This window comes from Mytilus trossulus, chromosome 2 (assembly GCF_036588685.1).
Source record: "Mytilus trossulus isolate FHL-02 chromosome 2, PNRI_Mtr1.1.1.hap1, whole genome shotgun sequence".
Classification (NCBI taxonomy): Eukaryota; Metazoa; Mollusca; class Bivalvia; order Mytilida; family Mytilidae; genus Mytilus; species Mytilus trossulus.
Window position 1 is genome coordinate 45,262,358 of NC_086374.1, and position 64,332 is coordinate 45,326,689.

At 31.8% G+C, this 64,332-nt stretch overlaps 1 protein-coding gene across 3 annotated transcripts; it reads right to left on the reverse strand.

Annotated features, from left to right (window-relative positions):
- Positions 1-29,959: 29,959 nt before the first annotated feature.
- LOC134707354 (muscarinic acetylcholine receptor M4-like) lies at positions 29,960-57,681 on the reverse strand. 3 transcript variants are annotated; one of them, XM_063567054.1, is made up of 3 exons: positions 57,589-57,681; positions 47,948-48,032; positions 29,960-34,526 (listed from the first exon to the last, which is right to left on the reverse strand). In XM_063567054.1, exon 3 carries the CDS (start codon positions 34,491-34,493, stop codon positions 32,436-32,438), a length of 2,058 nt encoding a protein of 685 aa, XP_063423124.1. In that variant the 5' UTR covers positions 34,494-34,526; positions 47,948-48,032; positions 57,589-57,681; the 3' UTR covers positions 29,960-32,435. The 3 variants fall into 3 exon arrangements, with proteins under 3 accessions (XP_063423124.1, XP_063423126.1, XP_063423125.1); XM_063567056.1 differs by lacking the exon at positions 57,589-57,681 and adding an exon at positions 52,869-52,904; XM_063567055.1 differs by lacking the exons at positions 47,948-48,032; positions 57,589-57,681 and adding an exon at positions 41,716-41,861.
- Positions 57,682-64,332: the final 6,651 nt, after the last annotated feature.

Here is a 64,332-nt window from a genome sequence, read left to right on the forward strand (position 1 = left end):
TGTAATTCCCTGTACGACTATCTAACAGTTCCTGTATTTAAGATTGAGAGAGTTATTTCCCCTAAGTGTCGTTAAGAGTTTCCAGGATGAAGAAATTAATTACGAGTAGAAGCTAAAGATAAACAATGGGATAGTCTGAGAATACAAAACTAGACAATTATTACCTTTTACCTCTAGGGAAACATTGAAATTATTCATAAAGTGCATTATAAACTAAATGATTTATATATAACAATTTATTCATAATGGGAGAAAAAACTGTGTTAGGAACACCATTAAGGTCTATAAATATAAGTACAGATTTTTGCACCGATATGGTATAACATGTTAGAAAAGATAGGCATTTATAATAAATAATAAATAGTGTTTCTGATTAGGTGACGGGGGAGGTTTATTGTCAATAGTGATACAGGGCAAATGCATTAATAAGATATGATGTTCTTTTCGCATTTGTGGTGTCGAGGATTTACGTAAAAACCCATAAAAATAAGTATAGTTTGTTCTAGAAGTTCTACAGTTCAAAAACGACAATGCAAATTTCCTAGGAAAAGCAGATATCGATAGTAATCCATGACACACAACATAATCTATTGGATATCTTGCAGACCGTTTAAAATGTTTGCAAAAGAGAAACTCTAAACATGAGAATCAAAGATATTAAGATCTATTTACAGGGAAAAACAATCATAAGTCGGAAACCAAATGACAATGCCATGATAAAAAAACGAAAACAAAGAATGAAAAATAAATAAAACTAAAGACCGAGTATCAAAAACTAAAAACCGGGTGTTCTGATTTATTCAATTTTTGCTTTATAGACCTAGTGAAAGTGCAAAACTCATAATTATTCAGAGTCAAGATAAATTAGTTGCTATGCAAATATGAGGATTCGACAGATTTTTTTAAAAATAAATAAAACAACCAACTGATGGTTCAAGATTTATCTGATGGGAACAAACACATAATTTAAACTAAAATCTTATAATCAATACATACACTAAACGATTAAAAAACGACAATGCAAATTTCCTAGGAAAAGCAGATATCGATAGTAATCCATGACACACAACATAATCTATTGGATATCTTGCAGACCGTTTAAAATGTTTGCAAAAGAGAAACTCTAAAAATGAGAATCAAAGATATTAAGATCTATTTACAGGGAAAAACAATCATAAGTCGGAAACCAAATGACAATGCCATGATAAAAAAACGAAAAAACAAAGAATGAAAAATAAATAAAACTAAAGACCGAGTATCAAAAACTAAAAACCGGGTGTTCTGATTTATTCAATTTTTGCTTTATAGACCTAGTGAAAGTGCAAAACTCATAATTACTCAGAGTCAAGATAAATTAGTTGCTATGCAAATATGAGGATTCGACAGATTTTTTTAAAATAAATAAAACAACCAACTGAAGGTTCAAGATTTATCTGATGGGAACAAACACATAATTTAAACTAAAATCTTATAATCAATACATACACTAAACGATAAAATATACACGGTAAACTAGATCCCGCATCTGGAACTTATGAGATTTAAAGAATTGATATGTTTATTATTTTTTTCTTTTTAAATTTTTGGGCCAAAGAAAAATATTTCTTTTCATATAGCTTATTACAACTTGTTTGTTTGGTGTTGTTTATGTAAACTTTTGCATTTTGAGAGTTCCTTAGAGGGTTGAAACAGTTAGATGCAGCTATCGTGCGTTGGGTTCATGGAACTGCTCTTTGACTGCGTGTCCCCGTAGAAGTGTTTTGAAAGGTTTTACTTGTCTGATAATATAAATATATATATGTGGTATGATTGCTAATGAGACAACTCTCCACAAGAGACCAAATAACACAAAAATTGACAACTATAGGTCACCGTACGGGTTTCAACAACGAGCAAAGCCCATACCGCATAGTTAGTTAAAAAAAGCCCTTGAAATGACAATGTGCAACAATTTAAACGAAAAAACTTATGGCTTAATTTATGTACAAAAAATGAACGAAAATAATAATTGTTTAAAAAATAAATAAACGACAACCACCGAATTACAGGCTCCTGACTTGGGACAGGTACATACATATAGAATGTGGCGGGGTTAAACATGTTAGCGGGATTCAAACCTCCCCCAAACCGGGACAGTGGTATTACAGCACATCATAAGAATGAACTATGAAAATCAGTTAAAAAAGACTTAACTCATCAGATGGATACACATACAAATACTACACAGAGTGGACGTGACCGGATACTTGTATATGCCAACAACAAAAAGACATTACAGATCTGAGTGTACCTGCAGCTACTGACAGCTATTTCAAAGCCACAAAGAACAACAAAAAAGCATGCATCTTAGACTAAATAATCAATTTGTACACATCCAACATCCATGGATTTAGTGAACAGACGTCATAAACAGTCAGAGAAAAACACGACCTTGTGCAATGCAAAGATACTGATATCGACAGATATGGTTGTTAAAATTTACAATTCCGTATCAATTATTTAAAGTATTCATAATATGGCCTGATAGTTATAACAAATCCACTATAAAGGTTGAGTTTACGGTGTACTTTCAAAGCTGACACTTCATACAATCGCATTAAAATTGTAAAATTCTAGAATAAATGAACTGACAATTGCCTTTAAACTTTAAGGGGAAAACAAGATGATTTACTAAAAAAAAAATATGAGCGAAGACAATTGCAAAAAGGTTTCACTTTCCTTTTTTCAAGGTTCTTCCTGATATCACAATTTTAAACCCTAATAAAAGAAACCTACTTTTAAGAATACTACCATGTGTATATCATGCATGCCAAGAGTTGGATCAGATTAGGTCGTTCATTATAGTCTTAGTACGTAATGATAGCCTAACAGGTGATTTATATGCTAACTTGATGTTAAATGAACTTAAAGGGAAATCTTGACGCTGTGACAAATTTGTATTTTCTCGCTGTTGTAATTTAAAATTTGTTTGTGTGTATTCAGGCAAAATATGTTATACAAAATATATCGTAGGCATTCTCAACTAATAATGATATAATGTGTTATCATGGTTTTAGACATATAAAATTATAAAAAAACATAATTATTTTTAAAGAATAGTTCGAAGCAATTTGTCACACTTAAAACGTTAGGAAAAACCTGTGCCATCTCCGTTTATGTAATTTGTTTTGCTGTCATTCATATCTTTAAAATATGCCAGTCAACAATTAAGAAAATGCCACCATAATGAACTAAACCATAGAGTTTTGGACAACAAAACTCATTCTTGTTTAATAATATTTAATTCTAAAAGGCAAATAACAAACCGGTATATATTTTTTTTTTTTTATTAATAAATAAGTACAAACATACGAGCATACTAAGTCAAATGTTCAACTGCACAAGATATCACAACAAATTGCTTTTCAAAAGATGAGTATTCACATTTGAAGTGAGTAAGTTTCAAACCTCGGCAATCGTTTTGACTGCCATGAAAAAATTAGGGTTTGTCATCAAAGGACAAGAATGTTAAATTGCATTAAACAGTTGTTGCAAGGGTTCTTAAACGAGCTAACGACAGAAACACGTTCGTGTCGTGCAGCGAAAATATAATCTGGAACAGAACAGCATTGACGTTTTTTCTTTTCTTTTTTTCAATACACTTGAAAAAGTAAAAACACAAAAATACTAAACTCCGAGGAAAATTCAAAAAGGAAAATCAAAAATCAAAAAGGCAAAATCAAAAGTCCAAACACATCAAACGAATGGATAACAACTGTCATATTCCTGACTTGGTACAGGAATTTTCTAATGTAGAAACTGAGTAATTTCCATTTATCATGCATAAAATAGGAAAAGATATGACTAGTCCTGCAAACATATTCTTACATTATGCTTACAAATAACATGATCCATCATCGACCCGATTATCCTCTCCCGACCAATGTCACACTTTCTGTTAGCACCTCAGACTAGCAAGTGAATCCTGGGATATTAACCGAAAAGATATGCAAAATACCACCATCAATTAATCTTTATTTGATATTCAAAAATTATATGTATCTTTTCTTTTACACCATATATACAATAATTACTTATAATTACACTTAAATATAATTGAACATTTGTTTCCGTTTTTTTTCATATTTTCTAATTGACATATTGTAGCAATTATGTACTTATATTGTATTATCTTCTATGCTTAATTTATAGGGTTTATTGGTTTCTATGCAAAAACAAAAACTCATCCATGGATGTCAGTGTCTGTGTGATACATGGCCAGGAAACATTGCATGACAACGGAATGATAACAAAACTTCCGGTGGTCATTACGGCTATTAAATTCTCGTTATATTCTCATCACGCGATACTTCATTCAAGTAGACCAGTTTCTTCATTATCAATATATAGACAGTATCAGTTTAAATAGAAAATAAAGTGTTCTACAATCAATTTAGTCTTAAAAACTAAAGAAAAGAAAGCCGAGAAGAGTTTTTATGTAAAATGTTATTCGATCTTCTGAATAGTGATAACGTTTGTATTTTATTAAATTGTTTCCTTTTCATCAGGAAAAGTGGAGTAATCGCCTGACTTTGAAATCTGAATAGTGTAATTCAGAACCCACCAGTGAAGATTTTTAATTGGAGTCGGTTGCGCGTTCATCACAAGTTAAACAGACGGCTGTCAATTAGAGATATCAGATTTAATTTCTAAGAGGATTTAATTTACAATCTTGTTGCAAACCCGTTAAGTAGAAACTTGATATATTAACTAATGTTTTCCTATTTTGAAAGTGTCTTTGTATGTTGTTGTATACCGGAGGCTAATCAAGCAGAATTTAAGAATATGTCATCTGTTCGAGATAGTGAACAATAAGAATAATTCTTTCCTGGCAAAAAACACGTGGTACAGATAAAACTAAATTACCAATTTGAAATTAAGAATTTTAAAAGCTTTTGATTACCAGCTTATCGTTAAAAACCATCAAAAGATACTAAGACTAGCCCTGCAGGTTTTTGTTCGATTTCTTCAAACCAATTTCGAAAATCTGAAGCTGTTGTTTTATTGTAATTATACATGTAGGTACAATGTATTTTAAGCCTGTGATCGTTCAATTTGTCCCTGACTTGTCCATTAGCCAAATGAAGATGTAGGATATGGGCATTTTTTAACATCTGAAATTGTACATTTGATAAGGGTAATTTTTTTAAAACCTGAAATAGTAAACAGGTAAAATAATTCCAGCCTTTAAAAAATCTAGCCTTTCATTTGAACTTTGATTGATAGTTGACTCAATTCCAATGGCAATTTTACAACTCCTTATTTTTTTTTTACATTAATACAACTGTAATACATATGTCACAGGCAAATTTGATTTGTTCATGACGTTACTGGCGTTACGAACGATACAGCTAATATTTGTTCTTGGACTATTTCAGTGTTATGGTCTGCAAAAATAATAATACTTCTTGTTAAACTGTCAATTTCTCCTTCTTTATCCGTAGTAAAGGTTTGTTATACAAATAAGTCAACCAAAGACGACCTGAATCCGAAGAGACACAGTCTCCACAAAGATAAGAAGTTAGCAATATCCTTTAACTTTACTTTCCTCTATATAGTTGATGTCCTTTCACTAAATAATTAAAAAAATGGTGAATATGTTGAACGCATCTATCCCATCGAACTAGAGTTAAAGGAAGAGTAAATTCGAAGAAAAGAAGAAATCCGAACTCTACAGATGCCGAACAACATACTCTTTTTAATGAAACATACATCTTAACATTGCAGGTAACTTTTTGATAACGAGACGAAACCAGTTGTGCTGAAAATGAGACTACGGAAAAAAAGTAAACATTATAAGTATATCCTAAATTTGGAACGATCTGAAGTCCATCAATATACACCTCAAATAGAACGTAAACATTATACATATCCTAATCAACATATTTTATAATTAGTTATCAAAGGTACCAGGATTATTATTTAGTACGCCAGACGCACGCTTCGTCTACATAAGACTCATCAGTGACGCTCATATCAAAATATTTATAAATTCAAACAAGTACAAAGTTGAAGAGCATTAATGATCTAAATTTCTAAAAATTGTGCCAAATACGGCTAAGGTTATCTATGTCTGGGATAAGAAATTCCTTAAACAACAGATACAGTTAAGTCGGCCTCATATCTTGACTGACATCTAGAAATTACCAATGAGGATCGGTTGAAAACCTTTCAACAAAAGAGATTTCAACTTTCCAATTGTGAACTTTCCATTTCTAAGCAGCAACATTCCAGAAGCACCTGCATACGGAGTATACATCTCCCTATTGATACTATATACCCGTGCTTGCATTTCATATCATGATTTTTTTGATAGAGGGTTGCAGCTCACAAGGAAGCTTTTAAACCAAGAGTTCCAAATGATAAAGTTGAAATCGTCCCTTCGTACATTTTACAGACGCCATCACAAGTTGCTTGATCAGTATGTAAGTGTTTTACAAATTATATCGAATATGTTCCTTACGTAGTAACTACAATCCCTTTCACTTTCATGAATGTGACCTACCGATTTAGACTATTTACCGGATTTGATATATAATGAGCAGCACCACGACGGGTGCCACATGTGGAGCAGGATCTGCTAACACCTCTAGGGCACCTGAGATCACCCATAGTTTTTGGTGGAGTTCATGTTGCTTTTTCCTCAGTTTTCTATGTTGTGTTATGTGTACTATTATTGTTTGTTTGTCTTTCATTTTTAGCCATGGTGTTTTCAGTTTATGTTCGATTTTTCAGTTTGACTGTCCCTCTGATATCTTTCGTCCCTCTTATACACCATACTGTCAAAAGCAAACTGACGACAAATGCAACAACATTCTTCAAAAACATAGGCAATTTCAGAATGAATATCGCGAACACAATAAAAAATCTAAGATATCCACAAATGATCCGAAAGAGTCAGCAGTTCCCCTAATTCCCGTTTAGCGATAGTTTCGTTTCCGTATAGTCAGTGCACTACACTACAATGACGTTATAATCAGTGTAGTACTAGTAAAACGCTGAAAGTATGGAACTGATGTCAGCTCTGCGACAGACATTGTATTCCTCCTGATCTAACATGCTATTATTATTATATATAAAAACCTATTGATATGCTATGAAGAAAATCAGTCCAAAATGAGTACTACTGCTTTTCATATTAACATCGATTTGAAGGTTTTCAAGAATAAGCTGGAATGAAACATTTTGATAGGATTAGTTGGCGCATTGTCCTCATGTAATGCTTCAATTACATTCACTGAAGTAATCTCTAAAAAAGCTATTATTTGTACATATCACAATATTTTGTCTGAATGTCTGGCTGTTTATATGAAACGAATGGTTTACAAACATGGGTCTTTAATCAATGGAATTACAACACTAGATTCATTAATTAAGTATCTACATGGAATAAATCAATCACAAAGAAAACACATCTGAATGCCTCTGATTGATAGATGTAAATTTCACCATACAATACAACTTGGATTACATAAATTTGGAATCAACGACCTGGCATTTTAATTGACGTTAGTAGAGCTTTCCTTGATTAATGAGGACAAGATAGGAGAAATGATTTTAATTAAACACAATTTTGATTTATTTTAGAGTAAACTATCCTTAATGGTATTATTTTCATCACTATTACAATGATATCATCCTGGGATTCAATTTGATTTTCAAAATATATTTTTTTCCAAGTTTGTTTATTGCATTAACACGTGAAAAGTGAGGCGCCCTCTATTCTTTAGGCAAAGTAGACTAATTCGATATGCAAGGGCCTCACCCCCTATGGATTTTACTAACCCTTTATGGATCCGTATGGGGTCAGTAGCGAACCATATAACTTATATTATCAGGCAAGGTAGCCTTTTTTCCTGACGTCACAATAAGACAATTCAGAAAAAAAACCAAAACATTATAACGTCATAGTCAAATTTCGACTAATCATTTGCCGAGAACAGATTTTTCACTAGTGAGGAGAACATTTTTTCTCACACCGGTCAGGAAATGTGAAAATAGCACAAAAATTAGAGAATGAAAGATACAATACTAGTATACTTATGCTTAAGAAGTTGAGGAACTGATTTTCACACATTCAGCTGAAAACGGGTTCGCCACAAAAGAATCTCGAATAGTCAACAATAATACATCGCTCAAGGTGAATTTTTATCTATTTTAACATAAGAATTAATTTCAACAGTAAAAACAAATAACAAAACATTGTCCAATTTGAAACATAAGTTGCTTTACGGCTTGTTCTACGCTTCAGAATTTTGGACTAAACTTGGCATTCACTTAACATGCCTGCTGAAATTGACATCGTTGATTTTGTTTATACACATGCAAACATTCAAGTTTGGAAATCAATGATTTTTGTCGTAGCAAATACTGATGTTCTTGTCTGTCTGTTATCAGAAAATTTATTTAATTCTTATTGCTCAAAAGAAATGTTTTAAAACAATCAGGACGTATAAAATTAATCGTGAATTCGTATAAGATCAAACAATAAGGTAACTTGAATACGACTGCAATACACATTCTGATGTCACGCAGTTTTATACAAAACTCGTCGAACGTAACCCGGCAGTGGGTGGAGCTTTAAAGCGATATCTGTAGGACTGTATCTGTATAGTTGCAGGATAAAATATTTTATGCATAACAATTAATTATGTAATATGTATGTGGTACTCCTTGAACATGGCAGTAAAATTGTAGGTATGTGAATTGGATTAGTTTAGATACAACATATCGTATAAGGGAGAGATATTTCGTAAAAGTCTGATTTTAACAATTTTTTTTCTTAAACTGACATTATCAAGATGCTTATTTTCTTGATTGACAATGATATATTTGTTACGTTTGGAGTGCGTATTTTCAGCAAACACTAGGCATTCCAAGGAGAACCAATTGTCTCCCTCTTCTTGTCGACTTGTTCTTTTATTCATAAGTGGCTGCCTGCATTATGAGTTATTTATGAAGTTTAAATATAAGTTACTACATATAAAAGAAGTCATCTCTCCAAATAATTCTAAGTTTGGTGATTTTGTTCAATGTATCTGTCCTATCGAACTTAAAATAAAGGATACAACAAACAGATAAAATTAGGTCTGTCTTATATTTTTAATCACGATTTTCATAATAGGGGATAAATGCCCTCTTTTTCACTCATCAGCACCATAGAAGAGTCTGATAATCAGTAAAAGGTGGAACCATTAGTGCAACAAATCTAAATAGTACTTAGTATTCAATTTAATTCTTATATAATCAGAATTCGTCACACAGTTAGCTTGTATGGTTTTAGTTCAAAGCAACTATGTGCAGCAGATTAATTTAGTTTGAAAAAGTTTGATCTGGACAAAGTTAGATAGTGCAGTTAGTTGCACAATCCTATCTTAATTTTAGATAATGGTTGTTATTCTGTGGTTAACATGTAAAAATGTATTATTATATTATTTGTGTACGTATTTTTGTGTCCTGAGTGTTGTTGGATTGTTTTGTACTGTATTCTTGTCATATAATGTTATAATTTTAGCGGTAAATTTAACATTGCGATAAAGTGCGAGGTTTGGCTAGCCACTTAGAAGTAAAATCACAAAATCTCCGCGGAAAAAGTTCAACCAATCATTAGTCTTAAAATTTAAAATGTTCTATATCAAGTCAGAAATATGTCAGTTATTATAACTGATGTTTTCCCTCGGTTTTGGTTAGTAGCCCATAATTGTTTTATTAATCGATTTATTACTTTAGAACAGCGGTATACTACCCTTGTCTTTATTCGTTTCTCATCGGCTTCTATCAATATTTGAATGAGAATTTCCACTCATTAAAACCCCGAGCTCCGAAAAAAAATCAAACCGAAAAGTCCATAACCAAATGTCAAAATCAAAAGCTCAAAACACATCAAACGAAGTGTCACTTTCCTTACTTGGTACAGGCAATTTCTGATGTAAAAGATTTGTTGTTTTAACCTGGTTTTACAATTCTCTCACTTATATGACAGTTGCATTAATATTTTTCATAATGACATAAATGGGGACTATCTAGTGGTAGTTTTGCTTAATGTTTACATGTACTTTCTTTACACTCGAACCTTCAATTGAATATTTATCTAAATAAAGAATATCAACATGAAAGAAACGTACAGACACTCAATCCTCTATTTTTTTGTTAATAAATACAATAGATCTCTGTCATCTTTCTACAGAAAAGTAATGGAACACAGAAGGTGCTTTACATTTTCTGCTGCTGTGTCTTATAGGATTGGCTAAACAAATGTTATTAATATCGATAAAACAATAATGTCGGAAAAAAATATTCTATCAGTTTGGCTCTTTTAATGAATTTGCTGTTTTTTTCATATTATATAATAAAAATAACGTACACAAAATAAAAACAACGTGGGAAAAGCTTTCATTATTCTTTACGAAAACAAAATATGTTATAGAAAATTTAATATTTTACAACATTGCTCTTTTCTACTAACCATAAATCTAATATACATAATATGAATATGTCTTTTGTGTTCATCAAAAGTGCCATGATAAAGAATTCATGGCATGCCTGCTGTTCAATGAGATAGGATCGAAAAGTTTCCAATGTAACAAGACACTTGTACTATAAAACTTCATTTTCAACATGATGATCTTTCAGATTTTTAAAACTCGTACAGTTAACCAAAAGTGCACTGATGATTAGATCACATTGCATGCTTACTGTATCAATTTGTCTTATTATAAAAAAGTGGAATTAAGATGCAAAGATAACCTAGAAGAATAATTGCCTTTCAAAAGTCCTTTTGTAGTAATTATTTAAGGTCCTACAATTTATCGTTAGAGAACAGAAAGTGAAATCATGTCAATTATATCTAACTAACGCACTTAAAAATGATACACGACTTGAAATATGATTTTGTTTAATGGAAATATAACTTTTATAACGCACTAACTTAATTTAATTCCAGCAGCACCTGCATACGGGGTATATATCTCCCAAATGACACGATATTCCCGTGCTTGCATTTCCTATCATGATTTTCTTAAGAGGGTTGCTGCTCACAAGGAAGCTTTTAAACCAAGAGTTCCAAATGGTGAAGTTGAAATCATTCCTTCGTAAATTTTACGGACGCCATCACGAGTTGGTTGATCGTTATTGAATAACCGTTTCACAAATGATAATTTTTAATAATTTTGTGTATGTCATTTTATATTTAGCAGTTTGGATTTGATCAAAAATTAAAATTTCTTTCCAGGTGTTTTTTTCTTTTTTTCTGAAATGTTTTGTTTATTTCTTTTAAATCTCAAGACACACTTTTTGTGTAATTTTTTTCTTCATCATTATACCCCCAAATAAAATTTTAGTATCAGAAACTCCATAAACGAATCTGTTTTATAAAAGTATCATAAATCAGTTACAGAGGACACGACGGTATAAAGCATTTCTGGAATAACCTTAATCAGTTAACAGCATTCAATATTTGACACGGATGAGCGGAATATGTTCTCAGATTAAATCGGTTTGTAAATGTTAAAACAATTTTCATTGTTATTATAGAGTTGAAAACAATTCGCATACAAGTCGGAGGTTAAGCTAGCTGTAAAAGCAGTTTGTAACTACCGATTTCTTCAGAGAAAAAAATGTCGATTTACGACAATTAAACATCAGTTTACTACTGTTGGCCTTATTTATTCTGTACCATGTCAGGAATATGACACTTGTTTTCTATTCGTTTCGTTGGTAGATACATAGTCAACGTTTGATTTTGTCCCCTTTTAAAACTTTTCCTAGGGTTCGGTATTTTGGTCAATAGTAACTTTTTTTTAACACATAATAGCTTAAATACACAATAAACTTGGCAACAGAAGTGACGGTTTCAAACATAATTGTTGTATTTAGTTATAGTGTTTTTTGCTTTCAACTGTAAACAAATTTCTAAATAGGTTATAAATATCACGGTAATTTCATGATATTCTTTTATAACAAGTCTTTTGATAGTATTTTCGTTCCAAAAAAATTAACAGTGAGTCTTGCAATAATGTTAGATATCTGATAAGAGGCTACATTCAAAACAGCAGCTTAGTCGTGATACTTGTGTAAAAACAATACGACTAGTGGTATAATATCAGAGTAATTTCTTCCAAATTAATTCGATCTTTCCATTACATGTCCAATAATAAATTATCACTTTTTGTTAGTTTTTTGTTTGCTTCCTGTTTTCAAAAGACCTTTAACAAACGATGGTTTTGATAATATGAGAACAAGGCTAAAAGGACTGTCATGATGAGATTGTAATCCCTTTTATTCAGAAAATACCACTTACAGGATTAATGTATAAGTATTGTGTTTCAAGAAAGTACATTATCTGGAACGATTTATTTTTATATTTTACCTTTGAAAAGAGAACAAATATATAAAATTTCATTACACGAGGAAGAATATTAGATTTATTGTTCAATCTATTGAAAATTTCCATGGTTGCTCTATGTTTTTCAACTAAAGCGAGAATATCATGACACATTTATATACAAAATAAAGAATAACTTCCGTATTCATTATGCCTTTTTACATCAATATCACTTTAATTCGTCTACACTAAAAAACTATTGTCTTTGTATTTCAATTACTATTTGCTCAATTTTGTTTCGACCCTTTTGATTTTTAGTGGTTTGTTTTCTCAATTTCCGATCATTTCCGTTTACATGACTTTCTAATCTTTATTTCTTTCGATTTTAAAATCCTTTTGTAGTGTTAGAACATTTCAACATGAAATTACTTGGTAGTACTGATATATTTAAACATATATTAACAATTCAGACCAAGTAAATTTGAAACGTAAATGTACATTCTATGAAGGAAATTACAACGTCTTTTAGCATTGGGTAATCACAAAGACTAGAGAATGAATTTTAAAAATCAAAAACAGATTTACCAGCTTCGAACAGCGGTATACTACTGTTGCCTTTATTTTGCATATGTAAAACAAAATTGACCTGGTTATAAAAAATGCCATAAACATCCATTACGTTCGAATTAAACGTCTTACATCAACTTTAATTAGAACCTGGAATACAATAGTTAAGCTTTTTTTTAACATTTATTATTTCGATGACTGTATAGCTTTCTACACCGAATAGGTTTTACTGATAGTTTATTGCCAAACGGTGACCATTAGTTGCTTACATCTTAGTCAAACGTTCTCTGATGGTCATTGTCTCATTGGTATCCATGCCACACCTTCTTATTTGTAAAAAAAAAGACGAATGACGATTGTTCGTAGTTGTTCAACAAAATATGTTCTCCCAACTAGTGCTTTTTCCTGGAAAAAATGACGTCATTAAACATCTTGCCGATACAATGTTCGATGTTGCTTTTTTGCCCAACTTTTACCGGACCAACTTGGGAAAGATCGTTTTAGGAAACGGGGAATTCAAAATGATAGGATATGCACCAAAATTCAATTTAGTCCAAGCATTAATGTTTTGCAAATAATGTATTAACAGTAGAACTTGTAATTCAAAAATCGAAGTTTGAAATAATCAAGCGTTTGAGAGCATTAAAACCAAATATGCAAGTGATTTGTATTTCAGAACCCCCACGGCTTCAATAAACCCACCTAAAGTTATCTGTATTTTATGATTTGCTCTATCGTTTAAAAGCATTGTGCAATTGTTGTCAAATCAAGTTTTAATGTCAGACTATATGTGGACGAACCTAATTTTTGTTTTTGATAATCTATAATACGGTGTGTTCTATCTATGCGACTTTATCATAAATGGTTTCTTTTTTTCGTTACTACATGATGGATACATTCCCCACACAATCAATGCAGTCTTCCTAAATTGTTTAGTATTTATAACACAGACTAATATAAATAGTTCGTCACGTACGTAGCATTTAAAATGCATACAAAATTCTGAGGTCAAGATATTATGTGTTAAATTATATCAAATATATTAAACCTTTCATTGGAAGGCAACGCAACTAGATTAATGACTCTTTTTTTTTACGAATTTACAACGCAGACTAGACTATGTGATATAGTAGAACACGAAAAAGCTAAAAACATAAACAATTATGCACGTTTTTTTACTCTTGGTATTTCCAAATACATATTAATGGCTTATGAATATAAGTAGTATTTGTTTGACAATCATTAAAACTACATATATTCATTATAGAAATAATATGAAATGTACCATAATGCAAAAGTGTAATATGTAAAACTAGAGGCTCTCAAGAGCCTGTATCGCTCACCTGATTCTACTTGGGTTTTTGAAATCATATGAAAAAATATAAAATTTGGCTAAAACTAACAACACAACCTCATAAGGAAAGGAACATTCAGGCTATATTTGATTCGTTCAATTCAGTGGTTCTCTAGAAGAAGACTTTTGTATGCATTTCACATAGGGTCCTATGTTAAACTAATTCCCCCCACTGGCGGCCATCTTGGATGATGGATCGGCAACAAAGTAACAACACTAGGTCAGCACTTCACAAGGAACATTCATGCCATAATTGGATTCATTCCATTCAGTGGTTCTCTAAAACAAGTCATTTGTATGCATTTCCCATAGGGTCCTATGTTAAACTAAGTCCCCCGCTGGCGGCCATCTTGGATAATGGATCGGCTACAAAGTAACAACACTTGGTCAGCACCTCATAAGGATAATTCGTGCCATGTTTGGTTTCATTCCATTCAGTGGTTCTTTAAAAGAAGTCATTTGTATGCATTTCCAATAGGGTCCTATGTTAAACTAAGTCCCCCCACTGGCGGCCATCTTGGATGATGGATCGGCTACAAAGTAACAACACTTGGTCAGCACCTCATAAGGTACATTCATGCCATGTTTGGTTTCATTCCATGCAGTGGTTCTCTAAAAGAAGTCATTTGTATAAATTTCCCATAGTACCTATGTTAAACTAAGTCCCCTGCTGGCGGCCATCTTGGATAATGGATCGGCTACAAAGTAACAACACTTGGTCAGCACCTCATTAGGAACATTCATGCTATGTCTGGTTTCATTCCATTCAGTGGTTCTCTAAAAGAAGTCATTTGTATGCATTTCCAATAGAGTCCTATATTAAATTAGGTCCCCCGCTGGCGGCCATCTTGGATGATGGATCGGCTACAAAGTAACAACACTTGGTCAGCACCTCATAAGGAACATTCATGCCATATATCGTTTTATTCCATTCAGTGGTTCTCTAAAAGAAGTCATTTGTATGCCTTTCCAATAGAGTCCTATGTTAAATTAAGTCCCCCGCTGGCGGCCATCTTGGATGATGGATCGGCTACAAAGTAACAACACTTGGTCAGCACCTCATAAGGAACATTCATGCCATATTTTGTTTCATTCCATTTAGTGGTTCTCTAAGAGATAAAAATATAAAAAGTTAACGACGACGACGACGACAGACGACGACGGAAGACGACGGACGACGGACGCCAAGTGGTGAGAAAAGCTCACGTGGCCCTTCGGGCCAGGTGAGCTAAAAAGGCAACAGTAGCATTGCGCTGTCCAAAAGTCACAAATCGATTAAGAGAAAACAAATCCTGGTTAAAAACTAAAACTGAGGGAAACACATAAGCTATTAAAAGAAAACATCAAAACATCATAAACACTGATCTGCAGGAAAAACAAACGCCAACATACATAACAACGGACTGTTTGATAACAACCGCCATATTCCTGACTTTATACAGGACATTCTTAGAACAAATGGTGGGTTCAACTTTGTTTAAGGCTATCCCAACCTCCAATTCATAAGGCAATGTTAACAAACACCGTTAAAATGAAAAAAAAAACCGTGATAGGAATACATGTATACTTTGAAACAGACACACTTGCTTTTGTAGGGTCGTGAATTTAATTACTTTTTGAGAAAACGAATATATAAAATATCGACAATGTATGAGTAAAATTAAAATGTCTTGCAAAATTCATGTTCGTCTGATCTATTCAAAAGTATGCAGAACCATATGAATGGAATATTAAAGAAAAGAAGACTTTAGTTAAAACAAACAGTATCCGACGTTAAAAAAGGTTTTGTATACTATAAGTTATATGGTTCGCTACTGACCCCCTACGGATCCATAGAGGGTTAGTAAAATCCATAAGGGGTGAGGCCGGAGGCCGAGTCCCCTATGGATTTTATTCACCCTCTATGGATCCGTAGGGGGTCAGTAGTTAACCGTATAACGAATTTATCGCACGCTAGACTTTTTCTGTTTTGTTGTAAAATAAACAACGAAACACAACAACATTAATAGATGAAGTCATCATTACCGCGTCACGAACCCCCTTTGAAACTTACTAACCCCCTACGGTCTCATAGGGGGTTACCACGTGACGGCGTTAAACCAATCACAACGTGATAATTTACCCGCGGTGCGATAAAATTGTTTATTGTGTCCTATTCCAGATTGTGACATTTTGACTAGACGACAAGTTTTAATGGTATAAACATTTTGACAAGATGGAAACTGGCAAGGCGGGTGATGTATGCATAATAGAAAACGCTTTTCAGTCGACGCAACCGGCCTGGTTGATTTTATATTTCATGCGATTCTTTCAGGATTTAATTGTAATCTTGGTTTGTCGCTTCAAATCGATTCCGAAGTTTTGATGAACTACAATCGCATTTAAATCCTCAGGTATATTAAAACGGGCGTAAATCATGAAAAAACCTTGATGACGTCATGTTCACCTGACAAAATTGTGTATATGGTATAATAAACAAAATGACGTCAGCTAATCAGAAGACGCGTTACATCCAAAATTAAATTATATACATATAAAAGCTAGTTTCACTTGTTAATGCTAAAGGGCTAAATATACCTTTCTTTATATTGATGATATTTTGGTTTCATTAACAAATTGCAGAATTATTGTTTTAAGCTTCTCCTTTATACGTAATAATTCAGATGAATAAATCTTTTGGAGGGGTGAAGCCCCATCGCAGTCGTTACGTTATAAGTTTTGATTTAAAAAGAGAAGAAAAAGATTGATTCTTTTAATTATTTCTAATTAAACTGAACTTAATGCTACAGTTATTATCAAATTTAAGTGCACACATTTGATGGATATAGTTCACAATTCTGTTTTCTATTTTAGTATTTATAATTAGCAGAAGTGGTGATGAAGTTTCTCCTCTTATATTAAAGAATACAGATGAGTCTTTTGTAGACAAAAACGCGCGTCTGGCGTACAATATTTTAATCGTGGTACCTTTGATGAGGTTTTTTTTCTTTCCACTAGGTCAAGTATTTAAAATATTTTATAAGAAATTGCCCGGGTTTTAAAACTTATTATTCATCATATTGCTAGTTTTTTTCGGAGTCACTAGGAAAGTAAAAGAGGTTTCCTTCCAGTATTCTACGTTTTTTTTTTAGACATTTTTGTTTTACTATTGTAGAGGCTCTTCAAGAGGGAAAGAGAAAATATAAATACAATATGCTTGTTGTGTATCAAGAGGTGTGGCTATGTTTGTTACAGTCTAACTATTTTCTACAAGATTAACAACATATATATTAGATATACATTATAACGGTTACCGTTTTTGTTGAAATGTTAATTAACTTAACATTTCTTAGGCTTTTGAATTATCTCATTTATTAGTGTATGCGGTTGACATTTATATTATTACTTCATTAAATGTAAAAATATGTATCTCTGAAAAAATATGAATGTGGACCCTCTTTTTGACTTTGTACCATATATTCCTATTGTCGTAGGCAAGCCTCATTAATCTTGTCCACGATTTTTTCTGTCCACAAAGAGAACACAACTGACTTCACTATTCGGACAAGATCTCCGTACTATTCCGATGCACCTTATTCCCCCTCCCCTTCCCTCGATTTTTGATGGTTTCTATGATTTTTCGTTGGGTTTGTGCTGTGTATTTTTTATTTTTCCATTTAGTGTACTGTCGGCTTGTGTTATTTTGTCATGAGGTTTTCTGTTTTTCTTCGAATTATGATTTACTTATTTTCTGCCAGGTATTGGCTATCTGTTTTTCTATAGTTCTAGTTGCAAATAAATGTTCAACTTCCCAATTATCAATTTCCCATTTCTCAGCAGTAACATACCCTCTGCCCCTTCGTATGGCATTAGCATATCTCAATTAATACGTTATTCTCGTGCATGTTCACACTATACGGACTTCATATACAGGAGTTGTGTTCGTAACGCAGAAACTGCTCCAACAAAATTATGAAGAGGACAGATTAAAAATGACACTACGTAAATTTTACGGACACCATCACGAATTGGTTGATCCATACGATGTATCTTTCTCGAAACTTACTATGGACATTTTTACCACGTGTTAGATTGTGGTTTGTCATTACGTCGTCTGATCTTTTTATTACCGAACGTGACTTATTCCCGAATGTGACTGTTTTGCTGAGTGTGAATTTGTACTGCTTTAAGCGTGGCACGGTACTTTTCCATCCCAAATCAATTTGTTGTGTTTTGATGTTGTGTTTGTTGTTGTCATCGAAGTATGTTAAGTCTTAACTTTTTTAGTGGTAAATCGTATTTTTTTCTGTTGTATTTTTGTGTTGTGTTGGGGATAACTACTCATCCAGTTCATTTTGTAGATTTAATTTTAAATCATCGAAATTTACACGATATATTTGGTTTGCAGTTTGATCAGAAGACCACCCACAAAGCTAGATAATACAATTAAGGATGTTTGCTCCCCCATTTTTTGATTTTTTGCCAGATTTTCGGAATCCTCTGGTTTTATCCATGTACTGTCATTAAAAAAAAATAGCCACTAACCCCTACTTTTCTTTTCATAATTTTATAACATGAAGTTTAAAAAGCCATATTTCAAAATTTTATAAAATTCTTGTTATTTTTTCACATTTTTTGAAACAAACTAGGTGTCAATGTTAAATATATGAAAAATCTAGAGAGAATTATTTCCCGCCAAATTTTCAATCGCTTATATCTCGAAAACGAGCACACGGACCCTCCATTTTTTTCTACTTTATCAGTTTCTTTATTTATATACTATCAATTCATAGTTGTGTTTTAAAAAGCTTGTTATTTTTTAACAGAGTAGCGAACATCCTTAATTATCTAATAACTACTAAAATTAAATATTAATAAGTAATATAATTTTCACTGTATTAATATAAGTTAGAAAAGTCATACAAATCTAATCTTGAATTTCATCCAAATTTTTGCTTAATTTTCGGAACACGTTTTAAAAATTTAAATGTGACGTCACTTTTGGCGTTGCATTGACTATGGCAGACAGAGCTATGCTTTTGTAATGTATTCGTTTTTGTTCTATAGCTAGTCACCACTTCAGTTAAATCATTTTTATCTATTATATTATAGTCATTATAAGCCCTGTACCAAGTCAGGAAAAAGGCCATTGTTACATTATAGTTCGTTTCTGTGTGTTATATTTCGGTGTTGTGTCTCTGTTGTGTCGTAGTTCTCTTATATTTGATACGTTTCCCTCAGATATAGTCGGTAACCCGGATTTGTTTTTTCTCTATCGATTTATGAATTTTGAACAGCGGTATACTTCTGTTGCCTTTGTTTTCCCCTCTTTATCATAACTTTAATGAGATGCCACGCTTTTCAAATACACCACTCGTTTGTATTTTCAGAATGGGTTATCGGACAATATATCGAAAAGCTATTTGCAGGTATTTTTAGTAAACAAGTTCATTTGTTCTTTGATTGAGCATTTTTATCTTCAATAATTCATGACGATGGCACATCAGTTTTGAATGATAAAAAATTATCATGCAAAAGGAATAAAATAATTTTTGACACATAAGATAATAATTTTAGATTTGAAAATATATCACTTTACTTTACTTTCTTTTTTGAATAACGACTTTTTTTCAGAACAAAATCTGATAATGATAACTGTTTGATGGTTTGATTATACCATGTCATATTAATATAAATGTACTTAAATGTGTTTACTGCTTATTTCAAGAATCAATAGACCCATCCATCAAATGTATTGCATGTTCATTACTATTAAATTGTATAGAAAAATTAGAAACAAGATCTGAATGAAGATGAACTTTGTCACAGTCGTTAAACAAGAAAACATTCCATGTGAAGCAATTCTGAAATAAAATTCATCGTGATACGACTTCAAGATTGTTTGGGACGCAGAATTCAATCTCATCGTTCACAATGTTTACGCCAGTGGAATGCTTTATCAATATTTAAATAAATCATTAAAAAATCGTAGATTGATGAAAACATTTTCGTCAAGGAAAAATCTCCTCTCCAAAAATTACCACGTACAGCATTTATATGATTAGTGCGAATGTCTCTGCCTCAAAAAGTATATGTTTTTACATTTTTAAAATTCTGTTCACTTGATTTTGACATTGCATAACACTGCGTCGTCTGATTCTATTCGTGACGTTATTGTATCAATTTAGAGTATGGTTGCATATCTAAAGTCAAATACAGTACGTGGGTCATGTTCACTGCGATATTTTGAATTGACTATCAGCAGCAATACCAGCATATTCATGGACAGTCACAGGTGAATCCATCTTTATTTCTTGAATCCCGATTGTATAAAGTATTACATTAAATATAATTAGCCTGTATTTTGATTGTTTGGTAGATATTGCAGGTGTCGTTTATGCACAGAAATAGGTTGAGTCATGATTACCAATGAGAAAACTCTCAGTCATAGTCACAAAGGGTATAAAGTGAACACTTATATGTCAACGTACGGCCTTCGTGTATTTTTTTATCAGATGAATATCGTTCATACGTCGAAATTTCAGAGTATATGCTCAAGAATTTTTCTTTTAATCTGATCTGTCGTACTACTTGCCAAAACGTAAATGCATTTTTACCATTTTTGGAGACGACGACTTTGAATTATACAAACGTGTTGATATTGTAAGAGTTGTGATTGGATTATCACAACAATTTTTATTGGTATTAATTGTAAAAAGGCATATGCATCATGTTAAAGATGGGTATTTGCGAAAAATGTATTCCGAACAAAGTTGTTCAAGTCAAAGTATGACAAAGAAATGGAAGATTGAATTTCAAATACCCTTTCTCAAGTATTTATCAACTAAGTACATAATGAAATAAAAATAAAATAAAAAGAAAAACTACCCTTTGGGTTTTCTTCACTTTAATCATATTAAACAAAATTCTTTCAATGACGTTTATAATGCATAGCCCAGCGATAAGATATTAATTTCCTATCTTTATGATCCTTGTTTAGCATGTCAACTAATCTTATTTATGAAAGGCGTGTAATTAAATGTAATCGATTAACATAGAAGTACATGTAAGAACCATTATAATATAGACCCAGTTACATGATGTTAAAACACTGTCATTAACCGTATGAAATAGACTTATTTCTATAATTTCAGTTATCACAATAACACCTTCAAGAAGACGCGATATATATCAATGGGGACATTCAAAATTTACCAGTCAAGAAGAACCTGACAACGCCATTGAAACCAATACATAAACGACGCAAAGTTAACAAAAACTTAATTTTGTTAGACTTAACACACAATCTCCCCTGACAATCGACAGTTAACTCATGTACTTCTGTAATCTGTGTGTTGATCATGCAAGTACAAAACCGATGACAAGTCTCAATTGCTAATTTCAAACTCATGGGAAAAATGCAAACCGAATGGTAAATGGCTCTGTTTCAGAAAAAAAACCACGAAATAAGTATTAGGTGGATAGAAACCATGCATACATATTTTACACTTAAAAAAAAGTCGTCTGCATTGTTATAGAAAAGAAGAAAGTATTTTTTTTTCACATGTAAAGTAGTTATCCGTAATTTTTTAGCATTATCTGAACATACAATTATGTCCTATTTTGTTTATTTATTTTATCGCATTTTTTTTTAGGAAGTAACAATTTTCTTTGGAGGAAAGATCCTTTAAACACCTTGTTTTTGTTGTCCAGGTGTAATGTCGTAAATTCATGGGAAGTGTTTGTTTTTAATCTGCGTTTTACAAGTTATAATGGCATTTTTTTTTATTTATGTGTTTGTCTGTCCTGGGTGTTCTTGCGTTTATTTGTTTTGTTTACCTGTCCAATAATGTTAACGTGTTGCGTTTTTTTTTAAATTGTCATATAAGCAGGAAGTTTTTCTAGCCATAAAACCAATGTTGAAGCCACCAATTTATCTAAAAAATGTCCTGTACAAAGGCAGGAATATGGAGTTGTTATTAAATAGTCCGGTTCTGTGCATGTTGTCGAGATTTGTTGTTGCAGTTCAGTCTTTCTGTTTTTCCTTAATTTCTTTTAGTGTATGTGATTTCTCTATTTTAAATATAAATCCACAGTATTCAATAGTACTGTATTTTGATTGAAAAAGAGAATTCTTAATTATCACAAACTATCTAAATTCTTATTCGTTGGAAACCAGTTTTTGTGGGTTTCGTGGGAACAGGGGACCACGAATTCAATTGTTCAACAAATATGATATTTTCAATAGGCTTTGTACACGGAGATTGCATAAAGCACGAAATCAAGTTTTTAGCAATCAACGAAAATAAATGAATTCACAGGATATAATGGGATTTTGTTCCCGTGTAGGTGTATTTGTCTTGAGGAAATTCCATGCGCTTGGGGCATTTGCTGCAAAATAACATAACAGATGAGAAATACCATGTCTTGATATAGCCCCAGGAATCTATCTATTCTATTATGACAAAGGAGTAGGTCCGGTAAGGACCGATTTTAGCCTTAAATTTCAAGTTCATCTGACAAAGATTGTGGACACTTTTTTTAACACTTAAATGTCTATTTCAGTACATTCAATTCGTTTATGTGAATGGATTTATCTGATTTAGTCATTAAAAACGCTCCGATTCAAGATTAAATTCGAATAATCTATCAAACATGCCAAAACATGTCACTTTTCATATGTTTTTTTGTCAAAAATGAAAGTGGTCGCATCCGTGTTCATCCGCAACCTTTATATATGTTATGTATTATCATCAAATACAACCAACATTTCAATATAAAGAATGAACACAAATGCAGCAACTTTCATTTAAGACGAAAACCGTCTAAAATTTAGCTATAATGCTTAAATTGTGAAGATTTCAGTAATTTAGTATGACTTAATGAAGATAGTAACCGATATATGTGCATTGTATTGTCAAAAACTGCCCATATTTATGAAGTAAAAGCATTCTACTTTCCAATAAATAACTATTTTAAGTTTACATTTTAACAATTTTGTAAAACAGCTATATTTTGGGGCCAAAAAAGGGTCTTACTGGACCTACTCCTTTGCAGTTATTATTGATATACTGCAACTTCATGAACTGTTCCAAATGAAATATTAAAAAATAATAATTATCATTTTCAAATTTGAAACGTAGCGTTGCTTTTAATGACGTCATAAATAAAACTCCACGAAACGCATCGTCAGCGTCTTAAATAAGGCTATATACGGTCAGTGACTGTACATAAAAAATGACTGCAAATAGTACAGCTCAGTTATTACAATAATTATACAGTCAAGCAGAAACTTCGTAGAATACCTGATTACAATAAAAGCCTAACGGCCCTAGAAATTTGTTTATAGCTCTCAGACCGGATTTTTTGGAAAATGCCCCTTGTTAGCATGATGTATTTGTATATAATCTTGATTTGTCTTCGAGTAATCGATTTATGACTATTGAACAGTTGTAAACTACTGTTGCCTTCAATTTTAACAATAAGTGCAAAAAGAGGGACGAAAGATACCAAAGGGACAGTCAAACTCATAATCTAAAACAAACTGACAACGCCATGGCTAAAATAAAAAAAGACAAACAGAAAAACAATAGTACACATGACACAACATAGAAAACTAAAGAATAAACAACACGAACCCCACCAAAAACTAGAGGTGATCTCAGGTGCTCCGGAAAGGTAAGCAGATCCTACTCCACATGTGGCACACGTCGTGTTACTTATGTGATTACAAATCCGGTAAATAGTCTTATTCGTTCGGTAGGTCAACTTGATTTCCCTTAAGAACATTTGTAACAAAAGGGTATGATGTTTCCAACAGTGGTGCTAGTGTCACATTGAGGACAGAAATCAGTAACTCATTACATGCCAATTTTTAAAAGCTTTTTTTTTAACCTTACTTTAAAAAAAGGGATAACAACTTTTGCACTCAGCAGACTCGCAAAATAACAAAAAAAGTTAGGTCAATTTATTTTAAATTTAAATAATGGTGGAAGTTGATCTTGTTAGTAACTTGAATTCCATGCACTACAGAATGCTAGAAATGCACATAAAATGATGAATGTCGGATGGGTGCTGATAAAAGTGTATCTGCTTTCATAGATTCAAACCACTTTACAATTGCAAACTTTGATCAATATATTATTCTGATTGATTTAGTTGAGATTGATTTTGAAGACTTTAGAAATAGTGAAGCATTTACTGTTTGTAGAATTGTAGAACATTTGTCAACCGGAGCCCTCAAACTTTTTAGAATGTTTATAAATATATTTGAAATGTAAAACTTATATTTGGTATAAAATTATTGAATTTAAGTAAAATTTTGTCACAAAATCAATATTATAACCGTCAAAAACAATATTCAACATGTTCAGAGATTTTATTACAGTGTTTAATTGCTAACTCAAAAAAAATAAGTGCATTCAAAGGATCATGAAGGGTATCAGTGTACAGGGATCATATCCAAATGTATACATTGTATATATATAAACAACATCATCGTAAAACACAAGATTGTGCTATACCGTTTGTAATAGTTTACAAGGTTATGATATTGATAATAGTTTAATAAGTTTATAAGCTAATGTTTGGTATTAAAACGCAAAATTAAACATAAAAGATGATAATCCATGTACATTTAATGCGTTTATTGTTTTACACTCAAACAATGTCTTTAATCCTTTGTATATTGTCACAGTTGTTTAATCAAACATATTTTATTTTCAAACCAGATTGCCATATTGAACGGGCCATTTTACAATGTTTATTTTTCAAAAGGTTTAAATGAATTTAATGTTGAATGTGTTTTGTAATATATCTAAAAGTATAAGGTAAATGTGACTGAGTACAATGTGCTCTTCGTTGTTTTCTCATTTGACGACTTTTAACTCGTGAAATTGCTTGAGATCCATCTTCCGTCTTTATCTGATCAAACTATAATGAACCAATTCCAAGATTTGTCACTCGATTGTAATTTATCAATAAAAATATATATTTTACAAAATAATGCGTAGACTACTTTTATTTAGTAGGGTGTCATACGGTGCTTTAAATGTTTAAATTCTAACTGATGGATCCGCCTATTTAGAACGAACATTGGATTTTTGCTAATCAAAATCAGATATGAACCTGTCATTTATAGAGATATGTTTTCGATTGATGTAATTCTATTACGACGTTATTGCTGGGTTTCGCGTTGATTCAAAACAGAAGCACGGCTCATTTATAAAACATAGTATTTCAGTAAGTTAGCAAAAATATAATGCACGTTAAGGCAGTTTTTGGAGAAAAAAAATAAATTCAAAAATCCCAAATAAGTATAATACTTTCAAATTACAAAAGATTTCAGTAATTAACATGCCAGAAATAAGTTAACGATGGGAATGCCAGTCTAGTTTTCGTTGATTTTTAAACATGATTAGTACAAAACCAAAAGTTCACAAGAAAGTAGTTCTTTCTAAGAAATGGTTGTTAATATAGCATAACATTTTATTTGTCTGTTGCAGTTTCATTTTGACCTGTTTATTTCTTGAATTCCTTTAGGAAAAACTGTCCTATGAGATTTACAGGATTATTTGACTGAAACAGGGATAGGGATCATCGAAGCCAAAATATAAGACTATTTGAAAATCGAACACATACATCAAAGAGCTAATTAAAAGAAAAATACAATAGGTAAAGACAAACTCTGACACAAATTTTCATATTTTGAGTTTATCAAATCAATGTTAGTAGGCATGAGTAAAAGCAGATATTTTGCCATATGACGTCTTGAATAATATTTTCACTAGAGTCAAATGATTTCTGTATAAACTAGTTGTCCGTATTTAATCATATCAAACAAATGTGAAAACTGTTGTATTGTATAGTAATCTATGTATTACTGGTAAAAAGCGAAATCACAAAACTATTGAACTCCGAGGAAAATTCAAAACAGAAAGTCCTTAATCACTGGCCAACATAAAAAGATCAAACCCATCAAATGAATGGATAACAGAGAAGTATGTCACAGATTTCGTTACCACTTATTTGTTATTATTAAGTTATTTACTAAATTATCCCATAAAACAAATAATTTGGTTCGAAAGTGTTTTCTGGCTGTGTAGGATGTCACATTCTTATATGAACAGATACGACCCTGTTTTTCTTATTTTAACTAGTTATCATTTTATTACTGAAATAGTATCTTTGAATATTGTTTCTATAGGTATATATATTGATTTTGTTATCAATAGATTGAAACCTGAATAAATATTATTGATGTACTTGCATGGTTAATTTGTCGCTGGTTGTTCATAAAGTATTTCATGCTAAATCGATTGAATGTTGGATGTGTATTGATAGAAATTAGAGTCTTTAATAAATCACAATGATTTGGTCTTTACCTTTAAAATAGTTTTCAGTAAATGCGAGTACTGACAGATATGTAGTGTGTGCCCTGTGTTTTTTGTCTTTGTATTGATCTGACGTGCTTTTCAACTGACTTTTATAGTTTGCCCTTAATACTGTCCGTTATAGACAGTGTTTGGAAATAGGTAACAATACATGTGGGAGTGTAATATGACCGTTCATTTGTTTATCTCCGAGTCTGCGCTGTTGTTTACAAAGCGAAAGCAGCATATCGCACTATAATGACATATTAATTGAATATTTTCAAACTACCTCCATATTTGACAAATAAATTGCTTTCATAATTTAGTAAGAAATTACATCCATCCGAAAATTTCAATCGTTTGCCTTTTTGATTGAAGTAATTCTAGATAAGCTTTGTGGAAATTTACAAAGTGCTAATTCATTTAGCTATTGTGTATTTATTGTGTTACTATTACGACTTCAACATTGGTGACTGTCTTCGGTTATACCAGCATTATGAATTCGATGACATACATGTACTTTTATCAATCTGCACATCTGTAGAATTATTAGATCTAGTGATAAATTAAGCAAGGCAAAAACACAACAAAATATTTGAAAATCATGTTTATTTTTTATTTATGGCAAGGGTATTATATACACAACAATTATTCGGACAATACAACAAGCTTTTGTGATAAAATTTGCTCATATCTGCTCATAATGAAACCTTCGCGCTATTTGTACTCAGTTATACAAATATTGTGTCCTGTTATTAATGACAATGTTTCACATATGAAAAAAATAAATGTAATATAACTTATAACAAAAACTATAAAATTAAATTGCACGTGCGCATAAGGAAATCTTTCGGTTATGTTATGACATTACATGTATACAAACATGTGTTATTGTCCCAAGATGCAAAATCCTGCCTTACGTAATCCGTCGCCAAACATGATACATGTTTTCAAAAGAAGGGCGAAAGATACCAGAGGGACAGTCAAACACATCGATCGAAAATAAACTGACAACGACATGGCTGCTGATTAACTTTACCGTCTCAGATTAAACAGTGTTTACTAATGTATGTCATGCATAATATGTCCATCAATAATAAAGTAACTATGCAATCAAAATCGCTACCTTTGTGGTGAAGGTGTCCAAAAGAATAATCGCTTTAACCACATATTGTTCGAAGGTATAACAAAACATGAAGCCTGGATACTACAGACCTTATAAATCTCAATCTCTTGATGAATTAAGATTGTTTGCTCTTTAAAAAGATTTTTAAGACAAACAAGATTAACAGCGATAACTAAACAACAATGCGTTGAAAAATAAGAATTATTGTTATCAATACACATTATCAAGAACACTAATTTCACAAAACAAAATAGAGATCAAATACAAAATCACTGAAAATGATAAAAACTTTTGAGGTGTTAGTGTAATTGTATTTTAAACTTTGTCTTTAATGTGCTGATATTATCTGTTCTATACGCTTCATCTGTAATGGAATCATCTAAAAATAAAGTTAATACAAAAATGGCGAGCTAATCAAATTTATATCTTAAGAGTGTAATTATGGAATGAAATGAAGCTTGTAGACACATATTCAGAGGCCCATTCCTTGGAACTTTTTCGGTTATTTGTCATTATCATAAATGCTGGATCATCTTCAACTTTTAACATACTTCAAACAATTTGATTTTTTTTTTTTTTCAAAAATACATAATTAAGGAGATGTTGTATGATTACGAATGAGACAAATATCAGTTCCTTATGGCATCAGCAAAATCTATGACACATACACACGCAATGTACGTGCCATGATTTCAACAATTCCGATCGAGATCTTGACGCAATTTTACAGAAGAAGTTCATTATAAGTTCTTTTTAAACTTTTTTTCTGCGGAGTTATAAAATAACGAGACGGATCACAAGCCGCAATTCTTGTTACAATATCGCTTCTCTCGTGAAATTGTATTGATATTGAAATTGTTTTTCGAGAACAAAGACTTAAACACACACATACTAGGTTCATGCAACTTCCCATTCGACAGAACAACATGTATCAAATATCAGAACTCAAGATATAATTTAAAAGGTTCTTAAATATCTATCCATCAGATGAATTGAATGTCAAAACAACCATCAATATTTACCAAGTGCATATGCGTGAGGCTTATGCAATGCACGTATTCAAGTTGATGGCAATGTTTAAATGACCCTTTAAGTCGATAGAAACTGTTCGGCTTTCATGATGTACATATATCATATCATTGTGTTTTTACAATACACAATATGTTTACCGAGTGTTATACATTTGTCTTAATGTCAGAAAAATATTAAAAAAAAAACCAGAAGTGTACAAGTTTTTTATGCATGTTTATAACGGGTAAAATTAGATACAAAAATTAGAAAGCAAACCATTTAATAAATGATATTTTGAAAGAATTAAACAGATCACTGACTTCCCAATGCAAGACAAAAGAGTGCGTTTAAAAAAAATTAAACCCTTCTTTTTAATTTTATGTCGTTGCGGTCATATCAATGATAGGTGGGAACGCTTTTTATTATTTTATTACTACTGATAAAGGTTATATTACTTTTTCCTGTTCCTGTGTTCAAAAAGGAATTAAAATCAAAAAAATATTTATTTGAAAGTATCTTAAAATGAATTGTTTGAGGCAAATAAAATGCACAGACGCTTACTAGGTATACACATTAACACTTTACTATTCGGTGTACATATACATACACAATAAGAAAATACATTTTAAGTTGATTATATTCATGTTGTATAATGTAAGATAACAAGTTTCCTTAAACATGGTATAGTATACAATTGTGTCACATATACATAAAAGAACCTAGTTTATATTATAGATGGCCATACCAAATCGAAAAGTTTTAGTTTCTTTTTTGAATTCTTTGCCAAAAGTATCATTAACTAATCGATGCATCATAACTTATTTTAGATTCATAACATACATTAAAGTAAGGATGATATTATGATGAATCTAATGTATTCATTCGGACTTTTTCATTTCCATTGCATATTGTTTGTTTCCTGTACATTCTTATTCCCCTTGACAAGCATAAATATGATACACATTACGAAAAATATTATTGGTTTAAGTTTCAAACTCTTCTTTATCTTTTGAACAAAAACATGATGAATTACAGTAAATCTCAGTATTCTTATTTTCATGTTTTGTCTTTTCCTATTTTGATTTTTTGTAATATCACAAAGCAAACAAACACATTGTATATTGAATAGTATAACGAATAAATATCATATAAAAGAAAACAAAACATATAGAAAGTACAGCTTATTTTAGTACATTATAAAAATTAAAAATAAAGACGAATGAGAGCAAAAAACTTAGTTGAATTTTTAACACACATATGTGTTTTATAAGGATATATCTAAAAAAAAATGTGTTTAATGAAAATCAAACAAATTGACAATCTGAAATATCAAACATTAAACCGATTCTTAATCAAATCAATTAATTAAACCTAGTTTAAGAATTTTCACAATTTAAAAATTAGCCATTAACTTAGAAACTTGTGTTTACAAGATATTCACAAGACTATAAGTAGACATAGGGAAGGACGACAGGAATACAGTAGGCAAAGTTTTAAGTCCCATGAAAGTGTTCAGTTTGTGAGTTTGAGGCCAGGAAGTTTAATTTCTTACCTCTGTAAATGAGGACACTATACTTTTTCATTAATATAAATGTTAATTAACGAAATATCGAGCAATGTCACTTTGACAAACTGAAATAATTGCAATGCGTTTCAATTGCTTTGTTGGTCGTTTGTGTGCCGATGTTAGCTTTTCGTTTCGCATTTGACGCTATAATACTTAAAGGTATGAATGGTTAATTTAATGTGACCACACTAAGGTGCCATGAACCTTCTTTTCTTTAAATGTGTTTGTAATATTTCTTATTTGCAAATGGGTGCAAAATATTTCTATACTTTTCTTAATCGTCCATTTACATGTCATAAAAACATGAAATGGCGGGGAATATAAAAAAAGAGGCTTGTACAAGATCGGGACTGTTTGTTACATACTGCAAAATATGCGTATCAAAATGTTTACAAAAGAAATGTGTTTTGTGATTATCTACACGCTGGCGAAAATTGTAATGACAAACAGTTTGGCATTATGTTTATTTTCAAAAGTATCCCTATATACTAGGCGCACTTTGTTTTTGTACATTTCGCATCACCCTTCTGTGTCCCTTGAAAGAAGTCAAAATGGGTCATCGAGTCACTATAAATATTTAATGTTTGTTTAAGGCTGTGCTTATTAATATCCCTTGTTGTCTAAAAGATCTTTTGTTGAAGGTTTTTCAATGTCAGGTAATCATAAATCACATATAGCTAACGGCTGATTGAATTGGTATTAAGAAAGATTCTCTATCAACATGATCAACAACCAAAAGAAACTTTCTCAAATTTTTATAATGATTCTACCAAACAATGATATATGATTGTTTAGTAGATTTATTTTAACAGTATAGAAACAATGTTTTTGTTCATTAGGCATAGCTGAAAAGGAGGGGGACAATGTAAGTTTCAAAAAGCAAATTGAAAAAATGTGACGATATTTGCATCAAGCACCTTTGAATCAGTATTAATGAAATACCATTTCATCCAAATGAAACCTTGTCTAAAAAAGGGAAGTCATATTTTACAATGTTTATAAGTCACCAATGTTGAACACATATGTATACATAATTATTGAATATTGTACAGTTTCCAGATGGTTGAAACATACGTTTGACAAAAAAAAAAAACACATTATATTTCATACACATGTAGTATAAATTGTTGAACCGTTACATATAAAATAAAAATGGCAAAGAATAAAATAAATGTTTTCTAGACTGAAAACCACGGTTTTCATATACTAATATAACCTCGACTGCTTCATTATTATTTTAAACCTAAAGAAATTCTTTGCTCATTGTTTATAATCAAATATCCTTGTTCATTTTTCATCTGTTAAAATGAAGCTAAAACATCTTTACCGGTTACAGTAAAATTAACCCTTTCCATTAGTTAAAAGAAAAGAAATTCTTTATCAGTTATTATATAATATGATCTCAATTTTGTCATCATTTATAATACAATTATTTTTTCTAAGAAGAATTATCTCATTTTCATCGGTTATAATATAATTTAGCCCAGACAAACCGACTCATGAAAACTGTCAACGTTGTCGAAAAACACTTATAGCGAATGTAAAGTCATGATTTATTAACCTTCTCGTTGGTTTAAGTGAATTTTGTGTAACACAGTAACTAGATATATTATGAATTAGTTTACATATGTATTTTTCTAGATTTATTATGAAATTATTATAGTATATATATGTATTTCCCTGCATATTATACTCAGTTTCATGATAAACAAACTTGTAATGTAAAATTGGCAGTGATATTCTTCTGTTTATTGATTTTTGACAGATTACACACTTATTCTTTAGAATACTAATACTCATTACAGCATCTGAACGGTACCAGCCTGATTATAAAGTAGGTATAACAGAGCACAGAACAAATATATGTATCGGAGTGACAACATTACAGCATTCAATTTGATTAACATGATGAATTTCTGCAATATCTAAACCTAAAAGCATATGGACGGTAAAGTAAATCAAAAGATGAAACCTGTTTTTAATTTTGCTCCCTTAAATATTACTTTTTACATTATACCATTTATCTAAATATTGTCACGCATAGTTTCCTAAAGAAACTGCTTCATTTTTGAGTAATTGTTTAATTTTACAAATATATGTTATGTTTTATGGAAGTCAAGTCTCAACAAGCGCAAGAAAGTTCTTTTAAATTGTTGGTTGGCAAAAGCATAACAGAAAGGATTCACAGGACTATTCAAATAGCATAGCCAATAACAAATATTATAAAGTGTAGCATTAACACAACTAAAAGCTCCACAAACACCGATGATGAATACCATTACGTGGTATGGTGTCCAACAAAGAACATAAGCACCTAAAATAAAACTAATTGTCCTCAATGCCTTCCTTGCACGATTTTCCGATTTAGATTTTCTACTTTCGGTTTTTTGTTTTTCGCGCTCTCTTTGCTTCTGTTTTGCCCTAATTGATTTAACAAGGGCATGGAAAGGACTTCCAAACTTATGAGGTTTATCTTCTGTTTCCACAGTACTTAGTTTTTGTACCGAGTTTCGCTGTTTAACTAGACTAACAGCATTGTTCCATGATTTACCGTTAGCGGGTAACGTACTCACGGTTGTATTAGTATTTGTACCAGTTTGATCATGTTCATCATGCATATCTACACCACTATCTATTATTGATACACTTGTAGAAAACTCCTCGGGTATCGGTATAGGCAGATATTTATCCTTTCTCTTTTTCCACACTGGGGAATTACCACCATCATCAGTAGATGAAGCGTATTCAATGATTGGCTCTGACAAGAGCCTAATATTTTCAGCAGAGGCCAATGATTTCAAGCTTTCCTCGTCAATATACTTACATCCTTGTAGTATATCATTTTCAAGTAAAGCGTCTGTTGATTTTGGAGTGTTTTCAATGTGTAACACATTATTATGATAATTGTTAATTTCCTCCGATTGCCTCTCTACATTGTCACTTTTTTCTTTGTCATCGTCAGAAGACGTTGGTGCAGTTATTGACAGAGCGATTTTAGAAACATGATTAAATGACTGACCTAACATGCCTTTTAATGATGGTCGATATGTTGTGTCCGTTTGAACAGCACTATTAACAAAACACGTTTGTTCATCGTCTATTTCGTCATTTCTATGTTTCGATTTGTTATTAGATTTTCCATTTCCACAAGCTTCATGACTATCACTATTTTCGTCGTCTGAAGCAAATGCTGGCGAACTAGACCTGTCTTCCTCTGCATGCTTGGTAAAACTTGTTGTGTCTATATGTTTTTGGTTCTGTGTATTGTTTTGAACCACAGTGTCATCAATTACAGGTGATTTGACACTCTTATTGTTCTTTTTAGATTTGTTTTTACCTTTTGATAGTCCCATGGCAGTGTTCAGTCGTTTATGCTTTGCTTCTGATTTTTTCTGAAGAGATAATGCAACTCTGTATATTCCACCATACAATCCAATCATTACAGCTAGTGTTGTCCAATAATATCCAATTGTTAGGAGAAAAGTAAATAAAGGATCACCCATAAACTGAACTTCACATGTCCCTTCAGGAACCGTCCGCTTTCCAACAAAGTACTGCCATCCTATTATAGAAATGAAAAACACCGCTGAAGGAATTATCCAGGTGAAGGCAACCATTATAACTACTCTCCTTTCAGTTCGCCAGTTTCTATATTTTGCTGGTATTTTAACAGAAAAGAATCTATCTACAGTAATGAAGAAAACAGTGTATTGTGAAGCTAGACATACCGTCCAGTCTAAAGATAGCCACAAATCACATAACATTTCGCCTAGAGGCCAATAACCAAGTAACAAATATAACGTGAAACAAGGCATAGAAAATGTGCCTATCAAAAGATCTGAAACTGCTAATGATGCTATAAAATAATTCGTTGGTTGTCGTATATTTCGTTCTAGAGCAAACGATAACAACACAAGTATATTCCCGCAAATAGTCACTAGTATGACGATGGACGCCATTAAACCAAGTAGAACCGTAAGCCATAGTGGATTTGGAGGTGAATATCCTATAGAAGCTGTCACATTAGTGCAAGTATTGTTTTGTATGCTTCCATTACATGTGCAATTATCTATTATGATACTGCCTAAATCACAAAATATTTCCGTTGTTGTGCTGACATCAAGCATAGAATCAACTGATATGTTTCCGGTATTCATAATGGTCTATGTTTCTTCACAGCATCTTAGTATCTGAATAATAAAATGAAAAATAATGTTATACAATTTAAAATGTTATAAATGGTTCATTCACATATCAAATAATGTTTTACATAAATATCACTATGCCTTGTTACATGTTTCTTATGTATATGACGTTTTTTCGGTTTTACACATTTGTATGTTTGGGAGACTAAATTTTAATTTATATGTATATACACAACTTTCTACACATCATTTCATTAATTTCGTATATGTAAAAAGGAGATGTGAAATGAAACTTCGTTTATTCCTTTTGGAATTTTGGATCCTCAATGCTCTTCAACTTTGTACTGGTTTGACTTTATAAATATTTTGATATGAGCGTCACTGATGAGTCTTATGCAGACGAAACGCTCGTATTGGCGTACTAAATTAGAATCCTGGTACCTTTGATAACTATTTACACCACTGGGTCGATGCCACTGCTGGTGGATGTTTCGTCCCCGAGGGTATCACCAGCCCAGTAGTCAACACTTCGGTGTTGACATGAATATCAATAATGTGGTCATTTGTATAAATTTCCTGTTTACAAAACTTTGAATTTTTCGAAAAACTAAGGATTTTCTTATTCAAGGCATAGATTACCGTAGCCGTATTTGACACAACTTTTTGGAATTTTGGATCCTCAATGCTCTTCAACTTTGTACTTGTTTGGCGTTATAAATATTTTGATATGAGTGTCACTGATGAGTCTTATGTAGACGATACGCGCGTCTGGCGTTCTAAATTATAATCCTGGTACCTTTGATAACTCTTTATTACTTTTACATAGTGGAAGAAAGTGAGATTTTGAGGAGCAAATTATCAAGGCTTTTGAGTTCGAAACAATCCGACATATCATATTGTACTATGACTACATGCAAGTCCTAAGGTTAAAATCTCGTATGTTTAGAATCTTTTGTATTGATCGATGATAATAAATAAAGCTCGCAATTAGGACTTTGGAAATACATTTATAAATATTGAAAAAAACAGAATCTCAGATCCAATTTGTTTATTCCCAAATACATTTAAGTAATATTTAAATCATTGTCACTAGAACTAGCTAAATGCAAGTTTGTGTAAATATCACTAATATATTGAGTAAATATTCGAACTTGTAGTCTTTCAAAATCATGTTAGCCACTCTAGCAGCAGTGGTATTGATATAGTCCAAAAAAGTGTGCAAAAGATGAAAATATTTAAGTTATCATTGTGTAGGAAGATTATCTTTTAATAAAGTTGATGTGTTATGCAACAGTTATGTGTTCCGGTATACAATGAAGAATTTGAATAATAAATAGTTATGTAGTCCCCAAATAGCTGTTGGAATTTTTTATAAACTTTTATGTATGTCTGGTAGTGTTCAGACAATCAGACAGAAAAACATTCATTAGACAAAAATTTCCATGGGGTATTGACAGCAAATATTTTTTTATTCTACCCAAAATAATCACCAATGGGAAGTATTAAAAATATTTAAATACCTATGAAACACTATTAGGAGAAGAAATAAAATGAAAAAAACCCACATGGACGAAAGAAAAATAAATGAAAAAGTAGCAATCCAGATATCAAAATACTGAGCTTATACAATAAAAAGTAGGTACTACGAAATCAGTGCAACGAATGAACAATTCGTGCACCAGTAGCGGCACCCATCAACAAGTTGTCAATCGTTTCAAAAATAAATATGTACGTAATAATCAACTGAATTAAACCACTTTTTATGGAACTCACTTTTCTATACATCTTAAATACTGGTTTCTGATGTTAATTGTATATATTATCAGCCATACAGGTTGAAGGCCGTATTATTAATTAAAATTGTTAACGTATATGCCACTTGGTCTCTAGTGGAATGTTGTCTTATTGGCAATTATACCACATCTTCTTATTTTTAGATTACTCGGCGATAGTTTGGCCTTGTACATACATTAAGGATAATATATCATGCAAGATACATTTGGGACAAGTTATATCCTCTTCAAATCTATAAGGAACTGTCAATTGAATTATTCTATAAATACAGATATAACTAATAAATGCCAGTTCTACACTTAAAGCGACCTGATTCTTATAGTTATACCCCAGATCTGATCCTGGTGGTTTAAATCTAGAACTGTTTTGAACAGCTCTATCCATTTAACAAAAGTTTATTTTATTGTTTTTATTGGTCGAATTTATAATATTTATTTATCTATGATTTTTCTAAACTTATCTGTTTCATTTATTGATTCATTCTTTTGTTTTTAATTGTTTTCTTTGAAATTCTCTCTTTTTTAAATTTCGAAATTATTAAGAAACTAAGGTTCAAATTCCAACATAAACAGTTTACCCCAAGAAAAAGCTCGAATATTTTTTTTTCTAATTTCGATCAAACTTTGTTTACTTGATGTTCACTGACAGATATTTCATGCTTACATTAATTCAGAACAAAATATTATGAACAATAAATCTGAAAGTAAGGTCGACCTGGATAAAGGGAGGTGAATTCAAACTGTTAAACAGTCAAACAGATTATATTCCAAAGTTAGCCATTTAGGGTAATTTTGTTAGTTAGAAAAATATAAAAAAAAATAATATTCTTGATTGACACTTTTACAAAGAAAAAAAAACATGTACGGAAAAAAACCCGTCTCATTACAATCTTCTATCATGGCCAACTTTTAGATATAAGAAGCTGATTTTTGTTCATGAAATATATGTACAAATGTTACCACGTCTGTGATCTTGTGATGCATTTAATTTATCATGACATTCGCAAGCTTCGAAATTCGAAATGTTTTTGCTGGTTATTCTAATTTAAAATTTCTCTGTTGAAATACACATGTAGACCGTTGGTTTTCCCGCTTGAATTATTTTACACTAGTAATTTTGGAGCCCTTTATAGCTTGTTGTTCGGTTTGAGCCAAGGCTCCGCGGAGAATTGTCTCATTGACACTCACACCACATCTTCTAATATATATGTACTACAGATGACGGTACTTTGTATATTAATCAACCGCAATGGCATTAACTTAATGTATGTATCACTGACTTCAAACAACAGTTTGAAACTTGTTTTAAAGACGATTTGAAAATTAAAAAAAGTGAAATTTACCAATCTGCGAGATTTCTTAATTTGTTGCTGTGTCTTTGTTGTTGTCTCATAGACGCAAATGCCGTGTCACTTTTATACAATATGAAATAAAACGCATCTTATAATACAATTTTCTGTTCTTTTTAAGAATAAAGTTCATAGTGATTTCATTATGATAAATGCATGAATGAATAATTATACACATACATAAGCAGAAAAAAGAAGTACGGTTCTGAAGACGCCCCGTTGTTTACCAAACCTTTCCACGGCGAAATAGTTGTATACAATAAAAGCAGAAATAAGAAGAACGGTTCTGTACTCGTTGGTCGCGTTGTTTACCAAATCTTTCCAGATCTTTCCAGGACGAAAGTCTCTAAGGCTGAACTAATATTAAAATCTTATTAGTTTTGAACAACTCGCAGCGTTTCCAATATTATAAGACAATTCCGAATGTATATGGTTTCTCCTACTGTCAACCGTCATTTATAAAATTTGTTCAGTAGACACCTTGTAAGTCGGTTGTATTAAATTATTGGCTAACGGAGATAGTAATGGTATTACTTGATACGATTTGGGCAAATCAAATTATATTTGTTCATTTGCCATTATCTGGGCAGGGAAATGGTCAATTACTAAGTTAACAACCTTTAAATCACCAAAATGTCAGTCAGTAGATAATACATGTGTCGGTTTCATCTCGAGGGACACTAAAACCCTGAGTTCAAATGAATAATAGGCTCCACAGAGGACAACTTGTTAAACGTTGTAGCTAATATTGTTTGCCAATGTGTCTAACAATGTTTGTTCTGGAGAAAGGAATTCATTTTGTCTATATTTTGTTTAATAAAAAATCACAGATACCGCTTTTGTCGAAATAATCAATAGCTTTTATCAAATATACGTGCCTCTTCTAAGGTCAGACTTATATTAAGGCGTTGAAAAGGAATAACTGCGGCAATTACTTTATACGTTGTATGTATACATCCATAAGACCTTGGAAAAGTTAAGCTTATTTCATTTCAAAGCACGTGTCACTGTGTATTCCCATGCCATTCTAGTGTTTCTGTAAATATTTCAGCCATTGTTTCACTATAATCGGGAAAGACATTTCGCTAAAGTAAGCAGTCATAGTATTCTGATGCCCAAATATAATTGAGGTATAATGTTTCGTTGTCTTGTCGCATAGTTCCAAGTACTTTGCATATATTTCTTCGATTTTTCACTTTTGTGTTACTTGGTTGAATTCCTATGTTGAAACTGAATTCTGATAAAGACAATAGTCGTAGGATTAAGTATGCCAAATTTAGATCAACATTTACTTGTATTTGAAGAATCGTTTTAGCGTTGACTGCGCTAGTACGAGTTTATGTCATATCTCAAGCTTCTTCTTTAAAACTAACCCTAACCGAAAAGTAAAAAAAAACAACACCAAAGTCCATCGGAATGATTTTCGTTCTATTGTCAACTTCCCGTTCTTTTGAAATATCATATCATATGTCCAGTCTATTGCGAAAAAAATCACAATAGTAGAGATTGGTTTTATTCAAGTTATCTTGCCAATAGAAGTATTCTGTCTTCAAAAAAATAAATAAAATACATGAAACATAATTCTACAAATGAATGATATCACGACTTTACTTATCCAAGAAAGTTATCGATTTTTCGCGCAATGTTGTTCGCATTTATGTGAATGTGCTTAAGCCAGAAAACGTTGCCGCAAGTGGTCATATTTACACTGTCTTGGACATGAAGTCTTTACGCTTTTCTATTGTTGAAGGTTAAATATGTATACAATTATTTTTCTCCTTAATTTGCCTGGGTTTTATCGCTTTTTTTATATTTGCTGTCTCGTTGTCGTACATTCTAAATTTCTTATCAATGCAAGTTACAACTAAATTGGGTCATGCTAAAAACTGTATGCTACAAGTTATCTGAACAATAGGAGTTCGTTTATTTTGTCATAAAGACAAGATAGTAATTGATCGTAATGAGGAATTTTTGTGGAGATAAAAACTACATTTTATTTGAGTGCACGTGGAGGTAAATTAGGATTTTATTCTTTATTATAACTTTCTGGGTTTTCCGGTATCGAATTTGTGAACTTGGAAAATTAAATGTGCGACCTTCAAGTCTTAAATTTACAGTTCAAATAATGGAGTATTATAGTTTTACGATAATCTCTGTTTTCATGCAACACAGTATAATTATGTAGTTTTAAGACGACGAGGAAACAAAGTTTTCGCGATGAAATTATAAGTTGCATCTGAATCCACAAATTAATTTATCATGTTATCCTAATACTAGTATTACAATTGAATTGAGAAAAAAAAACGGTCTGGTTGTTGTCTCCGTGGTTTTGGAATAGAAAACGTTTCATCGTAAATGTTAAGTGATTCGTGGTTAAAAAGATCGAAAAGGGGACTTTTTTTTTTAAGTTAAGTTTGTTTGTCACAATCGTCATTAATATATTATAATACCAGCAGTGCAAATTGACAGGGATGGAGAAATAAATGAAACTCTTCTCTTAAGTAAATAAGTAAAGGAACTAGATTGCAAGGCTGTTTTGAGGTAATTTTTTGTTGATCAAATTCATCATTGCATTTTACATTTTGGTTTTCAAATTGTTACAAATGTGAAAAACATTTCAAACGAAAAATATAGAATTCATTCTGCATACTGATTATTAGAGAAAAATATGTTACAAATGACGCGTTAGTAAAGAAAATAAAAGGAAACTAAACTATCAAAAATGGCTTATTATCATTCCTATGTACAGAAAGTTTATATTTTTGGTATTGTAAACTCATTCAGATTAGAAACTAAAATAGCAGGAGCACAATTGTAGAAGAAACTGTACCTGTGACTTGCTGAATTATTTCAAGATGTTTACAAGGAGCAGACGGTTCAAGCGACATTCCTACATGTATGTGTAGCTGTCGGACGAAACATTGCTCTTAATCCATCCCAATCATTAGTTGATGGAATAAAAATGTATAATTAAACAACCGGACACTTTTAAACGATAAAAATCATTCATAAAAAGTACATGCATTAAAAACATTTTTTTTTCTAGATAAAAAAACACCATTCTTCTTAACCATGAGTGAATAAAAATTGCGCTTTTACTTGGTATTCTAGGTGTATGAAATAAAAAAAGCCCCATGTAAAATATAGCCTCAATGTCAGCGTTTATCCCTGGTACTGTGTACCATAAGGCTGAATCTTATAAACGCATTGTAATTACTAGTACATTGTTTTAATGTGCAAGAAAATCTACACACTCAGATTTGCAATTCTTGTAACAAACCATTATTATTTGAAAAGAAAAGGGGGCCTGCAACATCTTCACTTTTATTTATGTAAGAACCTTTAAAAAAAACCTGTGTGAGCGTTGAAAATGTATATAGCTTTTCGAATATGATTACTTGATTGGTGTTTGCTTAACGTGCAGTGACAAAATAATGAAAAAAAAGTATCAATGTAAAGAAAAATCTAAAAAAATAAATAAATTGGCAGCTCCGATGATATGCTGTAAAGTGGTATGGGCAATGTACCCCCCTCAAACAAGGGCCTGAGCAAACCTACAAAAAAACCCACGCAGTTTGAACATGTTTGCAACTTTTGAGTAATATTATCATAAAAATGAATAAGAATGACGTTCCTAACCAAAACAAAACTTCCACTAAATGTTAAATTTGGATATACCTTATTTCATTTTGGTTTATAATATAACCATTAATATTCAAAGAATTTCTATATCTGATAAATGATATGGTTATTATTTATAGTTCTTAGATTTTGATAGTGTGTGGTAAACTAGTCTACTATTCATCTCTTACTAGTTCAACGAAATTTTGTAAATCGTTTGATTTAAGTATATGCATAAGAGTAATTTTATAATTTTACTATCATTGTATTCATATATATCACTGTGGAAGTATTTTATACTTAAGAGATAAAGAGCTATAATATATACATTTTTTTATATAGCTATTCAATAAATATTACTGAAAGTTACTAATTGTATTACTCTATACATGCTAATTAGCATTAAAGAAATATTTATTTAGTTACAAGTGAAAAGTCTAGATGCTTTAAAAAGTAAATCGATTAACTTACATTTTGAAGATAAATAATTAATCCATAGCACTCGGATCAATGCTCTAAAACATTTCTAAGATTAATAAACCTCGGAAATCCAAACATTGATCATTGTGTTTTCCTAATTATATCGTCTAAGCTAACGATGAACTCAATGAATCCAAACAAGGATCCATTCGTCGAATGACCCAATCATTAGTTCTTAAATGTATATAAACAAAACGCTCAGAGGACTCAGATGTGACGGCCATATTCCTCAATTCCTTCTTTAATGGCTTTTATTATTGCACGCAGACGATACACCAAGAAATAAACTGACGTCAGAACTCCTGAAATTTAGGTTTGTTCTCTAATTAAGTTTCAACAGAATATGTCATTCTGTTGAATTCGAGTTTTCACAAATTTTCTATAATAAAAGCAGCTTTGGCGTCAATTAAAGTATCTTTTTATTGTACTTTTTTAATATACCTCGAAACTGATCATGTTTAAAAATAATAATACGAGTTCATCAACACATTCATTTAAAACGTATTCCAAACTTTCTGAGGAAATGTACACGATTTACTATAATGTCATCTTCAAACATTCGTTCTTTTCATGTTAATTCTAAACACAAAGTTTTCCGATTAATTGTCAAGTACTGAAAATTCCATTGCACATCTAAATCCCCAGCTGCGTTAGCTATTTCTGCTTTTGTACAATTAATGCGATTATGAAATAAATCAATTCTTTTGAAAATTCTAAACGTCTCATCCTTTTAACATCTCAATCCAATGCATGCAAAATCGACATAAAAACACAGGTAAATTCAAAAAGAGATATAGAACAAAAACACGGAATTTGCTACAGAATTGATCTGTATAAGGCAAGTCAGCTTTCATCTTTATCTAGAATGGTTGTTACTTTTTGTCTTAGAAAACTTATTTAAAATACAATTTTACACAATTGATTCGCTTTCTCTATTGACAAGACGAAAGCAATTGATGCCACGGATTCACGCTTAACAATTCGCTACATTAAACATCCGGCATGAGGGTATTATTGATCTATCGGAATCACACAATTTCAGTACAATTTTAATATTATACACTTGTGAATCAATACATTGAGACAACTAACAGTCTCAATAAAATATTCTTATTTAAATTCTTCAACATGCTTTTTTCATGCAAAACTGTTTTATGTTACAACATTACAAAAGAGGAACTTGGTTTCATAGAGAGAATTATAGTTAAGTCCATCCACACAATTCACATTTTGGCGCGAACACCAGGCAGACGATGCTAGTACATTCATTGCACTGATATATTTAGAATTTATTGAACTGGGATCAAATTATTTTACTGTTGATTTGTTTGATCTGCCGGAAAATGATTCATGTGAGAGACTTTCAAAAGGCATAATCATGTGTAATAAATTATATTTCATACAATAGTTTTTGATCTTTTCATATTTAATGATTTCTCTTATAATTGATGGTTTTATTAGAAATGTCAGTTTTATTCTTTTTGTTTTAAGCAGTTTGTGATTTCCTTTTGTTATAATTAAATTATATGCTGTGAAGTGACGTGTTACAAATGTATGTTTGTGGACTGTAGTGCTGGAAGTCAGCCAGCAACTAAACAGCGAATTGAGCCACAGAACACTAATTGAAGCTAGTTTTTACAAACTGGATTCTTCTAACAGGAAGCAAACAAGTACCTTTTTATAATTGTGCGATTCTGGGTGCCAATTTTTTTAAAATATGAAATTGTTCAGTTTTGATTTCAATTGTTAACATTTAATATTGTTCATATATATAGTGTTCCATTAATAAGGATTGGAAAATGTATAACATTTTAAGAATTTATGACCAAAATAAATTGATGAATTATTTCTCGAGGTATAAATCTTTCATAACATGCATTGCACTGAGCCATTACACGTTTTTGTTTAGGGACCAGCTAATGCCCTACTCCGGATGCGGGGTTTTATCGCCGAATTGAAAAACCATTGGTTGCCTTGGGCTGTTTTTCTGCTCTTTGGTCGGATTGTTTTTTCTTTGACACATTCCCAATTGCTCTTCTCAATTTGATGTATCAAATTTATAAAATAGCATATCAAATCATAAGCCTGGTTTATTTTTATTGTTTTAAGATAGAAAAGTGCAATGGGCCATTCCAGTTAATTTCTGACAGGTGGGCATGAATGGGGAGATTTTTGTTCATACGATTCAGAAAAAACCATCATGGTAACTATCTATCAGATCTATAAATTAAGACCTACCAGATGTAGAGCTTCTATTCATATTTGGTGGATGGGCTCTCATGGGAAAAGATTACCTATCAGAACTTTTTACTGCAAGGATTATACCCATCAGAAATTTAAATACAATACCAGATGATGCATGATACGAAACTGTCTACATTCAAAAGTACCCCTATGATCTGACATAGTTATTTTTTGTAACCGCTTAGATGTAAATATCTTTGATCATAAATTGCTGCACGACCCTCAGATTTTTTTGCGTATAGTTAAGTGTACGTGTCAGATAAAAAAAATAAAAATTTCACCCCTTAGATGTATCAATTTTACACCCCTCAGAAAGGACCATCCACCCACTTTTAGCAGATATTAACTTAAAATGGCTCAATGCCATCTATGATAATCAAATAATTGATTTAAATGAAGAAAAAAAACCTCCTTGTCTTCTTGTCTTAGATACACATATGTGTTGTACCGGTATGTGCTTGCTTATTGAATTTGTAGTAATCTTTATGGTAACCAGTTAAGATCTTGTCTTTTGGTCTTTGAAATATAGCTATTTCAGCAGCAATGCTATGAAATGCATTCAGGAGCCTGCAGTTCAGTGGTTGTCGTTTGTTTATGCGAGACATATTTTTTTAGTTCATTTTTTAAATAAATAAGGCCGTTGAATTTCTCGCTTGAATTGTTTTACATTGTTATTTCGGAGCCTTTTATGACTGACTATGCGGTATGGGCTTTGCTTATTGTTGAAGACCGTACGATGACTATAGTTGTTAATTTCTGTGTCATTTTGGGCTCTTGTGGATAGTTGTCTAATTGGCAATCATACCACATCTTCTTTTTTATATTCTTACTTTAACAAGTACATCTCAACATATTTACTCTTTATTGTAATAGTCTAATATAAACTTAGTAACCATTTTCTTATTTTGTGTTACATGAACCAAGATACAAGTAAGCTTACACTCCCATATGCGGTATGTAATTTAGCATTATGACACTATTTCACTGAAGCGATCTCAAAATTATCAAGGATCTTCTTCTTTTTTTAAATTATATGTGATCTTATATCTAAGTAAGGGTGCAATCCCATATATTTATCATTATGAAACCAATTTTAAAACTGTACTTTGACGTAGCGATCTCGAAATCATCAAGGATCTTTTTTTTTTATAGTTCATATTTTGTGACCTTATACTTAAGTAAGGTCGCAATCCCAGGTGCAGTATTTAATAACGCATTAGGAAACCACTTTTCTGTACTTACTCCTCTTTTGAGAAAGAAAACTACGACATTGAACTTTCGTGTTATTGACCTCATAATCCATACAAATAATCATCTAATTATATGTGAAATTGATTCCGAGTAAGGTTGCCATCCAATATAAAGTATTTAAATTAAGATCTGGAAATATGACGAACACTGACAGATGGACGGACGAGTAAAAACTATACATGTATGTTCCAATACGTAGTAGCGTGTGGTAAAATAAATTGCTTTATTAAAAAAAAGGCCTTACCATATATTTGCTAAATGACATTACAATCTGTCCGTGTCACGATTGTTATGAAATACATGAACATTATTCTTTTTCCTGAAGGAAGTAAATTAAAGTCTGGTGTCTGATAAAAGTATCATGTGTCTAAACGTATGTTAAATGTCATACATTTTGTACTTGTATTTAGTTTCCAAACTTAATGCATCCTCAATTTATTGTACTTGGCGGAATAAACTATCACGTATTATCAGATTATGAACTACATATGGGAAAACACTGTCGTTCTTTGTTTACAAAACCCCACTTTAACTTGTTTGCCGTACTACAATCGTCTCAATTATTACAACTTGTTGCACCGAAGTTTAATTTACATATAGATAAAATACGACATGTATTTTTAGTTGTGAATTTATAGTTTTTTTTGACATTTTGGCCATGGTAAAATGTTGACCCCCCCTCTTTTCAATATTATACTGTGTTAGTACTGGTATTTACAATTTAAGCTTATTATATATTTTCACAATTGCACATATATCAATGAAATGGACTTAAATTCCTCTAGAAGAAAAATAAATCAGTTAAAAAAAATCATCGTTCGATTTTGGTACCTTTTGTCAAAGCAAATATTTACTTGATACTCGTTTTTTCGGCCATACTATTAATTTTATTACTTTTATAAATTTCACATGACAAATTCCATTTTGACACTGTACACATTTTAGTAAAAATAGTCTATATTTGATATTGAAAAAAACCCAATAAAAGCATCAATCTTTGAATATTAAAAAGTTATTCTGCGTAAAAATTTTACTATTAATAACTTCAATTACTATGAAATATTCAAACTAAGATCTTGAATTCAATAATGCAATTTGTAAGACGTTTCTGATAAAAGGAAGAGAACTCTAACGGCATTAAAAACCATTGAATAATTTTAAAACAGATAAACATTAGTTTTGTTGGGAAAGGAAACAAACCGACGTTTTATAAGAACTTCTCAATAATATCAGGTGAACATGACTTGTACTTATATCAAGAAAGAACTTTCTGAATCCTCTCTCCAAAAGAAGAGTACTGAAGTTGAAATGTATTGGCTGGTTACCCGACTTTGTGTGCTTTTGGATTCATCCTTTGAATAATCTTTTGATTATCAAATATTTTGGTCTTGAGAATCACAGAAGAGACACTGATTGTTGAAATGCTCATATGATGTAGAAAAATATGTATCGTTTAATATGTTGTTACAGATTACGATTGTTTTTTTATTTGTTGAAAATATTTAAAAGAGGGGTGGAAGATACCAAAGGGATATTTTAACTCATAATTTTAAAATAAACGATCAACGCAATGAATTTATTGTTATCAAAAAACGACGTGAAGATAACAAAAAAGCCTAAAAATAATAACATAGAAACTAAAGCCCGGGCAACAAGAACCCACCAAGGTCCTACAGTAAACGATCCACTCCACGACAATTTGGTCAAGGTCTGATTAACTCTTTCGAAGTGACAAATATATCTGCAAATCGAATGCAATACAGATGACATTTTACGTATAGTATATGAGGAACGACGGACCATATAATGAACATACACATCTTAAAATAAAATACTGATCTTTTACCCATTATATCTGAGAACGGATATAATAACGATACATTTTCGGTTAAACAACGAACAATGAAAACGAGGTCAATGTCAATGTCAGATGACACCTACTGTCAAATGTCCTGGTAAAATGTTATAAAAAAATTTTATATTCCAAATAAACATGACTAAGGATGCATTTTGAAGAAATGGACCTCATCACGAACACCTTATGTTGATGAATGAACCTTGAAGTGAATTATCGGTGGGATCTTTGCCTTAGTTCAATTCTATATACCAAATGTATATTTATTGTTTAATAAAAAATACATTCTTTTACTTGACTCAAACAATAGCATCCAACAAGATTTTTTTAAGTGAGAATTGTACATCAAAATCCGTTTGCATCTATATGGTGCACAGCTAAATTATACACAGTGTAGTTAACAAAATGTAGGATGAGTATTTTGAGGTTTGTATGTAAGACGATTGAAAGCATTTAGCAAACAATTTCAATTGTTGATTGTTTTAACTACTTCTTCAATTTGCCTCATAAACAAAAGATTAATGAAATCAAAGAGTTTATTTAATGATGATGGTAATGTTCTTTGTAGAATGATGTACGTAATTATTTACATGTGTCAGTGTTTATGCTCATTCATTACTAGGAGTTTTTTAGGGAAATAATACAAACAATGTGTGTAATGCATTCGTGTAATGCTATGTCCATTGTTTTGAAAATCTACCAAAAATTATCAAATTTAGATAAATACAGTTGTTGGAATTATTTTCTACATATGAAAAACGAACGACAGTACTATTTCCCACAATTCCACAACATTCCAAACCATCTGGATTGTTTTGTCTGTAGAACAGAGCTTTAATAAAAAAAAATATATACTATTTAAAAAAAACTTACCACAGGTTTTAATATTATAATACTGTCATTAGCTGCCAAGCAGTACAAATGTAGGAGGAGATATAACCATAATGGTTTTATCGATCTGAAGAAGAAAAATTAAAATACAAACATATAGTTAATAATTTATAGAAATAAGTTACATATTTGTAATTTATAGTTTGAAAAATTTATTAATGATTCCTTTTAGTCTTTTAGAATATATTATACAGATAAAGGAAATTTGCTGGTACAGATCAAATGCAAAATATATTTCGAATAAGTTATTGCAATGATCATCGGCGTTTTAATCGACCCAACCGCAACATACTGTTCCACTGCCGATGATTTATAGACTTGCAAGGAAGGTGTGGAAGGTGTACTTGGCAATGCTCTTCAACTTCGTACTGTATTTGGCCTGTTAAACATTTTTTGATTCGAGCGTCACTAATGAGTCACTTGTAGTCTTTTGTCTGGCGTAAATATAAAATTTTAATCCTAGTATCTGTGATGAGTTTATTTGGTCACAAAAATCTAAACGACATCCACAACCAAATGATGTCATAAGTGTTCTATAAATTGTACATATTCATTGGCCTAGAACCATTTCCTCCAACACAGTGATTTTACATTGAGCTCCGTGAGACAATACAGATACAAAAGTTGATAATTCAAGCCAGGTCACAGAGTTAAAAATCTTCGGATGGTAATTATTTAATAATTATTACTATATCATTATTACAACGCGCTTTGCAATTTGATTTTTCAATAATGTCGTGTTCTGCAAATAAACATCAGGAGAAAAATATTTAATACACAGCAGGGAGGAGAAAAATCGGAAGTTTAATACAAGATTTTAGTTTTATATAAATTACAATTTAATGTTCAAATTCGAATCCATGTTTGAATGTATTTGGATAGGCATGAAGGAATGTTATAAGCTGATGACGCAGAGGAATGTAATACCAACGAGTTACAAGTAAAGGAACATATATCCGGGTTGAACGTTTCTGCTGTCGATCTAGATAGACGAGCCCCGCATATATTTCGTTTAAAATGATCAATATACGCATTCATCTATTCGTCAAGTGTAATAACATTAACGGTACTAATTTTACTGTACCTGATATAGACATGTATATTGTCAATTAATGTTTCTTCAGTTATGTTCGAGGTCAACGTATTATGAAGTCATATACCTGATATAAACCGTTAAAGGCCGTTTTTACTTTTTTTACCCCAGGGATCGACTTGTGTGAAGGATTATCCCTATTTTATCTGTCCGCCCCTTTGTATGGAGTGTACATATCTAATTTAATATGTTATTCTTGTGCATATTCACACTATACGGACTTCATATACAGGAGTGTGCTCCTAGCACAGAAACTGCTCCAACATAGTTATGAGGAGGACAGATTAAAAATGACACCACGTAAGTTTTACGGACACCATCACGAATTGGTTGATCCATACGATGTATCTTTGTCCAAACTAACTATGGACATTTTTACCACGTGTTAGATTGTGGTTTGTCATGACGTCGTCTGATCTTTTTATTACCGAATGTGACTTATTCCCGAATGTGACAGTTTTGCTGAGTGTGAATTCGTATTGCTTTAAATAAGACGTGGCACGGTACTTATCTATCCAAAATTGATTTGTTGGGTTTTGATGTTTTGTTTGTTGTTGTAATCAGACTTTTTCAAATGTTTTAACGATTGTAGTTGTAAATCGTATGTTTTCTGTTGTATCATTGTGTTGCATTAGGGGATAACTAATCATCTAGTACATTTGGTAGATTTAATTTTGGATCAACGAAATTAACACTACATATTTGGTTTCCAGTTTGATCAGAAGAAGCAACCACAAGGCTAGATAATACAATTAATTATCTGATTACTACTTCAAAAGAATATTAATTAGTTTTATAATTTTCACTGTTATTAATATAAGGTAGATGAGTCATACAAATCTAATCTTGAATTTCATCCAAATTCTCTTAATGTGACGTCACTTTGGGCGTTGCATTGACTATGGCGTACAGGGCTATGATTTTGTAATGTATTCGTTTTTCTTTTTATAGCTAGTCACCACTTAATCCTGTATATCTATTATATAGTCATTTTATAAAATTTACGGTTTGCATAACTATGTATTATTCTTGTTAATAATGATGTTTTTTGTCCAAGGCGGATGACCCTGGCTTCACAACTTTTTGGAACTTTTGGTCCACGGTGATCTTCAACCTGGTAGTTGTAATGGCTGTCAAACTTTTTATATCTGAGTATAGTTTTGTGTGGACGTAGCGCGCGTCTGGAATTTTTCTCTGTCCTATATTAGCCACCCTCCCATTAATCTGTTTATTTGTTGTAACCCTGTCGTGTAATTTTGTCATTTTAATATTATTATTAACACTGCCATAAAAGCGGGAGGTATGGCGTCCCTAAAAAAAAGGCTCAACCTCCATTTTTTCATGAAATGCCCTGTACCAAGTCACGAAAATGGCCATTGTTACGTTATAGTTCGTTTCTGTGTGTGTTACGTTTCGGTGTTGTGTCGAAGTTCTCTTATATTTGATACGTTTTAGTTTTAGTTTGTTTTTTCTCTATCGATTGATGAATTTTGAATAGCGGTATACTACTGTTGCCTTTATTTGAAGAGCTGTTAAAACATAAGGGACACTAAAATAAAGCCGCAATATGAAAAGGAATGAGAACTATGGGTTCAAACATTAAATTACTTTATAAAAGCACATTTCATATGAACAATATCCGGCCGTTTTTCTTGGCTGCAACGTGATTACATATGGGACTAACAGTCTCTCAGGTATCGAGTTACAATTGTGTAAGTGTGTTTGCGTCGCTGACATAAGAATTCTATGTATATTTAACCGCTCAAACTATTTTTTCCTGTTTCCATCTATATATGAATATGTTACACAACAGATATATATACCGTATTATAACTGAAATCAAACCTTGAGGTTTTTTTATTATCTGAAATTGTATTCGTTCCTACAGTTAAATGTGTAATAACCATTATGTTTTCAAAACATCACGCCAAAGCATTTTTATTATGTTGTATTACATCTTTCATAATTCATTGATTTCAGCATTATTGAAATGTCATTGGGATAAGTAGAATAATTTACCAAGCCACTGTTTGATTCTAAAATGTTCGCATCACTTCTTCCGGTAGTTGTAAAACTAAGCTTGATACATACAAAATGACGGCAAAATGTTGATAAACAACTCGACTAAATCTAATAAAGATCGATTTACTTTTAAAACAATACTGGGGGTCTATGATTTTTCTGCTTTCAATATCTTCATTATTCCATTAACGTCTTCCAAATTGTGCTTTATCAAATTTACCGGATCAAAGTAATTTTGACGTATACGTTAAAAGCAATTTTACTTTGATAATGGACAAAGTGGGAAATGCTGCGATACAGAACACACGAGGTAAACGTACGGAAGTCACGTTATCCAAGAAGTCAAGATCCACGTGAGAATGTCAAGAAATAAGACAATGTAGTTTGGAATCACCAACTAAGAACTACTAAAACAGCCTTAAATGAATAATAAACGAAATCCAATGAAAAATCCCCAAGACTTAAAAAGAATTTTATTAAGATGAAACTAGCCTATTGTGTGTGCTCTAAAATTAGGTCGACACGGTAATGTTGCTTCCGTAGCTCGAGATCCTAAATGCATAGTCAATGATTATAAAATACTAATATCGTTGTAAACAACTGAAACAGTTCCAAAATGTGAGTTTAAATTCTATCATTCAAATTAATGTACAGAGCCCGAAAATTTCAAATCAACACATTTTCGCTTGACATACGGAAAAGCTCAAAGGACACCTTCTTGTGTGTAGGTATTTCGTGAAAATCAGGACTAAACAATGTATGACCTTCAACAATGAGAAAATCCCATATAGTTTTGTTACATATAAAGGCCAAGACCCTTACTTTTTATAGTACACTTAGGTTATAAGTCCTACAACCTACTAACTTCCTACGGAAGAAATATGAGACAATCAACCAAGCGATTACGTAACAAAATGGCCTTTTTTTTTTACGTCAAGTCGAGTAAAGATATCTGCATTTCAAGAAAGAAAATTAAATTAAATAAGTATTGATTAGTGAAATGTTAGAAACACTTTCTATTACAGAACGTAATTTAAGAGCAGGTTTGTATTTACAATTTCGCCGTAAAATAAAACATAAAACAAATGACAGCATATTCAAACATCAAGAATATTAAGTTAAGTTTAGCAGAGAAGTATTTCCACTAAATGCTTTCTCTTATTACTTGAAAACACTATTTTCAGCACGAAGTTTTGGAATTTACTTTATAAATAAACAACAACCAATTGAAAAGAATGTTTTTCAAGCATATCAACAATCAACATGTTCAGTAAAGATGTTGGTCAGATGTTGTAGGCTGGCAATGAACAAAATGTCTTTCCATGAATGTAAAAAAACTAACACGGAATGATAAAAATTCAGATAACCACATCCCCATTCGTATTTAAATAGAAAAGAATATGAATTGGATGAACAATAGTCTTGCATAAAACATTATATACCCGTCCAATTAAAAACATTAAAGCAATATACCCATGCAGTCAAAAGTCATTTGTCAGACATGCAATGTTTACAACCAAACAAAATACCAAAAGCAATGAAGACAATTATTTCGTTCTGAGATCTAATCTACTACTGATCGGGAACGAAACATAATTGCAATAATTTATAATGACAGTATGATAACATGTAACAGCAAAATGGAATCAGTTATATATTTGATAGTCATCCATAAGGTAAGCTGATCAATACTACAAAAGGTTGTATCAAATAAAATATTTGAACAGCAGGTAAATAGCAGAGGTACACTATTTCAAGTATTTAGCAGTTTAAAGCAAATCATCTTACCTTAGGTCAAATATAGACACAAGAGATCAAGTTTTCTAAAACATCCGGTTCAAACATAATTAGTTAATAATCAATAAATATGATTAAACTCGCCGGTTTTCTTCAATGAAGGTTAATTTTGTAGAACGCATCAGCTATTCTATGTTTCATATACCACATGCCGGTATTTCCATGTTGAAATTTTCATTATTTGTCAATGTCGTTCTTTGAACGTATCTGTCCTGCTGTTTATTTTTAATGTTTTGCTTATTAATTATTAAATCTAATTCTATGATCAAATTGTCCAATTGGAAATTTGAATTAAATGTTAATATACATGATAGATTCAGCAGCAATGTCACAGCAAGTCATTTTACTCAGAAATTTCATCACGGAATTTTAGAGTGGGTCTTATTAGAATAATTTGGCTAACTTTGAAAAAACGGAAGGGTTGGAGATTTGTAGAAAGTTTGCCTTTTACGTCACGATAATGCGCGCCTTCGGAAATTTTTGTCATATTTACGATATGTGTATTGGCAACTAAGGAAGTATAATACTTGGTCATTATGGTACTTTTAAGTTTCTGGAGAAGGTGGAACATGAATTAAATTAACGAATAAATCAACCTATGTTATAGAAATCTTTTTTTCTATGCATAAAAATCAAATCACAAAAATACTAAACTCCGAGGAATATTCAAAACAATAAGACACTAATGCAAAGACAAAATCAAAAGTTTATACATATCAAACGAATAAATAACTACTGATGTTAAGACTCTTTCACTTTCTCATTCTTTTCTTTTCTTGCTATATTGTAAAAAAATAAATTGTTTTGTTTGTTTGGACGGTAGTTCCTGAGCTGTTTAAAGAAATGAATACAATAAATCAAAAAAAACCAACTAGTATTTAAAGGTGTCAGTTCATTTCAGAATAATTGGATAACTGGTATATTGGATAGACAGCCTTTCATTTCACCTCTGTACCAAGTCCATTTATTGATCACTATAATAACCTATGTTCAATGTCAGACATTTACATATATAGTAGATGCCCCGTATAAATTTTCCTCTACATATATACTAGCTTCCGCGTAAAACTTTCCCTTTCATGTTTTATTTTGTTTATTTGTACGTTATAGACTCCGAAAAAAGAGCGTTATTGATACTTATCCTTGCAAAACGTATTCACAGTCCTTTTTGCAACGTTGCATTTTTATACATAAATGCACTATTAAATAGAACATAATAAATTCCAACTTGTCTTTTAATTATTTTTCAACTGAAATATTTTTGAAAAGAGTAGAGGGTACCAAGTTTCTCCTTTGATTAGACATTTTTGCAATACGCATTTGACATTTGGAAGTTTATCTTGAAACATCAATTACATTTTGTACATCACTGACGAGTTTTCTATCTATTTCAAACAAGTTGGACATTGGACAAATGCAAGCTTTACACATTGCCTTAACTAATTGAATAAAATGTAATGCAAAATTGATATTTTGATGGCCATAGACATGGTGCTATGAAAAATAGTTCATATAGTAACTGAATCAGTTGAACGGAACAGCATGCCAACAACGCATGCACATTGAGTTTATATCTAAAAGTTTATATTATATTCCAGTATTTTCTATTATGATGTCATTGCAAAGAAGATTTCAAAACAAGAGTTTCAAGTGGTGCAGTTGAGATAATCCCTTTGTAAATTTTACGGACGCCAGTTATGGAGTATCCGTTTAACAGATATATGTTACAACTGTCATAACTACAATCCTGTCCTCTTTCCCCAAATATGATCTACCAAATTATACTTATCACTGAGTTCTATTAACATGAGCAACACGACGGGTGCAACATGTGGAACAGGATATGTTCAACCTTAAGGAAATCTGAGATTACCCCCAGATGTTGTTGGGGTTTATGTTGCTCAGTTAGTTTTGTTCTATGTTATGTTTTATGTACTGTTGTTGGTCTGATAGACATGGTATTCTTATTTTATTTTCCATTTGTTTGTTTGAACGTCCCTTTGGTATCTTTCGTCACTTTTTTTATCAGTCCGTATCAGCACATTGTCGTTGAACGTCTAGAATAACATTAACGGTGCCCACTTTCCAATTCATGTCTCTTCAGTGATGTTCGTAGACAAAATATTTGAAATCCAAAGCGAACATAAAAGATGAAGAGCTATAATGCAAATGGTCCAAAAAGTATAGCCAAATCTGCGAAAGAGCCAAATCTGTGAAGGGAATCAGAGTTTTGCATGAGGGAGATACATTCCTTTAATTTATAATAATTTCTAACATTTTGTAACGGCAAATTTTAAGAACACAAAATCTAACTAGGCTGCTGATACCAATCGGGGCCTAACTGTCCACCAGCAGAGAAATCGACTCAGTGGTAGTTATAACATTAACGGTACCAATTTTACCTGCACCAGATGCGCATTTTGACAATACATGTCTCTTCTTCTCTGCGTACTAGATTATAATCAAGCCTTTGGCCATCATATGAATTAAAATCAATAGTTTATGTTCCATAAAACTATCAGGATCGAAATTCAACTACAGGCCCAACTCCTAAATGATATAACAGTTGCTTAAGGTGGCTGCAAATAGTTTCTTAAAAAAAACGTATGAACCGTTCAGCCAAAGCTCTTCAAAATTTAATATGTTGTTTATTATTATGAGGCTGACTTCATACCGGAACCTCTAAGGAAGAAATATAAGAAGTTAGCAATATCCTTTAACTCTACTTTTAGCTATATAGATAAAGTTCTCTCACTAAACAATTCAAAATATGGTGATTTTGTTGAACGCATCTATCCCATCAAACAAGCGATAAAGGATACAACAGATACAGTTAAGCCAGCCACATATCTTGACTTAGATATATAAATTGACAATGAGGGTTGGTTGAAAACAAAACTTTACGAAAAAAGAGATGATTTCAGCTTTCCAATTGCGACCTTTTCATTGCTAAGTAGTATCAGCACCCGCATACGGGGTATATATCTCCCAATTGATACGATATCCCCGTGCTTGTATTTCATAAAATGATTTTCTTGATAGAGGGTTGCTGCTCACAAGGAAGCTATTTAACAAAGAGTTCCAAATGGTGAAGTTGAAATCATCCCTTTGTAAATTTTACGGACGCCATCACGAGTTGATTGACCGTTATGGAATTACCGTTTCACAGATGATATCGGATATGTTCCTTACGTCGTAACTATAATCCCCTTCCCTTTCATGAATGTGCCTTAACCAATAAGACTATTTACCGGATTTGTTATAACATGAGCAACACGCCGTGTGCAACATGTGGAGCAAGATCTGCTTACCCTTCCGGAGCACTTGAGATCACCCCCAGTTTTGGTGGGGTTCATGTTGCGTATTCTTTAGTTTTCAATGTTGTGTGTCATGTGTACTTTTGTTTGTCTGTTTGTCTATATCATTTTTAGGCATGGCTTTGTCAGTTTATTTTTGATTTATGAGTTTGACTGTCCCTCTGGTATCTTTCGCCTGCTTTTTGTTACTAACTGACGATAACATTGAGGTTTGATATACACGATTTGTTTTTAACCGTGCATGACACACGGATTTATAGATTGGAAAATATCCACAGAACGCGGCAGGCGCCAAACATCACATTCAAAATACAGAAAACCCGGCTTGCTATTAATTTGACGGCTCTCTTCTTGTAATTTTTTTGCATGGTTTTTATTTGGAGCCTGCTAACATCAACACAAATCTGAAAAACTAGCATTTTTAAGTTTATAAAATTTTATATTTGTGAATCCCAGCTATGTACAAACAAAAACTTCTTCATATTTCCTTTAATGAACCTTCTTTTAATTTCCGAATAAGTAGTAGTCATCATCTCTGATATTCATTTCTCAGTCAGTACATACAGTATCCGAAGCGATTTAACCTATATTTTTACCATGACAAAGCGATCTAATTGATTGATAAATTGGTAAAGTGTACAGTGACCGTGCGCATCCTTTAATCGACCGGTATGTAAAACTAATAAAAAAAATCCCGTGTTACTGAATAATTCACTAGTGTTATCTTTTAAAACAGTTGATTACATATGACGTATTGGTATAGACTATTTGCCCTAATCAATTACAAGTAGATCAATACCCTCTATATTTCTTCTACCTGGAGATACATATGGGACAGTAAAAGTACATAGATTAAATAGTACCAGTTTTGTACATGCACATGTTCACTAGGACATTGACCTGAATGTAGATTTTATATAAAAACAAACAGTACAGAAAAGTATGGAAGAAAAATCTTTAACGGTGTTTCCGATTAATCGATTAAACTCCTGAAGAAAAGGAAACTGGCATATCGTGTCTCATATATAAATGAATAAATATAGTTTTGGAATAACTGAAACATGTAAACAACACATAATCTACAAATAGTAAACATTTAAAGTTTATATTGTAATACAATCGTCGAACAACTCACATATGAGAAGAAAATTGAAAGCCTACGAAAAAAGATAACATTTTCCAAACGAATAACAAACAAAAAGAAACAGCAAAATTCAATACAACTTATAAACACTTGTCTAGTTATATAAACATGTCATTAAGTACCTAACATGATTATGAAAAATTGGTAGAGGTGGAATTAATAAGCAAGCTTTTGGCGGTCATTAAATTGTACGGTAATAAAAAAAAAAAAATCGGCACAAAACATTTTACGAAAGTAAAATAAGACATACCACATCTCACATGTTAGGCTCCAAATTTAAAAGTTGTGAACGAAATCCATCAAATATCAAAGGTATGTTGTCAACACCAAATCACTTCCGCACTTATTGAACAAATAAATAAATATAAAAGTATATTAACAAACAATACAAAAAACAGCGCAACAACAGTAGCAAGAATAAAAGTCATCGAAGCAATGTTAAAAATGAGTTTAGTGCTAGTACTTTCATTTTTTCATAAATATTTTCAAAAAAGTGTCACAAAACAGCACATTGTATCAGCCAGAAGACCACAGACCCAATCGTGTTTGTGTTTTTTTTTAAATATCAATATATGGGATATAGATTTGATCATGCATTTTATTTGTCAAGTTTGCACCCATGCAAGTCAACGATTACCTCCTGGGATCTTCGAATATTTTTTCCGAATCAAATCAATTGTAAATAGATATAAGAAGATGTGATGTGAGAGCTCTCCATACAAGTCACAATTTGTAAAAGTTAACCATTTTAGTTCATTTTAAAAGCGAATGAAGACGTAGAACTGCATGCGAGTTTTGGTTCTCTTAAGTACAATGGATAATCTAACTACCAGCCATAGTTAAGCAACACCAGTCAAACAATCCATTACTCTACCCCTAATGTAATTGTGGTACTACCCCCGGTCTGTAACGGATATGTTTACTCTCCAACTTCGATAAGAAAGGTATGACCACTAACCATATTTATGTCAATTAGTTATCATGCATAAATCTATCGATTTAGTTTAATTCTTTTAATAAGAATTAACAAAGTAAAATATGGTTTTTGATATTCGATTATTTTATTTGTTTAATTATTATTATTTACAATCAAGCCGTCAATCAAAGTCAGAACTGCTGTCCTTAAACAAATTCATTGCATACAGGCTTACAAATTAATATTCGTTAATTAATCTCTAGTTAATACTTTAGTGTTCATCAAAAATCCCCGATTGAATCCAGATTAAATGACGTGATATATTTTGTTAGTAATTTGGAAACACAGATGAGATGAAATGGATTAGATCATCCCCAATGGGAGTATGATGTTTAATTTAAAGCTTTGTTCCCAAAGGGGAAACATGGCTAATGTTTGATTAAATCTGCTGCATCTGAGGCTTAATATTGTAATCCAAACATTGTGTAGAGCTATATATACTGAAGAGATCATGATCTTCCAGTGCTTATTTATACTTTATTTTCACTTATTAATACTTCGCCAGCCGCAGTATAAAAGTATTGGAGTATGCGTCCATCCATACGTCATTTTATACGTCGGCAACCAATAAATAGATTATATAAATCATTTGGACTATGTGCACTAACAGGCGTAAATACCAGAAAGAATACTTCATATTAAAAAATGAGTATTGGTTGTATCTATAAAAGTAAATGAATTAAATTCCTTTTTCATTTCTGTGTCCTCAAATCAAAGCAACCAATCTGGCTATTTACGATAAGGTATACAAACTGTATCTTGTTATCCTCCCTTATGGTTATGTGTTTTAGTTAGAAAGGGAATAAATCGGGAACAAATTGATTTCCAGATGTCCTTCCCCTCATAATAATTTCGGAATTTATGTCTCTTAATACTATAAGTGTTGTTTAACTTTTGCATGTCCCCAGTTTTATCCTTTACAAATATCCAAGACGTGTGGATAATTATAGATACTTGCTGGTTGTTTAAACCATAATCTTTTATTAACATATTGCAATTAAACTAAAATTAAGAAAATGAAAAGAATGAACCCGATGTGTTTTCTTATTTAAAGACTTTAAAGACGAGGATCACTCCTGTACTTGCATCGAGTTTAAACACACTCCTCCTTTCTCTAAAAGATACACTGGTAACATATATTGGAGCATAAATTCAACTAGAACACACCCGCGAAATCGCGGGCATTTAGAGCGCGGTTGAAAGTATGTAAAGTCAAGGATTTGTATAGTAAGAAGGATTCTTACTATACAAATCCTTGGTAAAGTGTTGTATGAAGAATTTTGTAAAAGATTTACTAACTTGTGAATTTCAGGAAAAGTATCAGAAGTAATAGGTACTTGGGGACAGGAAAATGTTTTTTTTAACCCTCCTTCTTTATTTCCAAAATTCCTTTTTTATTTATTTTTTCTATTAATTTCATTATGAACATACATGTAGTATATTATGAACATTCAAGTCAGGGGCCAGCTGTAATTCAGTGGTTGTCATTTGTTTATGTGTTTTATATTTGTTTTTCGTTCATTTTGGTAAATAAATAAGGCTGTTAGTTTTTCAATTGAATTGTTTTACGAAAAAAAAAAAATCTCGGATCCCGAAATGGTCAATCCTGAAATTTCGATCTTAAAAACACCCGTTCCCGACGTCCCGAAAAGGTCCTGCTTCATTTATTAATATAATTAAAGAGTATTTTCTTTTAAAATAATTCTCAGTTTAATAATCGATCCACGGCGGTCATTGATATATTATACAGACACTCTCTATTTAATAAACCCTGTGACCGCCGTGGATAGTAAACTTGAAAATGGTATCAGACAGAAAATACACTTGATTCCTAGTATATGTATACAATAAACGCAAGCCAGAGGTCTAATCTGAATCAAAATTTCGTCCAATGACGGATATCAGACAGAAAATACACTTAATTGGTAGTATATATGTTTGTTAAAAGTATACAGAAAACGACAGAAAACGCAAACCGGAAGTCTAATCTGACTTAAAATTTCGCCCAATGACGGAAACATATCCGGACGCCTTTTTTCTCGTTTTTCTCCCAAAATAACTCAATCTAGATAATCATATGAATGGATGACAATTGTGATTATGCACTGTACATATAGGACACAGAGGCATGAAGATTAATTTATTGTGGAAAGAAGAGAAGCGACACCCAAAATGAGGTCTTCTCGTTTAATAGTATAGATGAGACAGTATCCGAACATCAAGTTATTAAACAATGTTCATACGCACACTAAAACAATATGTATACGCACATTAAAACAATGTGTATACGCACATTAAAACAATGTGTATACGCACAGAAAACACAATGTACACAGACACACTTCCACAATGTACCTAGACACACCAATGGTCGATAAATAACACCTAAGTTATCAGTAGTATGCCATACTTAATTAATAAAAAAATAAAGAGAATAATTTCCTTATTACTTGAAATTATATCGCGTCGTTACTACTGGTGGACGTTTAACCAGCCCAGTAGTCAACACTTCGGTGTTGACATGACTATCAATAATGTGGTCATTTTAATAAATTTCCTGTTTACAAAATTTGATTTTTTTTTTCGAAAAACTAAGGATGTTCTTATCCCAGGCATAGATTACCTTTGAAGTATTTGGCACAACTTTTTAGAATGTTGGATCTTCAATGCTCTTCAACTTTTTTCTTGTTTGGTTGTATGAATATTTTGATATGAGCGTCACTGATGAGTCTCATGTAGACGAAACGCGAGTCTGGCGTACTAAACTATAATCCTGGTACCTTTGATAACTAATTGCATCTGTTCAGTCAATATGAACATTTTCTAAATGTGGTAACTTCGCCTTATAAATGTTGGCACAGTTTTCGAAAAAAAAGCATGTAATATACTATATTGAGATTGCACTGATTGACTTTGAAACTAATGTCTTCGATTCTGCGTTTGACAGTGCATTAAGGGTTTTGTATTTTTGGTAATTAAACTTTAAAATCTAAAAACCAAGGCAAACTGAACAAATACGAACATAATAATGCAATTCATGTGTCAAGTATTTGAATATTATAGCCTATTCAACTACTTTGTCAACCAATAAACTATGCTTAATGATCAGCAATGCAATCAGGAGCAAAAGATTAATTGGACAATCACGTGATAGTAAAAATTTATTTGTGACCAATTGGTTTTTCACTGCTGTAATCGCCTTACGGCTTTGGTTTTGATTTAACGACCCACCTACTGATATCTTGTGATTAACAGTTTATAGCAAGTATGCATGGTATAAAAAAAAAGTAAAATCACAAAAATGCTGAACTCTGAGGAAAATAAAATCAGAGAGTTCCTAGTCACATGGCAAAATAAAATGACAAACCACATCAAAAACGAATGGACAACTGTCGTATTCCTGACTTGGTACAGGCATTTATAAATGTAGGAAAATCATGGTATAACCATACGTGTATAACCGTAAAAAAGCAAAGTTTAGATGTACTCATTATCTTGTTAAATCGAAGGAATAGAACAATTAAAACTGCTTTCAACTTTCGTCCATTAACATTTTGTCGCAATCTACGCATGCCCCGTAAGTACGCTAGGACAAACCAAAAACATACATTCGCAGTGCGACCTTATACTTTTGTAATATTCATGATTTGTTCAGTGGATAATTGTGGAAAATATGATGCATTCACTTAATCGTTCGGACTACCTGACTTCGAGATAGAAATGTTTGCGAAAATGAACAACTATATTATGTTACTTCGAGTGGCCCTTTTGATATCAGATTGATAGGGAGAACTATACAGATGGATTAGTTATACCATTCACAGAAGAGAGTAAAACTTTAGAATACTCATAATGTTAAAGTAGCACGTATGGAATTTTACTGCGGCTTATCAAGAGTCGTGCAGAAACAAGTGCTTCATGAAGATATTTAGTAGTTTAATAGTCACGTTAATGGATTCATAAGAGGTCTCGATAATATCAAGCTGTTGACATCTGAATATCGAAATAAGATAATAACAAGATTTCCGTTTTGAAAGATTGTGTTTGTATTATCACATGTTTATATGTGTACGGTCTGTTATCGACACACACATATCTGTACAGCTTTTTTTGGCCCTGATGGCATCTGTTATATTGTTATGCATTTAAAAAATTATCAAAGATAACAGGTCAAAATTTAATACAAAAGACGCCCGAATTGTAACAATTGGTAGACCAAAATCAAATGCAAAGTTGGAGAAAATTAACCAAAAATGCTAAAAAACTGTGTCAAACAAGACTTTCTTAATTTAAATCTGGGGTAGATAATACGGGTTTTCGACTTATTCAACATTTGATAGCAGTAAATTACAGGAAATGAACATATTAATGAAATACACGATAACACAAATGTTCTGATTACTAGCCTAGTGACACCTCGAGGACGAAACAGCAACAAGAATTTGCAAAAACTCATTAAAGATACTAGGCCTAAAAGTTGCACACAAAACGAGTGTTTCAAATTATTCTTATACAATCTACAAATTGAAGTGGACAGCCATAGTTTTTCGAATGATTCAACATTTTATAAACAATAACTTTACAAAAAGTATCAATATTCATTTGTTTATATATGAATATTGATGGATTTTATTGCAAAGAAATTCCTAGAACTTTCTATTTATATTTGATAAAACGTATGCACACCGTTTATATCTTACCTTGGATAGTAAATATGTAAATTCGGATGTTCCAAATAAACTTTATGTACACAGTTGGATTGTACTCTATAGCGCTTTAAAAGAGAATGATCCATCTGATGTAAATGAGTTTGTAACATATTGTGTGCTTACAACATTTATCTATTTATCTTTAAATTAACCTACTTTTCTTCCAATTGGTCGAGAAAAACGAACAGTAACACACTACACAAACACCAAAAATTTCTCGAGGTCAAATACATAAACGAAAAACATTTACAGGTAAGCATACGATCGTCAACACCAAATATCTAGTATGATGTTAGCATTACGGTCTTAAAAACAAACCCAGACATTTAGAGCTCTATGTTAAAACTTCCTCGAATGTAACATGAACGAATGAGCAGGGTATACAAAAGTAAAGTACCAAAATTACCAAGGAAAACTCAAAACGGAAGTTCCTTATCAAATGTCAAAATAAAGAGCTCAAACACATCAATCGAATGGAAAACAACTGTCATTATTTTTTCTTGGGAAGGATCGGTTTCTGGTGGGGTTCGTGTTGCTCGGTCTTTCTAGTGTTTTATAGGCTGGTGTTTGTCTACTCTGCTTCTTTTGATTTTCTTAGTTGTGGATTTGTCAGTTTGTTTTCGATTTATTTCTATAGAGGTATTAACACGGTCATCATTAGTAGGCCAAACTGTACAAGCTCCAAGCTCTACATCTGCCAAAATCACAATAGAAAGTGAGTAAATTGAATTGGGGTTACCAAAGAATTGTCAGCAGTGCAATGTTTCCATAAATGACAAGAAAACCGTATATGATAAGACAGAACTTACGAATATCAGTGTTCTCCATTGTCGCTCAGGTAAGGTGGTTGTTTTGAAAAAATCACTTGCAACCTTGTGGTTCTTTTGTTTTGTTTTAATAGTTATCAAAGGTACCAGAATTATAATTTAATACCCAAGACGCACGTTTCGTCTACATAAGACTCATCAGTGACGCTCAGATCAAAATAGGTATAAATTCAAACAAGTACTAAGTTGAATAGCATTGAGGACCCCAAGTTCAAAAAAGGATTAACATTTCCAACCGTTTTTGTTTACTGTGGCGGGGGTCTCATTTAGAAGGATCGGTAATGTATTTACATTTAATAAAATTTAACAGTTCTTCTGCTATCACTGCTAGTCTCCCAATTGACAAATTCGTTTTGCGCGTCTTGGATAGCAGATATGTCTTTAGCAGGGCTCCCTCCATCCTGCATATGCATGGCTTATCGATCCAAGTTTTTGTCCTTTTCCTCGTTACTTCATTTTTTATAATTTGCCTGTCAACAGTT

What these genes read in the sequence shown, in the direction of transcription:
- LOC134707354 (XM_063567054.1), bottom strand. Translation starts at nt 34,493, where the DNA reads ATGAATACCGGAAACATATCAGTTGATTCTATGCTTGATGTCAGCACA.